The sequence below is a fragment of the Ambystoma mexicanum genome, chromosome 1q, assembly GCF_040938575.1.
Source record: "Ambystoma mexicanum isolate Mex_15411 chromosome 1q, UKY_AmexF1_1, whole genome shotgun sequence".
NCBI lineage: Eukaryota > Metazoa > Chordata > Amphibia > Caudata > Ambystomatidae > Ambystoma > Ambystoma mexicanum.
The window spans coordinates 1,063,378,792-1,063,450,880 of record NC_090922.1 but is presented as its reverse complement, the minus strand read 5'-3'; positions in this window follow the sequence as shown (position 1 = coordinate 1,063,450,880).

Here is a 72,089-nt window from a genome sequence, read left to right as displayed (position 1 = left end):
TGGGATGACCTGACCATTATATCTGAGTATTTACTTTCAATCATTGGCGTGGAAGACTGTGGTGACTTGTTTTCAGAGGGGTCGCAGCGATTAAATCTAACTGTTCCGAGCACCCCGGCACAACGAGTACAAAAGAACCACATTAATGCATGGTTCTCCCCTGAATTAGGTATACTGAAGAAAATATACCAGCAACAGGAACATCTCTGGAGGAAGTCGAGAACTCCAGCAATAGCTTTAAACATTAAGCTGGCACTGAACAATTACAAGGTAGCAATCTTTAAAGCAAAATCCGATTTTCTGTACAAGAAAACTCAAAATGTAGACAACAGACCCAAAGAGCCTTTTTCCTCCATTGCAACCTTTATTCAACCTAAGTGCACTTTGATGGTATTGGAACCATCCATTCCACAAACCAACGCCTTGAACATCATTTTCGCTGAAAAGATCAAATCTATTCAAGATAACACTGATTAGACACTGACACAGATGGTAGCCTCTGGTGATCTCGGGACAAGTATACACAAGAGGTGCTGCAATTTGATTTCAGTGATGTATCTTTGGACACTGTCATTAAATTGGTACAGAAATGAAAACCTACTACTGATGGTTTATTTCGGATGCCGGCTCTACTTGGCCAGGCTAGATCAGTGGATATTGCACAGTTTATGACTTTATTTATTAATTTATCACTGAAACAAGGTTGCGTCCCAGTTAAGTAGAAATGCTCAACGATAACCCCACTTCTGAAAAAAAAACATCATTAGGTCCCTACGACAGGAATAATTATCGTCCCGTATCGAGCATCCGCTGGCCAGTCAAATATACTGGAAAAAGTGGTGACTATGCAGCCTGAAGATCATGTAGAAAAGTGTGCATTACTGGATACCCTCCAATTTGGCTTCCAACCCAGACACATAACAGAGACAGAATGAACAGTAGTCTAGGATGAGTTAAAGAGGCAAGCCGATGTAGGTGAACTTTCATCATAGTGATGTTGGATCTATGGGCAGCTTTTGACACTGTGGACCACAACATCCTACTTTCACGCCTGATAAGTCGGTTGAGTTTCAGAAGTGGCAATCAATTGGTTCAAGTCATTTTTTGCTAATCGGTGTCAAAAAGTAAAAGTTGGAGAATTCCTGTGGGATACTTAACCTCAGACTTCCGGCATTCCGCTAGGCTCGTCCTTGTCGCATTTTTTATTTATCATCTATATGCAACCACTGATGGCAATTCTGAGAAAATTTGATGTTGGCTTTCAATCTTATGCCGATGACACCCAAATCTATTAAAAACTGGGTAATCTCTCCCTAAAGTAGGTCAATGCCTGGAGGAAGTGAGATATTGGATGAACCATGACCGGCTTCACCTCAATCCAGGTAAAACGGAGGTGGCGTTATTTGGTCCTCTGCACTTGCTACCCAAGGAAGCTGAGGGCCCTCCATCCCCATGCTTCTTGGGCTTGAAGTTGAATTATGCACCTAAGATTAAAAATTTGGGTTGCATATGGCAATCCAATTTAGGGTGCAACAGCCAGGTAGGGGTGAAATTGCAATCATTTTTTAACTCTTTGCACCTTGTGCCAGGTAGTGCAATATATCCCTCCCAAAACCATGCTGCGGTAGTAGGGACTTTAATCAATTCGGGACTGGACTACAGTAACAGTATTAGCCAGCATTCCCATGGGTCAACTAAATAAGTTGCAGAAAGCCCAAAATGCCAGAGTCAAACTTATTTGCAAAGTCCCAAAAGCCAATTCCATTTCCTAGCTGCATTTATCTTTACACTGGCTCCCGGTTAAACAGAGAATTGCTGTTAAGATTCTGTGCATGGTTCACAAATTCCTACATGGCCTCGCACCCACCTATTTCAGTTGGACGGCATACATGGCATGACACGATGAAGCTGGCAGAGATGACAAATTGAACTCTTATGGATGGTATTGATCGGCATGTCAGGCTTCAATCAGATTCCGTGGGAACACCTACATTCTTTACTTTCTCAGCTTTTGGGAGGACCTGTCCAAAATCTCTGTAGAGGGAAGTCTTGCAGGATTGCAACTGATGTGGTCAGGCCACCTAAATATTACCACAGCCTTGGAGGCATTAGGTTTAGGCTCACTGCTCCTTATCCAAAGAGCAACCTTTTCAAATCCAGAGGATAGGAGGGTAAAAATCATCTTGAGGCCATTGACACATCATAACATCTTTGGGTCATCATTCTTATGCATGACAAGAAAAAACAAGCACACAAGATCCAAGAAAGGTTGCATATAGAGGCTGAACATAAGAAATGAAAGTCTGAATCCCTCTGGCACTCTACAGTTCACTACCACAGATGAGGAACAAAATTGGTGGAGGTAAACTTTCTTCTGACTATTGTGGAAGATGTAGTGGCACCATTCAAAAGCAGTTCCACCTGTTCCAACTAACTAACTTGGATGATCCTGAATTACATCATGATGAACTGTGTCAAATACAGCTGATAGGTCTAACATGACCAAAGGGGTAAGGCAGCCCCCGTTGGCTGCAGAGAGAATGCTGTCCCATACTGATAGAAGGGCAGTCTCTGTTTCATTGTCAGAGAGTAAGCCCAACTGCTAAAAATGTAAGATCTTAATGGTTAAGTTGCTCATCTCATAGGAAGGGCACTTTTTAGGCGGTTTATAACTTCGCTCCCTCTGGACGAATCCTCACCAAACGTTGCAAAAAAAGTATATGGCCCACTCTGAATTTTTGGTGAGGTTTGGTCCATGGGGGTTAAAGTTATGGGGGTGTCCCAAAATTTATTTTTTTCCCATAGACATAATGGGAAAAAACTGCTCACGCCTACAGCTCAAACTGCTGGACGGATTTCCACCAAATTTGTGGCAGGAGAGGCGGCTTGGTCCCGAAAGCGTGCTTTTTTAAATTTGGGGTAAATCCGTCAAGTCGTTTTTTAAAAAAATGAACGAAACGTAAGGCAAAAAAATTAGTGATATTTATGTCCGCTCTTTGGACACATTTTCCTGTTCACTCCGCGGACAGGACACCGATTGGTTAATTGGCTTGTGTCATGTCCACGGACACGCAACGTGTTCGCTGATTGGTTGGAGTGAGCATGAGGTGCGTCACATTGTTTTGATGCGCCCGCCATCTTGGATCCACGGCCACCCGCAGACAGTGCGGGGGCGAACGGAGGCAAAATGCAATTTTGGGGAGTGTGTTGGTGTGTAGGAGTGCTTGGGGAGGGTTGGGGAGTAAGAGATGGGTCAAATACTGTATTTGTTTAGGTGGCAGGTGCCCCTGATGTGTTCGCCATGTCTGCGGTCATCACGGCTGTCCGCGGACATGATTGATGTACTACTAGCTATTTTACTTTAGTATGATATTGGTTTTCGGTTGTTAGTAGAGCATTGATTGTAATTAATATCCCCTATAAGCAGCCCACATACCACAGTCAAAATGTTTGGTAGAATGGGTGTGTTATGCTTTGGTGGTTGTGGCCAGGGCCTAGAGTCTTGGGTGCATGGCCCACAACCGAAAAGTTTGTGTACTGTTTCATTTGTAGAGTTTGTATGTGAAGTTTTGGCTAGGCTATGCAGTTAAGATTGTAGAGTTTGTAACAAGGACTGCGGCATAAGATAGCCATGGAAGTAAACATTTTGGATTGTGGTGTATGGCTAGATGTTTGCTTGAATGGGTGTGTTATGCAGTGGTGTTTGTGAGTTCATTTATTGTATACTTACTATGGGTAATTGGACCAGACATTCTTTTTCGATCTCTGTGATAAAAGAAAAGATCATATGTTAGTGTAGGTAGTTCATAATGAGTTATTGGATTGCATAATAGACATTTCTGTATTTTTTCGACCCTCATAGTACTTTACAAGTACTATAGTTCAAACCAGTGTACTGTGCAATTTGCTCAGTTTCTGTGTTTGTTTTCTAAATCATTGGGTCTGTGGGGGAAAAAAATCCATGCCGGATTAAAAAAAAAACTTCTATGTTGTGGTACAATATATTTCTTTCTTTGGTTTACTATTTATTTCTTGTTTCTTGGTAATCTTCTATCTGTTGGCTTGTTGCAGATTTTTGGGGCAGTTAGATACCTGTTGGCGTATTCTAATTGTTTATTTCTACTTTTATGCTATTCATCTATCTGTTGGGTTGTTGCAGATGTTTTGGGGCAGTTAGATACCTGTTGGCATATTCGGACAATATATTTCTTGTTTGATTTTAGTGGTATTTATTTATCTGTTTGCTTGTTGTGGAATCTTTGGGCAGTTAGATACCTTTTGGTGTATTCTAACTGTTTATTTCTTGTTCCATTTTAGTGGTATTTATTTATCTGTTTGCTTGTTGCAGAATCTTGGGGCAGTTATATACATGTTGGCGTATTCTGACTGTGCATAGTTTTGAAGTTTTGCTTATGTTCATACACAGATTACGTATTAAATTTGGTTTTAAGAATATTAAGTAAGCGTTTACAAGATTTGCTAGTAATCTCTGCTTTAGAGTAATGGTACTATCATTACATTCGAACCATCCAGAATTCCTTTTTATATATGCAGTGTAGTGACCTGCATTGGTTGTGGCTCCTGCATGGTAGATTATACCTATTGTTGTGAAGGTTTTCTTACCAAGTTATACTTGACCATGTGTGAATCCAGTCCGCTTACAGTTGTTTTTGGTACCATCTGCATTGTAACGTAAAAGCATTACTATTACGTATTTACTATGTGTCTGTATTTGTAAGGTGGGACGATTATCTGAATTGCAGGTAGTAGATAATCTGCCATGGTTTGCATTTCGTACAAGTTGCTGAAATGGAATGGATTCACAGTTAGGTATGGATACATACTCGAAGCGTTCATTAGGGACTTGTTCCTGTGTGACATGGCTGTAGAGAGTGCATGTATGTTTCTACATGTATGAAATCTGGAAGATTTCATTTATAGGTATGTTTTTGTTTTCCAGTACTTGTAGTAAGTACATTAGAAATTCTTGTGGATCTTCTTGTGAGTTTATAGTGAATTGGACTATCCCAGCACAGTAGTCTAATTCTTGTCTTATTCCATGAACACTGTAAGTGTTGTCAGGATTGTTGGTTGCATTTCTACGAAGGACTAACATTTGCAAACACAATTGGTCTGTACTGTGTAAGTAACTGTTGTCAATAATTGGTGGCAATTGGAATAGAATATTTATTGCTACATTTACGTAGCAATTTACACCAGTTGTATTTGAAATTTTGAATGGACCTGACAGTTCTGTGTTGAAGTCATTTGTTCAGAGTGTGTGTTGCTTCTTTGAAGAAGTAGTTGAGTTATTTTGAGCAGCAGATTGTTCTTTGGTTGTGGTACTTGATGAAGTATTAGCTTCTTTTACTTTCTTTGGAGGAAACAGTGAGATCCTGTATCGTTTCAGTTTGAAGTAATTTTCTTTTACAAAATTTTGCTTTTTGCGGAACAGGATAGGTTTTTAGATGGGGGGTGTACAGTGAACGCAGTCTATTGTATTCTAGAATGCAAGGAATATCAGCATTTACTTTACTTGCATCAAAGTTGATTAGAAATATCCTGGCAACTGTACGTAAGTGTGATAGTGCTACATAGCTCATGCCTTCTTTAAAGACTGTGCTACCAATAACTATCAATGCTTTATCTAGGGTAAGACCGTGTGATTTGTGAATGGTAACTGCGTATGCTAGAGTTAGTGAAAATTGTTCTCTGCGTACATACATGTCTTTGAAAAGAAGGAAGCGGGCTGTTGAGCGTCCTATCCTTTTAACCTCTGATAGTTTGTCAAAGAGAATATTGACAAACTGAATGTTGTTGTCATGTGGGTATGTTTGAAAGCCAACAACTGTACCAAGTGCTCCATTAACTAGTCCTTGATCCACGTCAAGGTTACGTTTAAGCATTACTCTACAGTTTAAAGATCATTTTAATATTTTCTCCTTTGTTGGAGATAGAGTTTTCTAAGGTATTTAGTCTTGTTGTGGCATGTTGACACATGGGTAGTGTCATACCATGTACGTCCAGTTTATCTGTGGACCAAATTCAATTATTGGTTGCATTTCTTTTTTCAACATTTCATTGAATTTTGAACAGCTTGCAAGAGTTTGCATCAAGGACATACAATTGACATTTTTGTGTGCTAATTGTTCCATGACATCAGTAGCACATGACTTATGGCCATAGAGTGCATGGATGTGCCTGGTTTTTAATATTGATTGTGCTTCTTGAGATAGTACGCCAACTCTAATACTTTTTAAAATGTTGGCGTATGTGAGGTCTGCAGGTTTTCTGTTAATTCTCTGTATTGGAAATGTTGCCAAAGGTTGACATTTCCTATGCTGCCAAGAGTTTTACAGCACGGTTTGTGCCCTAAGGTTTTAAAAATAGGTTCACCTTTCACTGGTGTCAATTGAAGAAGATCTTTGAAAACAATAATGTGTTTTCCTCCAAAGAGCTCTTCGTGGTCTGTTTTGAGTACCTCTTGTAATTTGTGGGGAATCAAAGCCAACATTAGGTTGGAGACCATGCTCACTTCATCTATTAGTAGCATTTTCATTTGTTTCAAAACTATGCGTAGTTCCATTGCAGCTTCTGTAGAAAGTTTGTAGTAGTCTAATTTGTTTTGGTATTCTACTGGAAGGAGTAGTAATCGGTGTAAAGTGACACCGACTATGTTGTAGGCAGATAAACCTGTGGGGGCATTTGCAACAGCTGACAGTTTGTTGTTTGTCAATTGTTGGAGGAACTTTCTGATGATTTTGATTAAGAATGTTTTTCCTGAACCAGCTCGACCACTCATGTATAGCAGTATAGGTTTGTAGTCTTGGCAGGTACAGTTTTTATTGTCATGTTGCACAGCATGTTTAATTTGTTTTGTTACTTCTTGGAAAATGCTATGCTGTTCATTGTTCAGTTGGGATTTCAGTACAGCGAAGTCTTCTGTAGCTTGCTCATACTGACACATGGTGTTTTCTACTTCTGTCATGGCTAATTCTGCCTCATTTGTTATGAGTGGCTGTCCAAGTGGTTCTTGGCTTCCTGTTACAGAAGGTTGACTACTGTCGGGAGTGTCCACTTCTAGTTGGGCCTGTTGTTGTTGTTGTTGTTACAGCAGTTCCACCGCAATCATGTCCTCCAGCCCCAGCATTGCTAGTAGTATTGGAATCATTCTGGTGTGTGACTGGGTGTGGGAAGGGGTGGGGTGTGCTCCTTTTGTGCTGGCCCAGTCTATATTGCCTCCACCTGTGCTGATTGTGTGCACCTGTGGCAGTTGGGAACACTGCACGTGGCCGTTTACGGGTGGTCCGCAATGCTGGTATTTACTCCATGCCGGTAAGGTATTTTTCGGGCTTCAGTAGGCCGTTATTTGCATGTCCGCCTGACTTGTGATGTCCTCCTGTTTATGCCATGGCGGTATTGCCGGCATGAAGGGTCGCATGCCTGCGCCCATGCCGCTATTAGAGGCACTGTTAATTACGGTGCCGCTAATAGCGGGTTGGTGGGTCGTAATGGCCCAGAGTGGTAAACGATGCCGGTAATCCTTTACCGGCATCGTTTATCCCTTACCTCCAACCTCGTAATGACCCCCAATGTTGCACAATGAACAGCAACACGAAGAAGAACTCCATGAAGAAGAACTCCAGAGGAGACGCAGGAGGATAAGGAGGGTGCGGCAGGCCCAGCATGCCCCACCAGTGCAGCCAGTGGTACTACGCAGGCAGCCCCCAATCCCTCGCATCCGAGCCAGTCCATTTAACCTAACCCCTGAGCAGATCCACACCCTGTACCGTCTGGACCGGGACACCATCACCACCATTGTGGACATGATACATGACAACATCGTCAGCCTGATTGAAATACGCACCGCCATCCCACCTCTACTGAAGGTAGTGTCTGTGCTCCACTTCCTGGTCACAGGCACCTACCAGCACACAGTGGGGCACATGCATGGCATATCACAACCATTATTCTCACGTACGCTGAACCAAGTGCTCGATGCGACCACATTTTCCTACCACGGACAGCCCAGGAGATCTCCAACACCAAAGTTGGTTTCCATTCACTGGCCGGCATCCTTGGTTGCATTGGCGCCATCGACTGCACCCATGTTGAATTGGTGGTCCCACATGCCATGGAGGCAGTGTACCGCAACCGTAAGTTATACCACTCGATCAAAGTGCAAATGGTATGTGACCCAAACAAGATCATCACACATTGTTATGCCGATTTCCAGGATCAACCCATGATTCAATGGTCATGCAGAACTCCACGATACCACGCTACATGGAGCGACACGCAGGGCACAGATCCTGGCTACTCGGCCAGTTGCATGTCAGGCTCATGGCAATGCGATGTGGGTAGGTGATTGGGGGGTGAGATGCATACTTCACCTGGCTGAGATGGGGGGAGAGATGCATACTTCACCTGGCTGAGATGGGGGGGAGATGCATACTTCACCTGGCTGAGATGGGGGGGCGAGAGATGCATACTTCACCTGGCTGAGATGGGGGGAGAGATGCATACTTCACCTGGCTGAGATGGGGAGGAGCGATGCATACTTCACCTGGCTGAGATGGGGAGGAGCGATGCATACTTCACCTGGCTGAGATGGAGGGGAGAGATGCATACTTCACCTGGCTGAGATGGGGGGGGAGAGATGCATACTTCACCTTGCTGAGAGTACCTGAGAGGATGGACCATGCTCATACCCCAAAGCAGGCCAGACTTGACCCGACACCTGACCACAAAACGCAAGACGTAAGCTGCCCTACCACGAAAATGATGCAGTGCAACAACCATTCCATAGCCATCAAAATGTACACTGCACATAATCAGACCGTAGCCCCCACAACACAATGCAGCGACAAGCAATTAGGATGGCCAATGCACAGCACCAAATACCATCATCAAAAAGGACAGGTCTCCATTACTGCGTACAAAGGAGCCACATGAGGGCAAAATACATGAACACACCCCTACACCAACACAGAGGTCCACCAAAACAGCATGTCACCATTTGTCGTGCATAGTGAGATCATCATGAGGCTGCCATCAACGTTGACAGGATGAAAGCATACAAATAACTGCACATCACCCAGATCATGGGAACAACCAGCGTGGACTGCCTCAGCAGGTCTGGTGGGGCACTCCTGTACGGCCATGAGAAGGTGGGCAAGATTGTCATGGCATGTGTCATGCTACACAATATGTGCATCAGACGGAATGTGCCTCTGCCCCCTGACACTGAACTGCAACCACCTGACGATGAGGATGAGGAGGGTCGAGATGGGGCTGCACTTTAGGGAGGCAGCGATGCACAGGAGGGACGTGCCATGCGACAGACTCTGATTGACCAATGTTTCTAGCACACATGGATGGGGAGTGTGACATGGAGGTGGAACTCAGGGAACTGGGTGTGTCAGGGACATGGACACTGTACACAGTTCACCAATAAAGCACACGTACACGATAGGCAATGTCCGCACATGTGAATTCAGATTTCACAACATGTGTATTCAGAATATATAACATATCAAGTGCACAAGCCCTCCACCCCAGACCCCCTCTCCCCCCACCCGCTCCCCCCTCAACTCCCCCACACACCCTCTCCCCCCTCTCCCTCCCCACTCAACTTCCCCACACATGGTGTGCACTGGCATGCACCATAAGTCTACATGAGACCAGAATTTCTGGCTGAACCTACAGCCCTTCTCCTCTTCCGGCAGCAGGTGGATCCCTGTCCGACCTGCGCAGGTTCCGCCCAGACCTACGCAGGGGGCTGGATTTAGTGGAGCTGGCATTGGAGGATGTCCCAGGTTGTTCTACCACTTGAGCCGGACGCATGGCCTCCATTGCTGCCACCATTTGGGTGAGGACCTGCCTCACAGCTGCCAATTCACTGCATATGTCTTTTGAGGTGGTCTCAATTGCAGATTTGAGGGATGAAGCACATTCCCTTATTTCATCCTTTGCCCGGCCACATTCCGTGATGTGCTGTGTCAACAGCCCTGTCAGCTCCTCCTGCCGCTTTTGGATTGCCCTGATCCCCTCTTGGCTGTTCCGGACACTGGTGGATGTATGAGGTGCTACCGACATGGTTGGGTCCTCATGCACGCTTGGCGTGGGGCTGAAACTGCCGGGCCATGACTCCCCAGGAGACAGCTCATAACTGTTGCTGTTGTGTATGCTGGATGGGGAGAGGTGTGGTGAATGCGGGGGGCCTCTAGCGGTAGCTGTGCCATGTGGCAGAACATCTGCCTCGTCATCGGACACAGCTGCTGTGGCAGCTGTCTCCCCCACAGTACTGCTGGCAGCCGATATAGTGCCTTCAGCCACTGTCTCCTGTGTGTTGGTGGCTGGTGTGGGTGCTGTGGTGGGGGCCGTAGTGCACATTGGTGCTGTGGGTTCTCGGGTTGTCTTGCCCTTCCGTGGTAGTCCAGGTTTCCCTCTTCCCCTTGATGTTGAGGGGCGGCTTTATCCCTCCATGCCCCTGGCCTTCTTGTGTGGTGTCGCAGCATCCTCCCTGGGGTCCTGGTCATCACTGTCTGATTGTGTGCCTGTGGGGCACCAAGAGAGGGAGAGGATTAGTGATGGGTCTACATGCATCAGGCATGCATTGGGGTAGCTGCATTTATATGGAATGGCAGTTGATTGGCATTGGGGTAGCAACATACGGGTTGCTTGGCTTTTGGGTGGGTGATGCAGGGATGCGTCTGGGATGAAACATATATGGGGTGCATCATGCATGTGGACAAGATGGTGATGTGCACTGCCTGTAGGCAGTCTTGCAAATATATGTCTAGTGGACCCTGCATTCCATCATTGTACTGTCAGTTCAGGGGGACATCATCGTGTTGGTCTTTGCAGTGTTTCATTTGGGAAACCTACCTGCATCAGCCGATGAGGGGGCCCCTCGCTCCATGTCCCCCACTCCCTCAATAGCCTCCATCCCAATGGTGCTTGCACAGATCTCCTCCCAGGGTTGCATCTTTATGGGGGAGTCCGCACCTCCACCTGTTGCCATCCCCTGCTTGCGGTTGGCCGAGAGGATGTTCCGCGCGCATATGCGCGGGTCCTCCCAGCGCTTCCGGACATCTTTAGGAGTGCGGGGGGTGGTGCCAATGGCACTCACTTTCTGCGCCACCTCCGTCCATATCTCCTTTTTCCGCTGCACTGCAGGTCGAGACATGTTGGTGGAGAAGACAACATCCGCATGTTCTTGCAGCATGTTCAACTCCTCTTGTGAAAAGCGCTCCTTGCGCAAGCGCTCTGCACTTTTTTTGAGTGCCTTGGGCATTGTGATATGATGCAGGTAGAGGTAGAGGTGTGGTAGAGGTGTGGTGGTGAGATGGGTCCTGGTTACAAAGGATGACAATGGATTGTGTTTTTAAAGATGGCCACCAAGCTCTTTCCCGTTCCTGTGCGATGACGCTACTTCCGGTTCCGCTTATTAGCAGTCATCGCTAATTGCGGTCACCGCTAATAGCGGTCACCGCTAATGCCGATGGCTTGGATGGCGGTGGAGCTATCTGCGCTTCGCGCAATGCCGGTAAGGGCGATTTTTCGCCCTTTGACGGCAGGGCGGTAATGTCGTTACCGGCATGGCGCAAAGCTTGTGCCCGCATACTCGTAATCGCCCTTGTGGCAACACGGACACAGTATTTGCTCCATGCTGGTAAGGGCCGTACCTTACCTCCAAACTCGTAATGAGGGCCATTGTTTGGTACTGTGTAAAGCTTACGTCTGTTATAGTGCTTTCATTTGCTTTGAATGGTCTCCATACGAGTCATATGTATCCAGTAACTCTTCTTCTTTTCTCCATGGTTTAAAAGTTGTAGCAGGGACATGTAGTACAGTTCTTTATGTTGAGGAGTTTTTAATGACAATATGATATGATTAATTAAGCTGCAATTGGTAAGTTTCACTAAGCTGCCTTCGCAATTTACCACTTTGTATCTACCTTTCTTTTCATCTGGTTTAATATTATTTTTGTATGTGAATGTTTGGGCTATGTGGTAGAGACACATGGTTTCCAAAGTGGTACTCCTGTTTGGGTAGTATGTGTCTAGTAAATTGTTTTTCAAAATGTCTTAGCTGTTGGGATCATTTTTGGCTATTGTTTCTATGTCCTCAAATTATTTGAGAGCTCTTTTTCTAGATTTAGCAGGACCAAGACTTAGCCATACTATATTGTCAGATTTTCCATACAATGCAGTACCGGTTAAATGGTCTGCAGCTTCATAGAAGCCACATTCTCTGTGACAGAGCATTTTTATGCCTAAGCTGTAAAATGTCTGTGATAGTTTTATGTCAGATGATATGTCATCCCAGAGGTCCTGAAGCTCTGTTTTCTTTGCTTTGTTTAAGTGGGCTGCGACATATCGTGCAACTGCAGTGGAATTGTCTGCAATGTACTGCACATATATGTTTGCATTCCATAGGAGGGCAATGATTGCATTGTAATAATTGATGTATTTTGATTCTTCTGTTCTTAGGGGATTTACCTTTGACACTATGTCTGACTGAAGACATGAAGTTGTTTACTTGACATGTTGCTGAAACTGGTCTAGGGAAACCAAAGTGGCATTTGGTGTAGTATTTCCCTTTTTTTATTTTTGCGACAACAATATTTCCCACGCTTGTGTCTTTGAAATTGTACAATTTGTACATGAAGGTCAATTGGACCTATGTATAAATGTTTGTGAAGGGATTTCACAAGTGACATATTTTTGGATGAACTGAAAAACAGTGGCATCACTGCCCTGACCAAATTTAGGAGCATCTTTAATCCATAATAGCATGTGGATGTGTGATGCTCCTCTGGCTTGGTGTTCATTTCTCCAAAACAAGTGTTGAACTTCTCCAAGAGGAGGAACAGTCTTATTACAAATAAAGTGTAGCATACGCTGAAGCGATGATGGAAATATCTTGATACATTTACAGGATCTAGAAAGCAGAGTTCTCCTGGTGTTTTTATATCTATGTTTGTTTTGTTTGTGTTTGCTATGCGTAGGAAATCGTGTACATCTTCCCATGCATATTCTGCACAACTTAATGTAACAAACCAAGATGGTGGACCAAGGTTTCTTATCCTACAGCGTACATCTCTGTGACGCCAGAACCAGTATTCTTTTGTACCACACATGTTTGCTAAAAGATTTGTAATACTTGACTGTAAAGCCTCATCTTTTTCTTGCACTTTTTGTAATAATTGCGTAGCTGACATATTTTGAAAATGGGTACCTGATTTTAATGTGTGTGCAACTCTGTAGCATAGAGTTGCTAGTTCACTTTCAAAGAGAAGGTGGAATATGTATTCCACGTTTTGTTTGAATCTGGGGTCATCAGAATACATTCGTAAAGAGCGATATTCTGATGCTGTTATCTGTGTGGGTCTATCATCGTACCTTCCTCCTTTTCCAGTAGGAAAGAGTAGAGGAAATGCCTGTGCTTCTATACTTTTTTCCCATATGCTGATTGGAGATTCTTTGGCTTGTCGGATTTGGGATGTTTCCAGGGTATCATCTATAGTGTCTTTAGAGTGTAAAGGATGAATTGTATAATGGTCTAAAATATTGTATTATGTAGCCGGATTTAGAAGTTGAAATTGACCAGTTTCCGGTGCCTCTTGAATAATTTCAATGGTTTCTCTCAGGTTTTCTTCAATATTAATTTCTTTGTATTATTCATTGTTGTCCACGAGTTGTTGCCAATTATTTTTGTCTTTTGTAGGTACGCCATTTACTAAGACAATTAAAGAATGATCTGTTGGCCGTTACACTCCTAGAGTGTGTACATTTTCTTTGAGATCTAATGGTAAATACACTACTTTGCCACAAATGCCTTTCACTAATTCGGAGGGAGGTAATTTTGCTGTTTTTGGTTGAAGGCGTAATATTGCTTGAAATGGGTGCACTGTTTGAATTATGATGCTCTCATATAAATTTAGTTGTTGCAGGGGTTTTGTTAGTGGTAATAATTTCAAGTTATTTGTGATAGCACGTGAAGGTGTTTGGTTGTTGTCAAGTTTTGCAGTGCAGTAATTGCAAAGTATTAAGGGGTCAGTAATTTCGTATTTGTTTTCTGCTATAAGGTAGAGAGCTAATTGAAACCATTTGGAATCTTCATTGTCTTCTATTTTGTACGTTATGTCTACAGTTTTTGTGCTACATTTATAAAAAGTCATGCGGCAACAAACACACACATGGTTTGGTACTTCAGCTGAGGTACTTTTAAACTTTAGTATTGCTTTTTTGTATGCGATTAATAGAAGGTTGCTATTTTTAGAGTAGTTGCTAGTTTGTTGTAAAGCTATTGTATTTTGTAAGTGGCTTTCACTTCCAAAATATTTTCTCTGGAGATGCTCTATTTCTTCAAGTACTAGTTTGCCTGTACCATGTAGAAGATTGTTATTTAAATTGGCTAGTGCTAAAGCAGGACTTTTAGCATAGTAGAGTTCATGGAACACATTTCATATAGTTGAATGATGTGTTGATATCATTTTGATATGATGGAAGGTGCTTTTGCAAATAGGTCCTGAAATGCAGGCTAATGGATGTCCTTGTAGTCCTGTGTATTTGCATACTGGACAGGCATCCATATTTTGTAGTAGTTTTATTTTGAATTTGTCTTTGCTTTTTACATACTGATTGAGGAACTGGCGTAAAGATTTGAAAGATTCTTTGGCAATGTTATATATTGATGTGCATGGCCATTTGTAGACTGGATGTTTTGGTTCATTAGAATGGAGAGGTGATTCTGAGTTTTCTGCAGATATTTTTGTGAGCAGAGTGTCTTGTTCCATAATGGTGTTATTAAGTTTTTCATACCCTCGTCCACTGCTATGTATGGAAATTGGGTTTGTTTGCTTTTGTTTATATGCTTCTACATTACAATATGCTTCTGTGCTTGTGGTGTGACTCCATTCACCTCCAAAGATGTTTAAGAAGCTATTTTCGTTGATATTCCGTTTATTGAGAAGTCTTTTTTTATAGTTTAGTAGTTAGTTTTGTTAGTGCTTTCATTCTGTTTAACACTAAAATAAATAACATCCTTTTGAGAAGGATTGTACTAGGATTAATTTTCTATGGTAGGTTTTAAGGGTTGTGTATGATTTCTCTCCTGTTTTTATAAGGTTCTGAAGGACTCTGTTGCGGAACATTTAAATATTTATTTTGGTATGGTTACTTGCCACTACATCAAGATTTATAGGTGCAGCGTTAGCAGTAGTGGTAGCTGAAGTCTTGTTAATCACTTTCTGTTTTGTTTTACATTTTGATAGAGGAGGCAACGTTTCTGTACTGGAAGCTTGTTTTGTTTTGCTTAATGACAGTATTAGCTGTTTTGTGTGGACTTTTTGTACAAAATCTGCTAGAGATGGATGCTTGTTTTGGACACTTTTATTTTGATTTGCTCTACTTCTGCGTTGCTTTCTACGGAGTTGCTTTTTGGTAGGCATTCTTTGGGGTCTGTTGGAGAAAAAGAGAAAATGTGGGTTGGTCTGTTGTGCAGTGTGTGCGTGCTTTGTGCATGAGTGTCTGAGTATGATGGTAAGGATGTTTGTGGAGGTGTGTGATTGTGCAATGGGCAGCCACATCAAGTTGGGAAGGTTATTCTTGTATTTGTGTGTTACTATACTGGGTTTCAGATGCCAATATAAAGTATGCAGCTGGTAAGGGGAAGCACTTATACTACATCTAATGGTAGAGGTTTAATACACTTGTTTGTTCTACAGTACTAAAATGTTAGTGTGTTTGAGTAACAGAATATTATGTTAGCATTGTACTTGCTTTTTTGTATGGAAAAAGTAGGTTTCTTCTAAGTTCTTGTTCGTACTTCAGACGCTGCTGCTTTTCAGGAGAGTGGTCTTCACTGCTATTGTGAAAGAAAGAAGTTAGTCAATATCTGTGTTTACAGCACTTTTGTTAATGTAGACATTGATTTTTTTGGTTTTTCTAGTAGTAGTGTTTTCTTATAACTGACCATAGTATGCAGATGCACTTTCCTTTGCCTATGTGCATCCTGTATATTTTACTCAGAATCTGTTAGTTGAATATATTTTATAAATGAGTATAATAGTAAATGTATAGAGCATACTTGTTTTTTTTAAGGCTATGTTATTGGATGTTTAGAGATAGAAAAAATAATCATATGCATTTTTTGTTATTTTTATAGGGTAAATGGCAGAGAGTGTACAGAAAAACATGCACTGTATGCATTTGTGAAGGTGTGGGAAATAAAGCAGAAGGATTTGATATAGAGGCAGTGGTGTTGTTTCAGCTGGGAGCCTTTCTAATGATATTGACTGTGTGTGTGCATAAATGAAGATGCATGTACTCATCCTGGCTGCGTGCAATTATATAACACACTATACAGCCTTTTTCATAATTATACTGTTATTTCTCCCATACTTTAATATTAAATTAAAAAAAATGAGATACCTGTGTGTGTAAACATAAATTTGGAGAGCAGAAAGGTTTGCAAGTGACACTTCTTCATTGCAGATGGGAGAAATTACAGTAAGTTCATGTTACAGTTTATAGATGGTAAGAGGCAGTTACTCTGTTCATATGTATTCCTAGAAGAGCTGTATATGTACTGTGTGGAAAATATTCATACCTGTAGTCTGTGTTCATGCATGTGGATGTGCATGAATCTGCAAATAGAAATCTTGGGGAGTTTTATAGTAGTTGTTGAGGTAGGTCCTTTGCAGTCCCAGCCCAATTGTACGGAGAGTGATCAATAGTACATCTAAAGTGCTGATCTGTGATGATGGAGTTAGATGTAGAGTTATTGGATGTGATTGGTGGATGATTGTGTGACTGCTTAACAGTAGCCAATGAGGAAATGGTGCAGAGAGTGAAGTGGAAAGGGTAGAAGGGCTGCCCCAGTGTTACGTGCTCCACGGACACTGTGGCTGTCCGCGGACAGGGCGTGCCACATTCGGGATTTCTCAGCAAATCCAGCATGGAAATGGGACTGTAGGGATCAGACATTCAGATGTTGAGGTTGTGGTTTGGGTTGAAAGAGGCTGTGTGTAGTGAAGATGGCAGAGGTGGAGAAAGTCAGGCTGTTGGTGGTTGGAGATATGTTTGTGCATGGTTTGGAGCAATATGCTAAATGCAGGAATGTGGCAAAAAATGTTGATGTTAAAGAAGTGGAGGTGCTGGGGAGTACTGTGCCTGGTTTCAATGTGCAGGGAATTGTACAAGTTTGTGGAGATACGGGTAGGATGGACAGTCCACATGTAGTTGTTTTGCACTGTGGTGTTTTTACATTTGGGCTATGTCAGTGCCCCTACTTTGTTGGCAGATTTGGAACACTTGGTTCAGGCAGTGAAAAATACTTCCAAATGCCAAAGTTATTTTTTCTGGTTTAGTACCTAGGGCAATATGGGACAATAGTTCTGTTTTTTGTCCTCAGCAAAATATTGCTAGGTGTGCAATTAACCAAGACATGTTTGCTTTCATGCTTAGAGTTGGTATGTTCTTTTGTAATAATGAGAACATTGACTCTGGTAATGCTGTTTATTTTAAAGAAGATGGCATGTCTATCTTTTATGAGAAATACTATGCTGTTTTGGAACATAACGATTGCTTTGGAGAAGCTAATTTGAAGATTTCTGGAGGAAATTAAGAAGAAAAAAAAGGCGTCTAAATCAGAGAGGTGGAGGCGAGTGGTGACTGTCGGAAGTGGCCAGTGTAGCAGAATTCAGTTGTGAGAGCAGTAGAGAACGAGACTGGTGCAGCTTGACGGTCCTCTCTAGGTCATTTCCTCCAACACAGCACGACGCTGCAGCAGTAGAAGGCGTGTGAACTGATGAGCTAACGAGGCGGAGCGGAGCAGGGGGCCTGTGCGCCGGTTCTGCTAGTGTGCTGCTGGTGCACCGGTTCCACGGAATCCCGGAACCGGTTCCGCTGGTATCCCGCTGGTATCCTGCTGGTGTAGACAGCTGCAGTTGAACGAGTTGGGACTCGCTGTGAGGTACCATATGTGTATACAAAGTGGCGGAATTGTATTTCACTGCATCACACCATGTTGAGCTGCGCTGAGCTGCTGAGCTGCAGAATTGCGGTGGGCAAACTCACGGTGAGTGGTTGAACGGCTGAGAGGAGACGAACGAGTTCTGCCTTAGGCCCAAAGCAAACACTTTGTTTGGGGTGGTGCTGGCCGTGTGTTTTGTTCAGCCCGCAAAACCGGGGGTCCTTTGGTATTTTGGTATTGGTATTTCACATTGTATAAACCACTGCAGGTAAAGAGTGTACCTACTCCCTATACTATAGGCGCTCCTTAGTTAATGTACATAAACCCTGCATTGATCGCTATTGATCTGCCAAATTGCAGCGCATGATTGTGGTAGTGCTATTATCCTCTTTTGGCAGGAAGCATTTCCATTGATAGGAGAGGAAAAAGCACCGGAAGGCCAACAGAGGTATCTATTAGGGACCTCCATTGGTAATCCAGTAAGAGAACCCTGAATTCAACATCTGAAATTAACACCTATACTGGGCTTATTCCATTGCAAAAAGTTATCAAGTGGATATTACCTGGATATAAGTGACATAAGAGCTCTTTGTTCAGAGGAGCATATACGACTGAGGTTGCCGTTTGCCCTGACCTACACTGAGCCACTCACAGTAAAATCACATTAAGCAAAATAAAGTTGCAAAGTAAGGCTTTGCAGGATGACCTCAGATGTCCAGAATGGGACGGATCCTATTCTGAGGAATTAGAAATTCAAGACCTAGGGCCTCATTACACGGATGGCGGTAGGGGATTACCGGTACCGGTAAGGGTACCGGTAATCCCTTACCGCCTTACTACGAGGTCCCTTCGCGGGTCCCTACCTTAACGGCTGGTTTTACCAGCTGTTAAAGACGGGACCCGCAAAGGGACCTTGGAGGCAATTACGGTACCGCAATTTGCGGTACCGTAATTACCACCTTCCCCATTCCCATTGAGCCCTATGGGGGCAAATGGGGAAGTGCCATGGTGAATGGTGAATTACCGCTCCCGCACACCTTGGAATGGGGCGGTAATTCCACCATTCACCATGGCAGACTCTGTAAAATACCGGCGGCAACCATGGTTACCGCCTTCGGTGTAATGAGGCCCATAGAGTCAACACCATGTAGTACTCCTATTCCAACAAGGGCACCAGCCAAGGTAGTTACAGTGCAGGTGCATGCGGGGCATTCAAAAGAATGCAGCACACCAACTGACATTGTACATTCTTGGAAGCATGGGCTGGAATAAACTACTACTACCAAAAGAATTAAAAGTAAAATTGAAGAACATTTTGGTGGAAAAAAACAAAGTCAAAGCTTAAACGACATCCAAAGCAAGATACAAGTTCTGGTGACAAGAAAGAAAAGGCGTCTCCACCAAGTAAAGATCTTCCTCTCTTAGGGGCTGTACAAAAAGATAAATCTATTGAAAGCGATGTCGTGGTTGTCGCAATGGAGGAAGCAGCTGGAGCAGGGTCACCTATACGAGTACAAAACTCTAAAAGTCAATGGATCAATAAAAGTATGGAAATTCGATAAGACTGCAATCATACATCAGAGGATGGAGAAACCAAACAAGCTAGTGCTGCCATTCTCACAGCCCTAAATTTCGTACAAAATTTCCTGGTGACAGTATTTGAGCAGTTGAAATCTGAGGTACAATTGCAAGCTCGTACCCTGTTGGAGCTGACCAGAGAAACAACCAGCATAGAATCAACAATAGTGGGGCTGACTTCAACAATTAATACAGTTGTTACACCATATTTGAAAGAACTTAGAGTGGAGATAGCAAAACAAGGCCTGGACATATCAGCAGTCGAAAGGACTCTTGCAAAGAATAAAGAAGAAGAAGATAGGCAAAATTGCTTGCTTCTGGAAATCTTGTCCTTACTTAAGGCCGAGAAGACAACAAAAACAGGGGCCCTAGAAGTCACCAAAGGAAACAGAAATGTTAACAACTACTTTGATGACTCCCCCCACTCGGAGTCCATTCTAGATGAATTTAGAAGGCTCAAACATGTCGTGGAAGAAGAAGAGATCCAAGTAACTGAGCCCGAAAATGATTAAGCAAGGGGATTTACTAAATAAGCAGGATGAACGGTCTCCAGAATTGACAGAAGCCGGCAAACAGCTCTCAAAGGGGAAAAGGAAAGCCAAGCAAAAAGAGGCCAGAAGAACAAGTACAACCACATTTCCAGTTACCTTTAGAAAACATCAAAAGAAAGGCCCAGTAGATAAGCAAAAAGGGAAAAGCATGAAAGATATCGAACAAATAAAAAATAAAGAGAATGTAATCATAATACAAGAAGGCAATCAAGAAGAGGAACATAAAAAGGTTGGATGCAGGAAATAAGAAGTCAAAAAGCACTACAGAAAAAAATGGAAAGATCAAAGTGGATGTAGAAGAAAAAAGAAAAGTGGGAAAGAAACACACAGATCCGGTTCACAAAGAGGGAGAACCGAATCATATAAAGAAAAATTATGTAAATGTGGGACTGCAGACAGAGCCATTAGAAATCCAAACAGACGATACGCAGAATACGGGTTCAGAGACTGTTAGTCCCCCAAGTTCGCCAATAAAAACAGAAGACAAAAGAGGGAAGCCCAACATAAAAAGCTGTCCATCGTTAAAGGGACCCCCGTGGGCTCCCATATTTTTGGGAAAGGGGAATACAAGTTTTCCTAAAAAATAATACCGCTGCCATAAGGGAACCAATTAAGAATATTCCACCGATCTTTCTCCAATGAGCACCACATGCTAATAAAACTGTGCCATTGATGACTGAAACCAGAAATGGACAAGGCAAAGCAAAAGAAATAGGGGGCAGTCATAAAGAACAAGATGAATCCTTTCTAAGGAAGGACTCTTCTGAGGAGAACCCCCACTCTGAGCCTTCGAAGGGTGACTTGGAAGATCAGGAGTATGCAGTTCCAAAATTATGGCTTAAGGCAGCGAGTAAAATCCCACAACACACCTCAGTTTGCAGGGCGGGCTATCGTGGGCTATTTCAATAAAGCTTCAAATCTCTTTCTTTTTGGCTCAGGAGATATGGAATATGTAAAGTTCCCGAGTAGAAGCAACACAAAAGTGGTAGAGGTGGGCTGTATGTCATTAAAAGCATGGAAAGCAATAAAAAATAACAAAAGAGAACTAGAAAAAGTTAATTTGCAGATCTTTGATAAACTACCGGAAGATGTGAAAAGTGAAATAGAAAGTGTGAGTTCTCATTCTGAAAGGCTGAATCTAAGAGCAGAGGGTTTCCCAAAGCAGAAGGTATGTGTGAACCCACAAGATAATACTGTGGACTCAAACGCTAGCACGTTAGCTGCACTTCCTGAGATTCTTACACAGGTCCTCCAGAAATTAGGCCTGGGGCCTGGGGCAACAGAACCTTTAGGCACGGTGAATTCAATATTACAAGTTGGAATACCCAAGGCACTAATTCTTTACAGCAAGTAGCAAGAAAAAAGCTCTTTTTCATAACTCAATGTCATCCTGCTTCAAGAGACTTGGCACATACATCCAATAGAAATAGAAGGATTTGCTATATTCACAATTCCAGCTTGCCAAAAAGCTACGGGTCGACCCTGGGGTGGGCTACTATTGGGAGTTAACAATTCGCTAAGCAAAGATGTAAAGGAGGGTATCCTCGTATGTAAGGTAGGAGTACGTACAACAGAGGGATATTTGCATCTTGCAATAGTGAAGATATATTGGAATCAAGCACAAATTGATTTGCAAAAATTTCACCAGTTGCTATCTACGATATTGGAAAAGATTGCACTGTCTCACGGTGAGGCTAGTGTGATTTTAGGAGGGGACCTGAATGCCCAATGTATAACTACACAGAATAACAATAAAAATGTCAACTAGGCAAACAAACCAAATACAGGAAGACAATGGGTCAATTTCCTCAAGGAGTGGGGACTCAACATGCAAATGCCATATCATATCATATCATATTGCGGGAATACCACAGCAAGTAACTCATCATCAACACTCATTGGATGAAGAAACTTGGATACAGAAAAAGATCTTAAGGAGAGAATGTATACGGCTAAAAAGAACTATAATAGACCAAGCAAAACTACGAGGAGAGCTAGAAAAGATCAAAAGAAGCTATAAGCAGTGGTCTCGAGCAAGAAATATTTGGCGGCACCAACAAGATAACAAACAGATGCTCTCAGCTCTATGTGAAAATAGCACTTGTAATTTTTGGTCAATAGTAAATAACTCAGGAAGAAATCAATTACTAATAACATTCAATGTAATTTAGAGTCTGAAAAGAGCTGGACAGACTTTTTCACAAAAAACTTTAAAAACACGTCAGAGTTTGAGGGAGGAGAGAAGGAAACTGCACAGTGGGACCTCAAATATGATATAAAACTAATAGAGGAGCTTATCCTGAATGCTTCATCTTCGAAGGCGGCAGGCCCAAACGGGCTAACCTATCAGGTCTTAAAAAAAAAATGTAAAAACATGGGCAAACCTTCTCTTCAACCTCTATAATGAAATACTAAAGACACAAAGTTTTCCATCTTCCTGGAAGCAAGCAGTCATACCATTCTATAAGGGGGGCGACCGGTCAAAACTTGAAAACTACAGACCAATCGCCCTCCTGGACATTGAAAGTAAAATATTTAGGAAAATCTTGTTGATAGAGCTAGAGGACTGGCCAAAGGGATCAAATATCCTATCTAAATTTCAAACGGGGTTCAGACGTGGTATGTCCACAACATTAAATGGTTTGGTCTTGAATCTTCTGGCAGAACACTCCAGAGAGTATGGAGAGGGCCTGATATATGGAGCCTGGATAGATTTCTCCAGGGCTTTTGATTTAGTGAGAAGGGAGCAGCTCTGGGCTAAATTGAGAGACTGGGGACTACCGAGAAGGTTGCTATCAATATTGATTGAATTACACAGACACCTCATTGATGGTAAGATTAGACGAGGCCGGTCATCTTACTAATTCAATTAATGTAGAGCAAGGCGTGAGACAAGGGGGCTTGGGTGCGCAATTTTTTTTCAATCTGTATTTGTCTGATTTGGGGGCTTTTTTGCAATCCTGGACAATGGCGAGCCCAAAACTAAACTCAACCAAGGTTTTTTGGCTCGCATTTGCTGACGACATTGTCCTGATTGATACGACAGCATAAGGGCTGCAATGATTATTGAATGGTTTAAGTGTATACACTCAAATGAATGGTCTTCAAGTAAATCCAAAAAAATCCAAAATTCTAGTGTTGAAACATCCAAAAAAGCACATTAAGTATGGAAAATGGTTGTTATAAGATAAGGCAATCGAGAGAACAGAAGAGCTATTCTATTTGGGCTATACAGTGTATTCTTTTGCATCCGCCAGTAAAGTGGAAGCAGAAATAAGGCTAAAGGTTGAGAAAGCGGTACCACAGATGAAAAAGATTCTCCGCGAACTGTGTAGATTTTCAATCATGCCGCTACTAAAGTTCTACACCGCAAAAATAATTCCAGTGATACTATATGGTCTGGAGGCCAAGCCAACTCTTTGGGACATAGACTGGCAGAAAGTGGAAGGTTAGTTATGGAAAAGATCACTAGGCCTACCTAACTCCCTTCCTGTGTCTGTCTTAAGGTTTGAACTCGGTTTAAAATCACTGCAACAACAAGTGGGTTGGAGATTGCTCACATTGTATAGGCTGATAGTAACCCCCCAATAAAACTCACTTTATGAGGACATAAAGAGATATATTCTAACCGACAGGTCTAAGTTAGTTCATCAGCTGGAAGTCAGAGTTGTGAGAAGTCTGAGAGAGGCAGACTCTTCGATAGAAACCTTGAAAGTCAACCCTTTGAAAGTGAAGAAAGAAACTGAAACAATGGATTGGATTAGGACAGGAGTGGAAATGCGGTGCTCAAAACCAAAAAATAGCTTTCGAACTCTGGAAAAAAAACCTGGGAGAGATACCAAAGTATCTATAAAAGCATCCAAACAGGGCGTCACAAAATATTTTCCTCAGGGCATGCCTAAATTTAATCCACACGGGAGAAATTTTAAATATTAGAGGACAAAATCATAATGCCATCATTCTGTGCAATATGTGTGCAGACCCCAAAAGGCAAAATTTGCAGCATTTACTTAGAGATTGCAAAGGGACTTGGGACATTAGAACAATTTATTTGTCTAAGTTTGTAGACAAAATGGAATATTTACTTTCGGAAAAGTTTTAGAACCTTTTGATATTGGGGTATAGCACTGCCCTAACAATTGCGGTGGGACAAGTCTTAACAAAGATTGGTCTGTCCACTATGGAAGCCTGGCAGAACAAGGTTATTAGCATCAAAGACACTTAGGAGTAGAGTGGGGGCAGTGCTTGATTGTCCTTGTTCCTTCTTGCTTTCGAGATTCTGTAAATAACTTTGTCTTCGGTTGAACTTTCCATCAAAGGAGTTGAAAAATGATTGTGTTCTATTTTATGTTATATTTTATTGATTGGTTAAATGTTTTCTTTTGTAAAGGTCAAACTTGATCAAAACAAATAAAAAACATTAAAAAAAATAAAAGATTTCTGGATGAAAATAAGAAAAAAATACAAATAAATACAAAATAAATGTTTCTGAAGCATCTGCAAAAATAACAAAAAAAGGCTCTTTTTAGAGCCAACCTCAAAGAAGAAATGGGGCACACTATTTAAATGTTCATTCCCCACGCTCAGATTTTTTGATTTGTCCACAGACAGCGCGGTTGTCCGCAGCCAGCCGTATTACATACGGGGAATATGGGGTTGAGAGGCATGCAAATGAGACTGAGAAAAGCAAGGGATTGGTCAATAAGGTTTACTGGGTGTGTTGTGTAAGGAGAGAGTTTGTCAGAAAGTCTTTTTCCTGAGAGGAGAGCAGATAGCTATGGCTGTGTGTTTCAGAAAGCAGATTGTTTGGATTTTGGGAGATTCATGGATAAATTGGTTGGAGGTGCATGCAGATCGCTGTGGAGTGGCTGCACATCTTGGATTCTCTCATGTGGAAGTGCACTGGCATGGTGTGCGTGGAATGAAGTGGCTGGATTTGATACCTCTCTGTGCTACTTTGGATCACAAAGCATCATCCAGACATTGTTATTATTATTCTTTGTGGAGGGAACAGTTTAGGATATGTGTCTGGAATCTCTTTGCAATTTGCAATGAAAGAAGGACCTGGGAAAGTCATGGACATGTATCCAAACTCCAGAGTAATTTTTTCCCGTATTGCGCATAGACAAATATGGCTGCGTTCTTTTTCATTTGGTCCACAAATGGAGAAAGCAAGGCGCAATGTTAACAAGGCTGTCTGTGCCTTTTTGAGAGATGTTGGTATGTCCTCTTTTCAGAATGAAAACATTCTGTTTCGTAGTACACACATTTTTCGCAGAGATGGAGTACATCTTACTTATGCCGGCAATCAGATTTTTCTGCAAAATATACAAAAGGCATTGCAACCTTTTTTGGAATTACAGCAATCCATTTTGTAGTAGGTTTTGACCGTTTCAAGTTTTTGAAAAACAAAGGAACACCACAAAAAGGCTCTTTTCAGAGCCACCACTTCCTCCCAGAGAAAAGTGCAATGGCTCTGATAGGGCAGCACCCCAAAATTTTAGATGTCCGTGGGCCTTGCACTATTAATTTGCCACTTCTATTTTTAAACTGTGAAAGGCAGCTCTGAAAAGAGCCTTTTTTGTTTTTGGTTTTTGTTGTTTTATTTTCTTTTGGTTTTTTAAACACGACACACAAGTAAAGGAGGGGACAGGAGGGTAAGGAAGGGACACCAACCACGGGGATAAGAAAGGGCAGGTGGAGAGAGGAAGATGTAGGGTGGGCCTTACTCAGGTAGGTAGCAGTTCTTCTGATGCTCCTTGACCGCTGTCTGTAGTACCATAGCTATATGAACCAGACTTTCCACGACTCAGCACCATCTTGCACTGAGTGCAGATCACTTTGTTCACACAAGCTTTTGGCACTCCATCAAGAGTGGTAAATAACCGACACACCCAAGACTCACGACGAGTTCTGGTAGTAGGGACTTCCACTATCTCATCCTCTTCATCCGTTTCCTCTGCATCCTCACGCCTGTTCCCCTCTGCAGGCCCTTGGGGACGTGGTGGTGGTGGAGGGGGTGGGGGTGCTGATGCCAAGGCAGTAACAGCAGAAGCAATTTGGGATGCCATCTGGAAGGTTAATAACCAACAACCAGGAACCAAGAACAGCAACCTGCACAATTGTCCTGTTGTAAATCGTGGAAATCCAAAAGCAGAATGAGGAGCAGCTCTGGGGTGTGGCCTTTTATAAGAGTGCAGGTGCGCACTTCACGGACACCCGCGCTGTCCGTGGAGAGATCGAACACCAAGAAAGAGCTCAAAAAGTTCCAAAAGTATGTAGATCGGCAGGGACATTGTCTGGGACATGTACAATGGTGAACGTTTACTGTAAAATACCTTGGATTGCTCCAAAAAGCATTTTTTAAATGTTTGGGGGCCCGGATAGTGTTCGCTGATAAAGACACACACTCAGCGTGGGTGCGGTCACATGATGACATCGCGAACACATTCGTGAATGTGACGGCTGTCCGTAGGACGCCAAATGCGCGTGGACGGGTGTGCGCATGCGTGCCAGTGTTCTACGGACAGTGTTTGGGTTCCCAAATAATTAAAAGTGTGACACAGATGCAGCGGACAGTTACGGACAGGCGCAATGTTTGTAGGCCCCAAGGGTGTGGTGCGCATGTGCACGGGTGTTCTGCGAACAGTGTTGAAGTCCCTGAATAAAATAAATGTGCGTCAAAACTTTGAGGACAGGCGGACGGGATATGTGTTCTACGGATATATTAATTCTGGTTGCGGACATTACGAACAGCGGGGGTGTTCTTAGGACACCCTAATTTGAATATTTACGGACATGCGGACAGATTTGGTGTCCTGCGGACACCCTCATTTAACTACGGACAATACAAACAGGTTTAGTGTTCTTAGGACACCCCCATTTTCGGTAATTGCGGACAGGCGGACATCTTGTGTGTTCTAAGGACACTGCCATTTTAATTACGAACAGTACGAACAGGTATAGTGTCCTCAGGACACCCCCATTTTGGTTTATTGCGGACAGGCGGACATCTTGTGTGTTCTAAGGACACCTCCATTTTAATTACGAACAGTACGAACATGTATAGTGTCCTTAGGACACCCCCATTTTGGTTAATTGCAGACATAACGGACACCCGCGCTGTCCGCGGACACCCTAAATGCCTTTTAAAAAAAAAAGAAATAAAACACATGCATATACTAAGAGCACTCTTAAAATGTTATTATTGTATAACATTATAATAATTACGAAAGAGGGGGGAAGCAGAAACTGAAACAAATACAGGGGAATTAGGGGTTTGGACATGATGTATGGGAAGGGAGGAAGGAATGGAAGTCTCATCGTAACGTTTTTCTTGCTGGGGATGGTTTGGGGATAGTTGGCTTGGACATGGAGAGGGGGAACAGGTACATGTGGGACAGTGATATTTAATGAGGTCCACAACAAACTGTTTTAGAAGATTGACATTTTTCATTAACATATCCATTTGTAGTTCCATTCGTTTCAGAGGATCTTGTAATGTCTCTCTTGGTATATTATATTTATTGTCTGTATGATCTGTTAAAAAGAATGTGTTAAGTACACATAAACCAATGGTTATTAATTGGCTATATAGAGAAATGTTGTGTCTACCATTAGTATCACTGTCTTCACTCATTTCATCTGGTGGGAAATGTTCTTCCAGCCATTCCAAAGTACTGGACATTTCTGTGTAAAAAAGAATTATATATAATAGTTTTAGTGAACCTAATACAGAAAATGTATAAATATATGAAATAAATGTAGTGTACTTACTAGTTTCTTACAAACATTTGGTGTTACTGCTGTGTAGGTATGCTCTTGCTTTTTGCTGTGCAGTTTCTGTGAGGTAATTCTGTTGGAGGCCCATTTTTTTTTGTATATTCCATTATATTGCAAGCTCTATTTCAATGGATGGTCGGTGTTTTACATATTCAGTTTCCACTTCTTATTTATTATTAAATGTAATGTATTTATGTGGTGCTTTTTGAACATGTTCTGTGTTTTTATTATATGATACAATAATGTAAGATACCCCCTGAGTTTTTGCATAGGGTTGATGGTGACTGCGTCCATTCTCAGACATGCGCACGGACCACAGAAATCAAAATCACTAGCGGGGGTAGGAGGTTCAGTATTTTTTATGTTATATGTATGTAAGCTAAGGGAATCCTAGTAAACATTTCTCAAATGTATATGATCTATATCTATATTCAGTCAGAAAGCTTTGTTAAATGGGTACTATGGTTAGGTTGAGCTACCAAAAACCTATGAAATTCAGGAAAAAAAAACTTTTTTAAAGCGAAGTGATGGTTAAGTTACACTAATAAAAACCTATGAAATTCAGGAAAAAAACATTTTAAAAGGACGTTATGGTTACAAGTAAAATCGGAAAACCTCTGAAATTCGTCAGTTACGGTAAGCTAAGCAACCATAACATGCGCCACCACCGTGCACTGCTAAGACTAACACCCAGGACATCAAAGATGACATCACAAATATCATTGATGACATCACTGATGACATCACATGTCCAGCCCCTTCTTTTATGTTCACTGCCATATCTAGGCCAGGTGCGTTTATTTACTGACAGTCAGAAATGTAACTTTCAAAAGGTATTACATTTATAGATATTGCTATTCTCACATGTTCTTGCATTACTTTCCTTAGAATTTATCTGCATCTTATGATGCACCTATATAGGGGAAGAAGCAGGCCTGAAACACATCAATCATTTTTGTGCGTGATCTACAATCATGTATATTATACTCAGTTGCTAATGATACTTCCTCTAGTTTGCTTACTTTACTCTTCATATATAAGCCCCATATTTGTATGCATTGTAGTCTATTTATGTTTTGTGTGTACTAGTAGAAATATGTAGTAGGTGATGCATTATATTATTAGCTACTTATTACATGTTTCACAGTACGGAAAAGTCTGAGACAGAAGCATTCACTGTTTTATTATATAGCTTTGGAAAATTACAAATATAGCACCTCTGTGGTGTGTGCTGCAGCCAATACCTACATTTGTGTATGAGTAGGTTACTGTACTAGAAAGAACACTGCAATGGAATGTTCTTTAGAACACTACATTGCGTGATGAAATATGTAGTTTATTACATATCTCCCAATAATCCCTGATACTTTTTTGCCAACATTACAGTCACAACCCCTTGTATGAAAAGTAAATGCACATGTGATGCATCAATGACATTTGTGATGTCATCTTTGATGTCCTGGGTGTTAGTCTTAGCAGTGCATGGTGGTGGCGCGAGTTATGGTTGCTTAGCTTATCATAACTGGTGAATTTAAGGGGTTTTTCGATTTTACTTGTAACCATAACGTCCTTTTAACAACGTTTTTTTACTGAATTTCATAGGTTTTTATTAGTGCACCGTAACCATAACGTCCCCTTTAACAAAGTTTTTCTATATACATATATATAGCTTTTGTGCACAACATATTTAAAGCACTGTCACCTTGGTGATGCTTTTATTCATTTATTTGTTCAATATGCACTTTATAATCGGCAATTATAATACCTGACACAGGAATGCAATTAGGCATTAGAAGGGATTTAAAATGGATTGTCCCTTGTCGCTTGTTATAACCATGATTAAGCTTTGGCATACAGCCAAACGTTGGTTGAATGGGAAGTGATCCCTTTAGAATATGTTTTTAAACTTTAATAAAGTTGCAGATGGTTTAAATATTTCATTAGCCCTCAGAGAAAGCGTTATTGCAATAAAATAAAAAAACAGCAATGCAATTTCTGAACAACATTTCTTTCTATGGTACATGCCCATCTAACTTAACATTCCAAAGTGAAAGATAAAATATGGTACAATGCTTTCACTTTTTAAAGAAAACCTGTTCACTTTTGGAGTGCCTCTAATGCAAGCTCCTTCTGAAACTATCCCAGTTCAACAAAGTTTGCAATTAAAATGCTTACCGTAAAAAGGCAATTCAGGTACTTAAATATTTCAAAATAAAACTGCATTTTATTTATTAAATGTTTTGTGTGCTTTACTTACTATTAACCCAACATGTTTTACTTCAACACCACAACTCCAAAACTTTTATTGCTATTACCACCCTGTGCTAATAGCCTTATAGAGATATGTTATTGCTTGTGGCAATGATCGTTTATCAATTTATGGCCCGAGTGTTACAATTCGCTACCCTTCACTATCGATCCCGCCACTTGGGCCCTGATTTGGAGTTTATTCCCTATTGGACTTTCCTTACGGACCTTATGAGACAGTGCTGTGGTGATCTCGGAACGCTAAATCCTTATTTTCTGTGTCCCATACCTACTGGATCCATTCCAGGTTTTTGGCAGCCAGTATGCTGCTTTAATCAAAAGACTATGCTTCCCAGAATGCCCGGCAAACTGCTTCATCTGCACTCTTGCAGGACAAGTTTGGGTGGAGGATAAGCAGCACCTGTGGCTGGCAGGTGCTAGCAGCAGCACACCTGAGGCATGTGCTCGTTAGGCAGCTTTAAAAGCCTCAGTTTGCTTCAGTCCAGCGCTGGTCATTGATGCAGTGTTCCTGTTTGTGACCGGTCCCTTGTTCCTGGTTCTTCGTTTGTTGTCTAGTTTTTAGTTTATTATTTATTGACCTAAGAATTTTTAATTTAGTGTGCTTATTAGCTTTTTTCTCCTTTTTCTGTTTCCTCGATATTCATTCTTCTGTTTTGCAGCCAGCACTTTCCAGTGCTTTCCCTTTCTTGTGCAGTCCTGTTTGTCTGTGTTTTGTATTCCTTTGACTTTGCCCTAATCAGCAGTGTAAAGTTGATCCTTTACACACCCCTCATTTATTTATTTACTATTTTATCCCATTTTCCTTTCCTTCCCTGGGTGGGGAAGGGAGAAGTTTTGCATTTGTAATTCCGTTTTCCCTGCTCCAGTTCCTTACTTTCTCTTGGAGTCTGTTTCTGGTTTTCTCTTGCACATCTCCCTATGTTGGTGTAGTGTGCTGTTGTACCCAGCTTCTGAGTGAATGCCTATGTTTTCCTCACTATTCTGTTATCACTAATCCTACCTGTCCCTTTTCAGGATTTTTATGTATTAAGTTATCCTCGCTTTGCTGTTACAGCCTTTCTGGGTCCCTGTTTGATTAACAGGGTTCGTGGGGTTCACTGACATTTCAGATGCTATTTCTCGTCCTTGTGAGTATTGTCTTTAAGTTACCTCATACAATACCATCAAGGGTGTTGGCTTACAGATCCTTTTGCTGATTGTCCTGTATGTGGGCATGTGCTCACAGTACCTGTAACAGAAATTTTGGGTGAGGAGCTCTCCGACTTTCTTTTTAATCATAAGGAACTTCTCAGTGCTTACCCCACATCCCTTTTCATATATTTGTATTCTTATCATGTTCTACCTGCACATCCTGGGCTTTAGTTTACATGTATCTTGGTTTGGTTCCTGAGTGCATGTTGTTTGACACAAAGCTATTCACTGTTGGATCTTGTGTACATTTCCCTTTCCATATCCACTGCCATTGTCCTCTCATGACACCAATGGCATACTGGGTACTGGTTCATTATCCCATGAAACAATCCCTCCCTTTGTCTACAAGGCTATATTAACAACAGATGTTGTACCCATAGTTCACAGCCTTCTAGACAAGCGTGGAGTTTCCCCTTCAGGGAATGTATTAAATCCAGAAGAAATTGTAGTAAGATTGAACATGGAAGATCAAACTTGGCCATTCATCGGAGGCGGCTAACCTACTGTCATAAAAACATCTTTTGTTATTTGTGGTTACTGCCAGACTCTTGCCTATTTGTTGCTAATCACTTGATTAGTGGAACTCAAGTTGGGTTTCTCTCATCACTTACTAGTAAAAAAAAGGTACAAATCAAGTGAAAATAAATGAAACAACTCATTTGCTTGCTTGTTGATTTAGTTGTTTCATTTACTTTCACTTGATTTGTACCTTTCTTTTACTAGCTTTGGCTGATAGCGTTACAGAAAAAAAATATATACATGCAGTCACGGATGTCCAAAAAGTGATCGGGGAAATCAAAACAACAGTTAGACAAGTATTGCTAATGCACAGACAGAGAGATTCAGTTTCTAAATTAGAAGCTTTCGTCTAGGCACTATGGAGATGGGGGATAGATGAGGCAGATTCTAGCTTGCTCAGTCACGAAGGAAGGGGGATTGGGACATAACATGTATGGAGGACTCAGCAGGCAATATGAGATTTGATGATATATGCATGAACATCACCTACGCAATAATCTCTTGATCTCTGGGTTTATCCACATTAGAGAGATTAAGAGATAAGATTAGCCGATTTTTGGATCAGCTCACACTATTGTAGATTGCCTTGGGTCAAGTGGATCTTCTTTGAATGAAGGAATACTGGGACGGCTGAGATTAGGGAGGTGGGCATGATCAACTCTTAGCTGCTGAAAATGTAAGAACAGCCTTTCATTTTTTAAATCCCTCTTAGACCACATGGGAGCCCACTATTACAGTTTTTCAAACGACAAACATGTCACCCACAGGTGCACATTTTCCCACCTGCTGTGCTCAAATAGCACCAGCAATACAGTCTCAGGGAAGTTATAGTTCAGTAGCCTGCTTCCGTACACATAACGCGTTGTAGACAGCGCTGCAGAGGAGGCACCCCGCAGCGAAACAAGCGCAGGCCAGTAACCTCTGGGCCAAAGAGGACAGGATTTGAGAGGGCAGATCACAAGCTGACAGGTCATCAGCCGGTGACTCTGGGGAAGCACAACACCTCTCCTGATCCCCTCCCACAGATATAGGGTGCCAGGCAAGATGGGGGACACAATAGGGTGCTACAGCACCTGCTCCCTCCTTTCCTGTCACTCTCTCTCCTGTCGGTGTCTCTTGGCCCTCTTCCTGCTCCCACCTGAGGCTAAAAACCTTGGGGTCATCTTCGACTCCACACTCTCCTTCTCTCCTCACATCTCCAAAGTCTCAAAGAAGTCACACTACCAGTTGCACCTCCTCAGAGGTATTCTTTCTTTCCTCTCCTTCCCCCAGAAGCTCACTGTCTCCAGAGCTCTGGTTCTCTCTAGGCTGGACTACTGCAAGTATCTTCCTAAATCTGCCTGCCTCTACTCTCCACCCTCTGCAACTATTCCAAAACAGAACTGCGAGACTTGTCCTTGGCCTCAAGCCCAGGGATCGTATCTCTCCAGGACTGAAATCTCTGCGCTGGCTCCCAGTGGCGGCGAGGATTAAGTTCAAAACCCTCTGCATTGTCCACAGGTCTTCTGGGGCCTGGGTCCTCTATACCGTCAACTCTCTCTTCCTAAATATCTTCCTTCTTGAGCTCTTCGCTCATCCGTCTCCAACTCCCTCAGGGTCAGCCGCTTCTCCAAGCAGCGAGTTGGTGGTAGATCTCTTTCTTCTGCTGGGGCCTCCCTCTGGAACAGCTTCCCTGGCCATCTGAAACTTGAGGAGAACCATCTCCGGTTCCAGAATAACCTCAAGGCCTTCCTCTTTGCTTCTGCTTTCTCTCCTCCTCTCCCCTGCTGATCTCCTGGATGAATCTGAAACTGCACTGGTTACCTGGTTACCCTTTAATCTCGGGCCCAGGCCCCCTCCCCGCCAGTTGCACACCTGCACTACCCCCCTGGCAACTCTTGTACTCAAGGACTGTTTCTGTATCCCTACAGCCCCTTTTAGCACTTGACACCTGATGTCTGCACTTACCCTTGCACTTGCCACCAGCTGGCCACCCTTTTATTTATTATTTATTTTCTTATTTATTTTACTGTTTCCTAATTACTGGACTGCCCCTCTTTTCCCCCTGCACATTTCCCCTTCCCCCTCCCCTGCACTTGCGCAAATCTCAATGTCACCTGGCCTAGTAAGATTGTTGTCTCTGTCTACCCTCTGTTTCCCCTCCCTTGCCGCGCCTTGAAACACTTGTGTATAGGTGCGTTATAAATGCCATATCATATTATAGAAGGTGCCAAGCACCAAAATCAGGGAAGCAGGAAACACCCAGGTAGGGAACAAAAGAGCACCACAAGGTGCGAATTGCCGTCAGCGCCAGCCAGCCGGCATAGCCCTCACACAAACATACATAGCCTAGGGCTAGTCACCACCAATATAAGGAGCTGCCCAAGCAACAGAAAAGTACAATCTGTTAGGTACTCCGCACAGAGCACCAACAAGTCTGCATAGGCAGAATAATTTTTCTTTCCCAGGAATCCTCCCGCCCAAGAAAAAGGGAAGAGAAGGAAGAGAAGAGATACAGGACAACGAACGGGGCCCATGTCGTCGTGGGAAGAGGAAGGTGTCATGGGCCAGGGGGCACAACCCTGGACCTCGTGCCTAAAGGTGTACATTATGTATTATTATGATGATTATGATGATTTTGTATTATTACGTGATGTGCAATAAAAAAAACACAGCCTTGTATTGCCAGCACTTACGCAATGCTTGTGTGGTCTCTGAGGGAATGATGGGGGACAGTCACTAACCTATTGGTTCCACAGGTTATATCAGACCAGGCTGGACCTGTCAACGGGTGAAGTGCACAAATGGACCAGGGAGCAGACCCTGCCATTAGCCCCCCTCATTATAACCATTTGAATAAAGATGCAAAACAGAAGGAAAGTACATTGCAAGCAACTTCATTGTTCCCTCTAATGCACCCCATGGGATATACTCAGACCCCTTGAGCATGAATTGTGCGCAGACATATCCCCAGATGGCACTCTCGGGTAATGTTCTTATTTCATTATCTAATATCTGTATTATCTGCTTATTGATTTATAGTGATACCCACGGTCCGATATTGAATGTGTTTGCCCTTGCTGTGTCAAGCCTATCGGTGCACTTTAAAGTATATTTAGGAAGGTTTTAGTTCAACTTTCGGGTTTTAGAAAACAACCCCTGTAAGTTCTTCTACAGCAATAAAAACATCACAATCTACAAATAGTGAGCGGAAATATTGTTATAAAATGTACTTATCAGGCCTACCTACTCATATGCAAAATAGTGAACGTGTACACTGTGGAGGCCATGCAATATTGGCAATAGCCATGTGTATCTCCTTTCACAGATCCGCTACTGTGTGCCCTTGCTCTGCTGCTTATTTGTGTTTAGGACGGTCATTTCCATTTCAGAGCAGTCGGAAAAACGGTAGCTATCAACCGGCATCTAATATTATCTTGGTGTTGAAACACATAAATAACGAAAGGGGCGCAATTGCGTCTCGTTGTCAGCAGATGGCACTGCGAACAGCCACAAAAAACCAGAAGCCGAAAATAACATTTAGCCACTTTGAAACACACATGAACAGAATGTTCTATGGTTTATTTTTAGGTTTGGAGTAGATGCATGAGTACATTAACTTTAAATGCCCACTGTTAGCTTTATTTATAAAGCTCCAGCTCGAAATTAACGTCCCGTGCCCAACCAGAAATGCCGCCTTCGGATCTGAATCCGCTCTGTGCCTTTTTCAGGGTTCGGGGAGGATGGCAGCGACCTCGTACATGTTTACACAGAATGCGATACATTTATCAGAAATGGGCCTGATTCGCAGAAGCGTTTTATAATGGCGCAACCCCATTGGAAAACGCTCCAGTCAATCAGGCTCTATAATAATCCGGCGCAAACAGCAATGGTGTACGCGGGCGTGTTTGCGTCAGAGAGAATTAAGGCAAAACACGCGGCACTGCTGTAGGCTAGCAAGCAAACTATCATGCTAATAACATATTTGGCTTCCTATTGCCAGCGTAACCGTGCATCTTTGCCCGCTCAGCAAACGCCTGCACTCACAACAATAATCCCCTCCCCATAGCTCAGTAATGGCAATACTATTTCACCCTGCAAGTCTGCCATGAAACCCCCTACACACTGCCGGCATGTTTGTTTGTTTATTATTTATAATGCGCCGAAAAGCCCAAGGGTAACAAGGCGCAGCAGATACAAGAATTTGCAAGACTTAGTTACAGACAGTAAAATATATACAAGTATGAACACAGTGATAATAGCAATAAGCGGTAAATATAAACATATGTACAATTAACAGTTGTGTATCCAGAGTGACCAAGTGAAGGTGGGAGACAAGAGGTCCTAGATGATAGCTGTCTTCAGCCAAGACATCAGCTTTGAGCGGAAGTTTTGGTAGGGTAGGTCCATTCTACGAGTGGGTGGTAGGGAGTTCCATAGCTTGGCCGCTTTCACTGGGAAGCTATTGCCACCTATAGTTGATCGTTTGTAAGAAGGTACGGAGAGGCAGTCTCTGTATGCTATCCTAGTCGGTCTCATGGATGTTAGTCTATGAAATCTGTTGATCAGATAGGTAGGGGCCGCATTGTTAAGGGACTTATGGGTTAGTGAGGCAGTTTTTAAGGACATTTTGTCTATGATGGGAATCCAATTTTGTTGCTTGCTATGTATTGTAATGTGGTCTCTTCTTGAGATGCCCAAGGCCGCTCTGAGTGCGTTGTTCTGGAGAGTTTGTAGCTTGCCAGTGACGGCCTTGGAGGACCCAAGATAGAGGGCATTACAGTAGTCCAAGCGGGAGAGTATAAGGGCTCTGGCCAGGGTCAGACAACTAGCCTCGGATAGAAAAGGTTTGGCTGTCCGGATCAATTTACAAGTTTAGGACGTGGAGGAGGCTAGTGAGTTCACTTGTCTGCTAAAATTGAAATTAGAGTCCAAGTAAAAGCCCAGTATTTTGACTTTGTCTCCAGCCCTGAGGGTATTACCATCAATTATAAATGATGAGTATGCCGGGCTCAGTTTCTTTAGGCTAGCTTTGGTGCCCAGTGTGATGAGTTCCGTTTTATCATCATTCAGGCATAGACCGTGAGTGGCCATCCATGCCTGGATGATGATGTAAACCCTATTCACCAAGGCCAAATCCTTTGCATAATCTCCAGAAAGCGGAAGGAGGATCTGGGTATCATCCGCATAATTAGTGTAAGTGATACCGAGATGATCCAGATCGTCGAAAAGGGGCTTGGTAAATATGTTGTACAGTGTAGGGGAGACACAGGAACCCTGAGGCACACCGCAGGTGATGGGTATGGGGTCTGCCGCGTCTGTCGGCGAGAAGACCCTCATGGTTCTGCCATCAAGGAAGGATCTGATCCATGTAATGGCCTCGGGGGAGAAATGGGCAGCCGTGTGGAGGTGGGTGCAGAGGACCGAGTGATCGACCAAGTCGAATGCTGCGGATAGGTCAAGGAGGAGGAGTAAAGCTGCTTGACCATTGTCTTTGAGCAGATCAATCTGTGTTTTAAGGTCGATGAGAGCTGTCTCGGTCCCATGTTGGGGTCGGAAGCCTGATTGTCTAGCTCCTAGCAAGTGGTGATCCTCCAGGTGCTTCTGTATTTGTACATAGGCGACCTTGTCCAGAATTTTCAGAAGGAATGGTACCGTTGTTATAGGCCTATAGTTAGTAGGTATTGCTGGGTCAAGAGTGTTTTTTTTTAGTAGGGGTAGTACCCAGGATTGTTTTAAATTAGTTGGGATGGAACCGGTGGAGAAGGAAGCGTTGATTAGCTTAGTGATAAATGGGGAAAGGTCACGGGCAGCATCTTTTATGAGCTGTGCTGGGCATAAGTCTCCCTGGCAGTTAGAAGGCTTTAATGACAGGATGATTTTTTCCACTTCGAGTATGGTCACTTTGGTAAAGTTAAATCGTGAATATTCACTTGTGGTCCGCTTCTCAGGTGGCTTAGACAGGGCAGGATTGTTCAAGGAGGCTTTTTTACAGGATATTTTATTTTGTAGCGTGGCGATTTTGTTGGCTAGGGCATATTGGATGTCGGTACACCAGTGCTTGTCTTTTATGCAGGTGTCTATAGGTGCTATGGGGGTTTCTACTTCTTTTAGAATCGAGAATAGTTCCTTTGTGTTTGAGCTGGCTTGGGAGATGCGAGAGTCAAAGGAGGTACGTTTTGCAAGGAAGATTTCTTTTTTGTACAGGGCCGCTAGTTTGGTGAATTTAATTTTGTTGGCTGCTGATGGGTCTTTTTTCCAGATAGATTCGCAGTGTCTTTTTTGTTGTCTTAAGTTTTTAAGGAGAGGTGTGTACCAGTTGTTAAGGTGGGTTTTGGACTTGCTTGGCCTGAGTTTGAGAGGGGCAATTGAGTCCAGGGAGGTAGACATGATTTTATTATATTCCTCAACCAAGGTTTCAGGGTCCAAGTTGTCAGGGAGTGAGTTAAGTGTGGGGAGTAGGTTGGGGATAAGTCTCTCCACTGTGATACTCTTTTTGTTTTTCGTAAGAGTAGGTGGTGCCCTGCACAGTAATATGGGTGGAGGTCTTGTAGTGGACAACACAAACGATACCAGGTGGTGGTCAGTCCAGGCTAGGGGTGAGATGTCAGTGACGTTGGCTAGGCAATTGTAGTCGGCTACCCAGTCTAGTATTCTGCCCTTGTCATGGGTAGGTTTTAGGTTTCTTTGAGTAAATCCTAATTCGGTGAGGGTGTTCAACGTGGTGATGGCGGCTTGGTCTTCAGGGTCATTAAAGCCCATATTGAAGTCTCCGAGGGCGAGCATCTGTGTGGTGTTTTTTAAGTTAGTGGATAGGATAGTGTTAAGATCCTCATCGAAGGTGCCTAAAGGACCTGGGGGGCGATAGATCAAATGGACGTTAAGGGTTTGAGTATTTGTGATGGGGATTTTAGCTGAAAGTAGTTCGCAGGATGGGGCATTGGTGGGGGTAGCTAGACTTATTGGAAGGCTACATTTGTGAATGATGGCAACACCGCCTCCTCTGGAATTGGGTCGGTCTTGTCTCAGGATGGTGTAGTTCTCTGGGATTGCTAGCATCAGCATAGGTCCTGCTGCCGGGTGGAGCCAGGTCTCTGTGATGGCAAGGAGGTCCAGGTCTTCATTGATAAGTAGGTCTGCGATTTCAGTTGCGTGTGCTACTAGTGATCTGGCGTTAATTAAAGCTCCCTTGATTTGGGGGCTCACTAGAGGTGCAGTAGGGGCCGACAGTTTCTGAGGGGGTTTAGTGTTTTTCTGGATGATGGGAGTAGTAGGGTCTTTAGTGGGATAGCTCAGAGATATTTTGGGTCTGTAGTTGTCAAGGCTAGTGAGAGTGGATTTGGATCTTTTATTAGTAGGCATGGAGCGGGCGAGTGGCTCGTAAATTTTGGCTAGTCTAGCTCTGAGTTTTGTGTTCCTGACTACAGTGGGGCACGGGAGGCTGATCATAATTGCTAGAGGAGCCTCAGTTGTTGTTGGCGGTAAATTGATTGAGGAATTGAAATTAGGTGAGGTCGTGTACATGCTAGTTAGTGGCAGGAGTGCGTGAAAGCGACCTTAAGGCACAGCACAATTTTAGAATGGTCTGAAAGCGACCTTAAAGGCATCACACAATTTTAGCTGGTCTGAAAGCGACCTTAAGGCACAACACAATATTAAATGTCTGACAGCGATCTTGAGGCACAACACAATTTTAGAATGGTCTTAAAGCGACCTTAAGGCACAACACAATATTAAATGTCTGACAGCGATCTTAAGGCACAACACAATTTTAGAATGGTCTGAAAGCAACCTTAAAGGCACCACACAATTTTAAAAGGTCTGAAAGCGACCTTAAGGCACAGCACAATTTTAGAATGGTCTGAAAGCGGCCTTAAAGGCACCACACAATTTTAAATGGTCTGAGAGCGACCTTAAGGCACAACACAATTTTAAATGTCTGACAGCGATCTTAAGGCACAACATGCTAGTATGCACAGAGCTGTATCTGGATTTGAGCAGCAAGGCAAACTACCGTGTACATGGCCACATCTAAATTCAAATCAGTGCGGGCAGCACAAGGCAGCACAGTTAAACTAGTGTGCGCATGACAGTATCTAGAATTGGCCAGCCAGGCAAGCTGTAGTATGATGATGAGTTAGTACAGGCATCACAGTAAAGCTAAAGTGTATGGGGCCCCATTTGGGTTTGGTTAGCAAGAAGTACTCAGTTAGATGGTGCACAAGAAAGGCAGCAATGCCTGAGTTAGTTTAAAAGTGCATTGCAGGAGGTGATGATATGGTGCAAAAGTCATCTACTGCAGAAATTATGTAATTTTGTTGCAGGGACTAAGCAGGTAGAGCCAGACTAGTGCAGTAAACTGTATTACAGAGTTACCTTGGTGGTCATGTGTGGGAGAAGCAGGGGTTCTGGCAGACGGCAGAGTAGGCAGGTAACAGGCATGGAAACAGGAGATGGCCTTGGGTGAAGTGGGCCGGCTTCGCCTGCCGGCGCCCAATAGGAGGACAAGTAGGCTGGGGCAGCCAATCAGGAGGCTTGCTCGAGCCTCAATAGGCAGTGCAGGTACACATCAGGAAATGGTCGGCCATTTTGAAGCTGTGGAGTGCCTCATGTGCTTCAATGGTGATTTTCTTGTAAAGGACAGCCAAATGGCTGTAAACAGGCAATGGATTTCCCTGGCTTTGCTTGGGAAATGATTCGCTTCTGCTGCTCAGGCGGATGCAATATATTAAAATAAAATGCGGTCGAGGCGGCGCTATGGAGCGGCGCTTACCAGAATTTAGGCAATAGGCTGGAGGGCTTGTTGCAGGATGCCCACTGCTCCTGCAGGTCGGGATCCTGTCCTAGGAGCTCCAGCTCCTGTGCTGTGTTGCAGGGCACGAGTCCAGGCACAAGGTATATTTGTCGGCACACGGCAAGAGCCAAGAGGAAGGTTTTAAAAAAGAAAGTGGCAAGATCTCATTTGCCCATTGGTCCGGGTAATGAGGAATATTTTTGTAGTGAGATCCTTAATAAAAAGATAAAAAATAATAACATTTTGGGTACAAAATCGGGAATCTCACTCGTTAATAGAAAGGGGTGCATGGATATATGCTGAACCACCGGATGGTGGCGGCGCGCCTCTCACCAGGCGCTGTAGTGGATGTTGGGAGTCTCTCTGTGACCCAGGTAGCGATCCCCGTGAGCCCTCAACCCCACAGACTGAGCCGCACACGTCTGTTCAGTTCGGGCTCCCCGGTCGCATCCAGGAACGCCCCCTTTATTTATAATGCAGGCGGCGGCGTGCAACGTCACTCCGACGCGTGCGCTTCCCTTAAGGGGGCAGCACCACACTCCTCCTTTTTCATGAGGACAAACAACAACACATCAAACAGTGCAAATAACCAAAACATCCCACAGCATCCCTTTATTCACAACCGCCCTGGATCCCCGTGACAACTACACACAACACAGGAGACTTGTCCCAGCACGTAGTCGGTGAGGTGAGCGGGTTTCCCTCGCCCAGTCCTCTGGGGGTACCTCCTGCCAGCCTCCGGCACGGGCGATCCTTCCAGCGGCGATGCCCGTGCTGGGGACGAGTGAAGGGGGGCAGCCCCTCCAACCTTGTCGGGTACTTCCATACTTTCTTGTTCCTGAGGTGGGTCAGTTCTTGTGACCCCTAGTCTCTTAAAGAAGCTCACGTTCCTGGTGACTGCCGATCTCCCATCCGAGGTCGCCACTATGGACCCCTTGACGGCCACCACATCCAGCGGTTCTGGTTCATAAGGGAGGGATAGCTTCTCGTGGGGGTGCCTATTTCTTATGTGCACCTCATCCGTAGGTTTTAGGCGTTGCGGTCGGAGCCCTCTTCTCGAATTCTCCTGCTCTGTCCGCAGCCTTCGATCGAGATCCACCTGCTGATCGTCGATCACTCCAGGCTCCTTCTCACCAACCTCGGGCAGCAGCCCTCAAGGGCATGATTTGAAGAGGGCCTCGGCCTCTCTGCCTCACCGTTCGCTCTTGACCAGAGCAGGGTGATCTACCGGTGTTGAACCCCATACCCGTCCATCAGTTCTGAGAAACGCTCACTCTGAAAAGGGGCCCCATTGTCCGAGCACAGGGTATGAGGAAAACCATGAGAGGCGAATACTTTCTCAAGGGCCACAACCACATGCTCAAAGGCCACCGAGTCCACAAACTCCACCTCTGGGTAGCGGGAGTACTCGTCCACCACCACCAGGAAGTGTGTGCCTAGTGTGGTGGACCCAAAGTCCGCATGCACCACCTCCCACAGTTGCGTCCCTCTAGCCATAGTTTCAATAGCCGGCTCTTGTTGTATCGGGGATGACGCCTGACACCAGACCAAGGCAGCTACATATTCGTCGACCCTCCGTTCCAACTCTGGGAACCACACTTTGAGGAGTAGTCGGGCCTTAGTCTTCGTGGCCCCTTGATGTCCCTGGTGGGCCAAACTTATCACCTCACAGATCTTGGCTTGGGGCACGACGATGCGGTCACCCCTCAACGGGAGGCCCGTGGCCGAGAACAATAGTTCCTCCTTCACCTTACACAATTGTTCAAGCACCACCTTGGCTTCTTGGGTGCGTCCGGCCAGTGATTCGAGCACGGTTTTCCATGACCCGTGCTGCATCGCGGTCTTCAGGATCTGAAAACACTCGTCCTGGGCTGCTGCCGCCTCCAGGTCCTCGAGGGGCATGGCATTCGGGGTGGCCACTTCCACCACCATCCGTACGTGGCCATCCGCCTCCACAGCACAAGCGTCCGGTGATTCATTGCTGCCATCCCCGGGGTGACGGGAGAGGTAGTCCGCTGCATTGTTGGCACCGGGTCTGTACACTAAAGAGATACCGTACTCCAGGAGTGCGAGCATCCACCGTTCAATTCTCGCCGGTGGCTTGGACGAGGACCACACTAGGATGGGAAGCAGGGGCTTGTGGTCCATCACGACCGTAACTGGCCGGCCCAGGATGTACAGTCTGAAATGCCTGCACCCCCACAATACGGCAAGAGCCTCCCGCTCGATCTGGGAGTAGCGCTGCTCGGTGTCAGACAGCGCCTTGCTGGCATTCGCTACTGGGCGAACACTGTCATCCAGGCCAATTTGCGTCAATACGGCCCCCAGTCCAAATGGGCTTGCGTCCACAATGATCTCCTACCGGAGTGTTGGGTCGAAGAAGGCCATAGTGTCTTCGGCCGTGAGGGCGCTTTTGATATCCTCAAACGCTGCCTGCTCGAGAGGGCCCCAGTGCCATGCTGTTTCTTTTTTTGTAAGGGCCCTCAAGGGCTCTGACCTGAATGCTATATTCTGGATGAACCGACCACAGTACGTCACCATCCCAAGAAAACTCCTCACCTCCGATACATTCTCGGGTGGTTGGGCCTCTCTGATGTCTTTTTCTTTTCTTGGATCAGGTGACACACCCCCTTCCTTGAACACAAATCCAAAGAATTTGACCGTCGGACGCAGAAACTCACGCTTTTCCCTGTGGAGCGTCCGGCCCAACGACTGCAGTCTCTCGAAAGTCCTGGCCAGCTTGCATAAGTGGTCGACCTCAGTCTTGGCGAACACCAGGATGTCGCCACTGATGTTTAGGACTCCATCCAGGTTAGCTAGGGCACCCCTGATGATATTTTGAAATACCTCAGCTGCCGGTGACACGCCAAAACTGAGTCTCTTATACCTGTACAGGCCTCTGTGTGTTGTGAAGGTCATTATATACCTTGACTCCGGATGTAGGACGACCTGGTGGTAACCGCCCCAAAGGTCTAGCTTTGAGAAGAAGCGGGCCCCCTGCAATTCCGTGATGAGGTTGTCGATAGTTGGTGTCAAATGTCTTTCTCTCTTGATGGCCTTGTTGGGTAGCCTCATGTCGACGCATATCCTTACTGGGTCAGGTTGTTTCGGTTTCCTCGCCACCACTATCGGTGATACCCATGGTGGGGGACCCTTGACCTTCTTAATAATGTCTAAATTCACTAGATTGTCCAGCTTCTTGTCTACTTGTTCCCTGAGATGGAAGGGCACCCTCCAATGTTTCAAAGCTATGGGCTGCACAAACTCATCTATGTGCAGCCTCACTGGATCACCGGCCATTTGACCGATTCCTTGGAACAGGGCAGAGTACTTGTCAATAGGTCATGTATGTCCTCCAGATAGAAGGCGTAAGCAAAACTTACAATGCCTAGGGCCTCTGCCGCAGCACAGCAGTGTATTCATGCTCACAGGTGTCACATAGAACTTGCCGTGATCTTTGACCCATCATGTTCCACCTTTTCCATGAATGCGCCATCCAATGGGATCGGTTCTGACCCTCCGAAGGCGAAGATGCGGGCTCTTGGGCTGACCAGTTTCGGTGGTGTGACCATCGCATCGTAGTGTCCATGGGCCATCATGTTGAACAATGCCCCCGTGTCTACGAGCATCGGTACGGGTGATTTGTTCATGGCTACCACGCACCTCAGTTGTTGTCTGTTTTTCAACTTTAGAGCTCCCACACTTGACACGAAGAAGATATTCTCCTCCTCTTCTTCCTCTTCCTCCTCCGCTTGGGCACCTTCCTCTCCTTGGTCTACCTGTGCCACGTTAGGTGGGTGGGCTTTAGGCAGGAAACCCAATCGAACTGGGCCCCTGGGCACCATTACAGGCAGGGACGCCTTCCACACACGAGCATAGTGGTCAGCAAGGCCACACCATCCACAAGTCCTTCCCGCCGCAGGCAGGTCATAGCCACACTTTTGGCTGGATTCACCAGCTCTCCCGCTCCTGTCACGGATACTGGTACCTGGTCTCCTGGCACCTCTGCCACTACCCCCCACAGCACACACCTCTTCCGTCTTCACTGTGCATGTTCCAGCCTCCATCTTGGACGCCCTCGCCTCTGAAACTTCATGGCAGCGTCCCAGATCAAGGATGCGAGCAAGGGTGGTGCCCGGTTCCCTCAGTACCTGTCGCCTTAGTTTTCCTGATGAACAGGCCTGTATCAGGAGTGTTCTAATCATGTCATCCGGGTCACCCCATGCACACGCCAGGGAGAGGCGTTTGAGACGACCATAAAAAGTGTCCATCGTCTCGTCTTCCTTCTGTCGGGGCAACAGCATGACAAACCTCTCATAATCTGCATTGGCGAGTGGTATGAAATGATTGCGGAGGGCCATACAGGCATCAGTGGTCTGAAGTGACTCAAAGATCTCCTGCACTGCAGGCCCAGCAGCGTACAGCAGCGTCGCCAGCTTACTGTCATCATTCGTCTCCATGGTGGCCCTGAAATACATGTCCAAACGGTCCACCCACCGTTTCCACCTGGGCCCCATGCTGGATGGTGGGCCCGAGACATCAAATTCTGGGATTGGCTGAAGCGCCGCAGGAGCCCGCATCTGCGCAATGACTTGGGGCACTGGTTGCACTGAATGCACAACAGATTGAGCCTGAGGTTGGGGCTGGACTTGAGGTTGCTGTAGGTCTGCAGGCTGCCCACCACCCTGGTCACCAGGTGCACTCATGGGTTAGAGCGCACAGGCACCCCCAAAATGAACTGGGGGCCGCAACTCACCCAGCCAGCACAGGCCCAAAGGTGGGGCCGTGGAGTGCACCAGTCCAGACACACAAAGAAAGTCAATTGTCTAGACCTGATGATGATGATGATGATCAGTAGCAGATGTTGCAAGGCCACAGAATTCGCCAGTCCAAAATGTGCCTTTACACACAGCAGCTGGGCATGATGATGAAGGAGATAATGAAGATGAAGATCCTCAGCTGCAGGATGGCATGGAGGATTCACAATCCAGCATAGATGTCCTAAAAATTGAGCAAGGGAGGTTTAGGGGTTAAGCAGGCTTCAGCATCCTTCCCCCCAGCTCCTCACCTTCACTCGACGTCGCTCGCCCAAAAATCAAATAAAATTCAAAATCTGGGCATGTGTGGGCAGATATAGCTGCCCGCTATCATATTTTCCAAAAATTAGGCATGGATGCCCCAAACGGGCCCTACCGGAGCATCGTGAGTATCCCCTGCCAGTATTCCAAAATGGCCGCCCGCCGCGTGGTGTCTACCTGGCCCGCGGCATGGAACGAATAATCACCATCATCCGCTCTGCTTCAAAAATTGTGTAATGCTTCACCGCCGGGCCCGGGCAACGTACCGACCTCGCCGCCACTGTTGGGGGTTTCTCTGTGACCCAGGTGGCAATCCCCGTGAGCCCCCAAACCCACAGACTGAGCCGCACACGTCTGTTCAGTTCAGGCTTCCCGGTTGCACTATCAGGGCCGGGAACACCCCCTTTATTTATAATGAATGCTGCGGCGTGCAATGTCACGCCGCCGCGTGCGCTTCCCTTAAGGGGGCAGCACCACAGTGGAGGTGTCCCACGATGATGCAGTGTGCTAAGAATCTGTTTGTGGCAACTATGAGAGATGGGTTGGCGTGGGTTCAAGGGATGAGAAATGCTTATGTTATTGGCTCGAAATCCCATTCCTCATTCAAGTCACTGCTTTCTGAGTTTGGTGTCCCACCTTTCCGAGACAGGCAACCTCTTGCTGAAATACAAATAAAAATTGACCTGCGAATCTCACCCAGGTTAGGGAAGAGTATAAGAGGATTGCTACCTGCCGAGCCTGAACTATGCCCACCAGGTGGGAGCGAGAGGAGCTGGAAGGTTTAGAATTAATCTTAACCTCTGGCATTGCTCTTGACAATCCTCCAGACCATCTTCTTCGCCTGCCAAGCCATTATGCAAATCAGGCTTGGTTCCACCCCAAAAGGGGCAGTCAATGCTGAACTGCTAAGTCACATCATTCTGCACAGGACCTCAAGTATCCCCAAAAATGTTTCAGCCTCGTTTAGCTTCATCAGTGAGGTGTAGGTTCGGTTTCTAGGCCCAGCAGGCACAGGACCCACGTCTCGGCATACCCATCCCACTCGGGGTAACTAAGCAAAACAATGCAGCAATCAACAAGCTTATTTTTGTTATAGTATCCTTTGTCATGAATACAAAATCGCAGATCCAAACAAAGGCCTAGGCGGAACAAACTTACAATTGATAGCGATTAATAAAGGTGTCAGGTGACCCTCATGTAGCGGCCCTGCATGTGTCACCTCAGGGGACCCCTTTGAATGCAGCCCAGCATGTTGACGTTGCTCTTATTGAGCAGTCATGCACCATCCCTGGAGGCAGGGAGCCAGGCGCTTCACAGGCCATGGCTAAGATGGGGTGATACCTCTGCAAAAGCAGCAGTAGTTGATTTATTGCCATAGGGACCAAGACTGAAGGGGGAAAAACATCATTATATTGCCTTGAACCTACAGTGTAATCTATATAGTCCCTTCTGGCCATGTCAGGATCTAGTGCACGTGGGGAGTACTGGAGCCTTTTGCAAATGTTAATCTGCTAGGATCTTTTGTCGGAAGAGTTGGGCAAGCCAAAGACTAAGACCCTCTGGGACAAATCGTAGGTAGGAAGGTATGGTGTACACCTGATCACTGATTCCAGAGTTCTAAAGAGAGACACAGTGACCCCACCTGTGGGGGATCTCAAATCGCCTAAGTGGATGAGCTGCTAGAGCGTTCACGCAGGAGATAGGGACCCACGACTTAAAGGTCCTTACTGCTGCCAGCTGTGCTCTCAGAAAAGTAACCGCTAACCCCAACGTAAACCCATCCTGCAGGAATTCCAGCATCTTAACTAGGTTGCAAGAGAGGCAGACAAGCTCAATTGTGTGGTGCCATCCTAAAAAAGGATGTGCATGTGACTTAAGTGTACAGGCATGTCTTGAGGCTTAAATGGCGACAGCTAGACTCAGACATAGGACCTCCCTTTCGAGCCCTAGGCTCTCAGACACCGGGCAGTTTACTGTAGTTCTTTTAGTGTTAACCAAGGTAGCTGTGGGAACCTGAGTGGGTTGGTCTCCAGATGAAGTGATGGCTCTAACTCTAAGAAGAGGATAAGGAGATTAGGAATATTCTGCCTGTGAGGACTGAAGTGCTACTAGGATAACATGAGTTCGCTCCCTTTTGATGTTCAACAGGACCATCATTAGAAGGGCAAATGGATGGAGGAAAAGGAACTGGCCATGGAGAGGTCAGGGCATCAGCGCGCAGAGCGGCGGATCCTGAGCCTATGACAAATACCGGGCAGTGAGAGTTTTATGACTTGACGCAAAAAGATCCAAAAAGAGAGGACCCAAAACGCTTGTCTTTTCCTGGAATGTGAATGGGCGCAGTAACATTTTCACTGAAGAGGAGAACCTTTGACTGAGTGTGCCTGCCCTTAACCTTGAGGTCTCTTATTTCCAAGGTAGAAAACCTTGGACATAAGGGACCTGAAGGGAAATAAATAATCTTTCCCCGCTAAACTCGGGCTCCTGGGAGACACCAATTAAAAGGAATGTTACCATTTACACCCATGGTGACTTTTCTATGTCTTGCCATGAAAATGTCTGTGCAAACCATGCCTATCTTCCCATTCACACCTGAGGCCAGTGCTATCAGGGCCTCCAGAATGGCAGCAAGCTACCACCAAATCACGTATCCCCTACTGAGTCCAAGGACCATTTTCCCTAACCAGAAAAGAGGTCGAGTGTAGCCACATCCCTTTTGGATGGTGTTCATTGTGAGGACCATTGTTTGGGGAATCTAACTTAAAGCCCTGGATGAGTAGGTAATTTTTTAACCAACAAACCTCATAGTGCCTGATGTCCTGCAACATCTGGATCTTGTATATATAGTCCTTTGAGGAGGCTAATAGGTGGTTCACCAGGTTCTTGAAATAGAACCTGGCCCAAGGACCCAAACACTGTTACAGCAATGTTATCTTGGACTGTTAGCCACCGGTGTGCCATGGCCAAGTCCCTCTTCAGGAGAGATAACAGTCTGTCCTATAGCTTGGCTTCACAGTGAAGACCAGCAGGGCTCTACCCTGGTCCATGTTGGACAGGTCCCAAGTGAATTCCAACTTCTAGGATGGAGCCAAGGAGGATTTTCTCAGGTTTAGGGGCCATCCAAAAGTTTTCAAGGACCCTCGTTAAATTCTCATGTCATGTCACTTAATGCATGTTGTGATGATGGTATGAGTATAAGCCAGCGAAGCAGTGAGTGTGCACAGCAATAGTTCTGTTTGTAATTCCTTCGTTAGAACATATAAGTCTCTGTGTGGGGTGCAAACCCAGTAAGAAAGGTGCCTCCATGAAAAGCACACGAAAAATGTAGAAAATAATTTATGTATGTCTATGGAAATGATGTATGTATGTGGTGTATTCATTTTTTTTAAAGGTTGATTGAATTCAACCATATCAAATCAAAATAAAAAAATGAAAATAAAAATGTAGGAAACGGACCTTGGCAATGAAGCCGACGTTGTGGGCTGCACTCCCAATATCCATGTAAGTGGTTTGTAATTCTTTAAAATATTCAATAATTGGCGGCTCAATTACTCCAATGATATCTTGATTTATTCATTAGTTGTATTCATAAATGATTATTCTTTCACATTTTCTGCGCAGATGAGTAATAGGGCCAATGCATTTCGGACATATGTGTCCTTCGTCAGGGCCTGTTAGATCCTCTATATAGGTCAGACAATTGTAATTCATTGTCCAATCAAAGAGTCAACATTATTTCAAAACCACATTTCACAATCAACAATAAAAATCCCAAAAACAAATTCATTATATATTTCACAATGGTCATAAATTAGCATCAACATCCATTGCACATGTACCACATTATTGATATATTCAATATTTAAACAAGTATTGCGGCACCAGTTAGTAGACATAATATAGTCATACGTACGTCATGTGGATTTCTGATCAAGGGAGAGTAGAACAAAAAAAGAAAAAGAGAAGAACTTCAATTAGAATCTCTAAGACTCCATCAGTAATAGAAAATCACATAATAGAGTCCTAACTGACCTGCTGATGCTGCTAAGTGCTTGATAATTTCCCATTCCCCAGCGTGAACAAAGAAGCATGTTATTGTTTAGATACTCAATTGGTACTCAAATGGGAAAAATAGAGCTGTGTATAGGTCCTTACCAGTTCAGAACTCTGTATTCTCATACTGAACTTCATTGCACTATAACACCGTAATTCGACTTCAAATTATAATTCGTCTGCAACTGTGGAGGGAATTATATAACTAATTTTAGTGTTTAATGAGCTACAACTATTGTCCTAAGTGATCTAAAGGAAGAACCTTACCAGTTGTGTAAACTGTGCTTGGGCGATCCAAATTGCTACAGTAGTTCGGCGTTTCTACGTTTGCCATGTGTAACATTGCCAGGTTGCTGCTGCTGTGTAAAGAATTGTACAACTATACCTAAAACTGTCCTAAATGATCTAAGGAAGATCTTTACCAGTAACGTGTACTGTGTGTGGTTGAACCGAATCGCTTACAGAGTTCAGCATTTCTACGTTTGCCGCGTGTCACTTTGCCAGGTTGCTGCAGCTGTACAAAAAATTATATAATTCTAAATTGTACTAGAGATTACAATGTATCTATCGTAATATGCTATAAATTGAAGCTGATACTTAACCTAAAATCCTATGCAGAGCTGATACAAGTAAAGCCCACAGAGCCCACTCCCACCGTACTGGGGAGGTTAATGACAATGAACTGTTGTCATGGAAACTCCAAGGAAACAGCCGCCTGAATAGTGGTCAGACATGTTGGAAGGGTGTAAGCCTGTATTATGCTTTAACGCAGATGAACAAATGCAAACTCAGTATACCATAGTGATACTGTTCTATGATGTCGTGTTAAACGCCTAGCGTGATAAAGATAAGATCGTAGATAGAAAACGCATGCAAATGTCATTCTGTATTGAATTCAGAATTATACAGATCATTACCCGAAAGTTCTTTATATTTAATGTTGCTGACAATAAAAAAATGATCAGGTAACATTGCTCAACTAAATAAAGTTTTCGAAGTCCTTTCTAAAGAAATCACTGAATTGACAGATACTGAATCTTTCACTGACATTTTGGCATATATTAGCACCAGATTGAAGGTTTTAAATTAGATTTGGAAGCATGCAAAGTCAGAAAATTCAAGCGAGACTCATATGACTGTTTCAATAACAAGGTTTACACTTGGGCAGACAAATATCAGTTTCAAGGCCCTAGACCTAACAAGACATCAACAAATAACAGTAGCTCTGGATCAGATACTGCTGAACACAGTGATAGTCTATCAGGTAATAGCCAAACAGCTAGCACTTTGGGCACAACAGGAAAAACAGCTACCTCTATGAATGTGATGGCAAACGATTATGCCTCCTTTTTAGAACAAAACCGAAGAGCAAACGGATGAGGAGGGGGGCAAGGAAAAAGTCAAGGAATGTTAACCCAGTTTCAAATGCAATGAAATTACTGGTGAACCTACCTAAAATAATTTTGTACAGTCACGAAACCAGAACTCTAGAAAAAGGCTTAAAGTTTGTACCAATCTACAGTTGTAGCAAGTTTAATACACAAGTAGAAATACATAAACTGATACGTAAACTTAGCTTAAAGTATTCTTCGCAGAACTGCCAGTCTCGACAGAACCCAGGGATCAAGATAACGAATACGTCGAGTTTAAACCAAGAAGCACATTCTCAGCACCTATTAGTGTACCATCAAAGGACATATTCCATAAAATGGTATTGGCAGACTTGAACAAAATCCAATTCAAAAGTCCTAAATATCATAATCTGAACAGAGGTGAACTTTCTCAAATACAAACTTTATTCTCAGACACAAGCACCACCATCAGACCCGGAGACAAGGGAGGAGCAATTGTGATTATGGATACAGAAGAATATAATCTGGAGTGTATGAGGCAACTCTCCGCCGCAGATCCTATGCCAAATTGTATAAAGATCCCACAATGGAGATTAAATGTGATAAATGTTTTCAGATGTTACAAATTGAGATTTTTATTGTTGATTGTGAAATATGGATTTGAAATAATTTTAACTCTTTGATTGGACAATGAATTACAATTGTCTGACCTACATAGAGGTTCTAACAGGCCCTGATGAAGGACACATATGCCATATGTCCGAAAAGAATTACAAACCAATTATGTGGATATTGGGAGCCAGTCATTCATGTACTGGTGAACTGAGGTCTTCTGGCCATGGAGCATCCCTACCATGGGATCAAGGACCTCAGAGAACACTCTCATGGCATGACGGAACATGGAAGGAAGGACCCAGGATTAATCAGGAGTCCACTGTAAGCCTCAGGAATCTCTTGTATCCTGGTAGTATAGGGATATAGATGTATGCATCCTGAAGGCTTCCCTTCAAGATCATGAGCCAGATCCCATTAAGCGTCTCCATTCTTGAAAGTTATGTGCTTTATATTGTCGACCCTGTGTACATGGATAATGGGTCTCCTTACTCCTAAAGCTTTTGTCGCTAGGAATATAATAGGAATTTAATAGAGTAAATTCCTCTTCACCTCTCGTATCTGGATACTGCCATGATTGCTTCCTTTATCAGGAGTTTCTGGAACCTTTCTTGGAGATCCTCTTTTTTGAGGGGGTTCATGGTCTACACAGAATTACCATTTGTCCAGAATTGGAGTGATTGAACTGAATGATATGCAGTACCCCTTTCGTAGAATGTTACAAACACAGTTGTCTTTGACTTGTCATATCTGACTGAATATCTAGGGCAAGTCCTTATGCTGCTGGGATGTGGAGCCTTGGGTTCCAGGAGCCAGGAAGTTGTGAGAGCTAGGGATGAGTTGGATAGGCTCTAACGGGGTTGTAGTCACTTCTGCCAATACATCTGCCCCTCTGAGAGTCCCCATGGCCTGATAAAATGCCACGAATGGGTATCTGTAGGTCTTATTTGGCAGAGTTGCCCTAGGCTTGTGTAGTGGGTTGGGGGGGAATCGTACCACGCACCTTATTGCGAGACCAATGTAGGTAGGGATACAATATACATAAATACCACTGAACTTATCTTCTGACACGCCTCTTACCTCTCTCCAAACCCCATTTATCTGGATTCTTGAGCACCTTGGTGAACCCTGATGTGGCATTAGCAAGGGATGGAAAGGCATACATTAGTGTCAGATGGATTTTCCCCAAAACCCTTAAGGAGAAAGACACCAGGTTAACGTAACTGGCGCACAAAAGGAACGGCAAACAAAGGAATGCTGGTTTACAGTTCTTTAGTTGTTCTTTGCGTTTCTATACTTTTCTCTTCCGGTACACCAGCAGAGTTAGTTATACGTTTTTGTATAAAAAATGGGAGTGCTTTCGCTGGAGTGCTTTCGCGGCCTGTTGGACTGCTCCCGTACTCGCTGATATGAGAATTATGCAAAGCAAACCATTTTACTCTGTATTGAACCTTCAAAGGCTATTTGTTGGTGCTGGTCATGCCCTCTTAACACTGTGACCATAAATGCAGGCACCCACGCGCAATCGCACACGCGCGCTCCTGGGAGTGCTTTTATGGAGTGCGCTCACTGCCTGTTGGCCTGTTGGACTGCTCCCGTACTCACTGATCTGAGAATTCTGCAAAGCAAACTATTTAACTCTGTATTGAACCTTCAAAGGCTATTTGGTAGGTGTATACCTCCAGTGAACTCATTTGGACTCTTGTAATTAAACGCAAGTGTGTTTAAAATACCTATTTTCTTTGTTGGTGCTGGCCACGCCCTCTTAACACTGTGACCATAAATCCAGGCATCCGGGGGCAATCTCGCGTGCGCACTTGTGGGAGTGCTTTCATGGAGTGCCGTTCGGCTGTTCATCATAGCAACCGAGCAGCCCCCGTTGCACTTTTTTGTTGCCCTGTAAATAGCACTGTGTAACAGGCTTTATATTGAGAGGGATTACTTCCATTGGTCTGCCTGTTGCATCCGCCCTGCGTCCTGCTGCGCGGTGACGCAGGGCGCTCCAATAAAAGCCCCGCCCCCGAGTACGGGAGGCAGTTCTGGGCAGATCATCACAGTGTGTGCTGCGTGTTTATTTAGCTCCCGCCGGAGCTGCGACACAGGCCGCGTGGCCTATCTTCACTCTATGCCTGCCCCCGCGTGCACTGGGCCGCGGGGCCTCCATGCAACAATGGCGACGAGGTGGAGCTCGTAAGACACACGCGCTCGGCGAACAACGGAATGCAGATGGCCCACGACCATCGCACATACATTTTTGGACACCCGGTGGGGAAGGGACCACACCCGTGACCCACCGCCCCCAAAAAAAAAATAAAAAAATGTTTTTTTTCCTTCTCTCTCTCGGTGCCATCCGCTCACCAAGGGCAGATGCAACACACCAGCATCCACCAGGCACGAGGTGAAGGGAGCCCCCCTTCTCCCATCCGGACGTGGAAGCACCTGGTCCCCCATCCACCTCCCCAGGGACCTGGAGCTCCAGGAAACTTCACGGGAGGCCTGGAACTGGCATAACGTGCCTCACCTGACGGGAGCACATGAGGTGAGCACCGGATCTGGCCACCACTGCGCAGTGGTAAAATCCACGGATTCCACCCAAGGACCCACACCGAGGAAGAACAAGAGCACCACGACATGGTGACCGGGACATCCACCCCTGGACCCGGCACGCCGTCAAGAATCGCGCACCTGTCAATGTCATCACCACAGCCTCGCCCACAAGGAGGTTCATCGGCACTGGTCCAACCATTCGACCCCTTCACAGACCCGTCGTCAAGTGGACCCAGGTGGCAGCTATAGATCCAAAAGTTCGAAATGGCGATGGAATGCAAGGACATAACGACTACCAGGAAGATAAAGGCACACCTGCTGCTAAGCGTGGGCGATGAGGTACTCCGCATTTTCAATTCCCTAAACGTTGACGATGGCCAGGACGCATATCTGAGTGCAAAAGATGCCCTAACGGCGCACTTCCTCCCACAACTAAACCCGGACTATGAGACATTCATATTTTGCACTACTATTCAGGCAGAGGATGAAACACTGGATGCCTACCACACACGGTTAAGGAAGTTGGCCATGTCCTGTGAATTTACCAACGTCGAGAAAGAGATCCGGAGGCAAATCATTAATGGCATCCAATCGCAAAAGCTGAGGCGGATGGTCCTTAGTGAGAGAGGCATTCCCCTCCAACGGATCCTCGAATTGGGACGACAAAGGGAACTGGCACACACCAGGGCTGCCAACATGGGGGCCATGCTACAAAAACTGCAACCCGCCCTCACCACAGCTATGGTGTCCCAGATCACCAACAGACAATTCACAAGGGACGAGGTTGGCAGTGGCTACGCTCAAAACCGGTGGCAACCACGTGTCCCAGGGCCCACGGAATGCGGTTGGTGTGGTGGACCGCGACATGGCCAACGAAACTGTCCCGCGCAAGGTACCACATGCGGAGCATGTGGCAGAAAGGACCACTATGCGAAAGTATGCAGGTCAGTGGGCACCACGGCACAGCCCTCACAGAACCCTCAGGAAAAGAACGCGACCAATAAGAAAAAGCAGGCCAGCGCAAGGAGGGTCGATGCAGCCAATTCCTCAATGGAGGAAGATGGCGATGATGTCTCGGGCATGCACCATGACCCCGGTAAGGAAAAAGACAGAAAAGGGAGGAAGGTCTACCTGGTGTCGACATTGAACCAAGGTCAAGCACCACAGAGAAAGACTGTGCGAAGGCGTAAGTGCGTAGTCACCATCCAAAACCAGCAGGTTCTGATGACCATCGACACGGGTGCCTCGGTGAATGTCATGCCCACAAGCATATTCCAGACACTAAAACCACAACCAGATCTAAAGAGCACGGACACACTGCTGTATGCGTACGGCAGTCGGAAGCCCCTACCAGTCATTGGCAGGTTCCGCACCACTCTGGTCCACGTCAAAAACAGGCTATGGTCGAAAATCTACGTCTTGAATGCGGGGATCGAGAGCCTACTGAGTGGGGACGCAGCGGAGGATCTGGGGGTGGTCAAGTTCATCTGCCAAGTCGATGAGGTAAAAGAGGTGGAAAACATCTTAAATCAATACCCCAAGCTGCAAGACGGGATAGGGTGTTTGAAAGGCAAGCCCATCAGACTGCATATTGATGAATCGGTACAACCGAGAGCAGTAAGGCACAGGAGAACACCATTCCACATGCAGGAACAAGTGGAGAGAGAACTCAAAGCACTGGAAGATGCCGACATCATAGAGGAGGTCACAAGGCCCACACCATGGGTCTCTCCAGTGGTGGTAACAAGAAAGCCCAAACAGCCCGGAAAAGTCCGGATTTGCATAGACATGCGTCTCCCGAACACTGCCATTAAAAGGGAACGCCACATCACACCGACGATCGATTAAATCGTGGCCGACCTTACAGGGTCGTGTGTCTTCTCCAAAGTCGATCTGAAGGCGGGGTACCACCAGCTCAAACTTCACAGGGATTCTCGCTACATTACGACTTTCTCAACGCATCTAGGGCTGCGAAGGTACAAACGCCTGAGCTTCGGGATATCGTCAGCGGCCGAAGTTTTTCAACAAACCATTCAAGAAGTCATCAGGGGCATACCCGGTGTCCTTAACGTGAGCGACAATATCCTGATTCATGCTCCTGACAGGGAAGAACATCTCAAGAGGCTCCAGACCCTACTGAGCAGGCTAGAAGACGCTGGATTAACCATCCACAGGGAAAAGTGCGAATTCCTCAGGTCTGAAATCACTTTTTTTGGTTACAAATTCGGCAGCACAGGCATCTCCCCAGATCCCCAGAAAGTCGCAGACATTCAGACCGCAAGCCCGCCAATGACTCCCACTGAAGTACATAGCTTCCTGGGCATGGCCACCTACTGCGGCAGGTTCATCCAAAACCTGGCCACTCTTTCTGAGCCCCTACGCGAACTGACCAAATTGAATACCAAATGGGAGTGGGGGCAGGAGTGCCAGGAGGCCTTCAAAAACATCAAGGAATCCCTGTCCGTCAACACAAAAATGGCGCACTACAACACTGAGCTCCCCACAGAACTGTTCTTGGATGCGAGACCAGTAGGGCTCGGAGCCATCCTGATGCAAGTAACTAAAGAGGGGGAAATAAGGCCCATCGCGTACGCTTCGAGAGCCCTCACGGCGACAGAACAGAGATACTCCCACATTGAAAAGGAGGCCATCGCCGTGCTGTGGGGGTGTCGGCATTTTCATCTCTACCTATATGGACGCTGATTCACGACGACCACTGATCATAAACCCCTACTACCCATTTTCATGGGTACGTCGTCACACCCGCCGGCAAGGATCACCAAATGGCTGCTCCACCGTCAGCAGTACAATTTTGAACTGGTCTACCAGCCGGGCAGCGGAAACCCGGCAGATTTCCTCTCAAGGCATCCTCGAGCGGCAACCCCACAAGAAGTCCAAGTGGCCGAAGAGACCAAGGAGCATATATGCCAGGTGGTACGCGCCATGAGGCCAAAGGCTGTCAGCATCGAGGACATTGAGTCGGAGACTCACAGAGATCCTTGCTGTGACCTAGTGAAGGATGCTATCATTTCAGGCGATTGGAAGACGTTCATGAAGCACACACACAACAGAACGGTGGAAGCGAAGGGTTTTCTATCCGGCATGTTCACCGTCCGACAAGATTTGTCAATCACCGAGAGCGGACTGCTGCTAAGAGGAAATCGCATCGTCATCCCACTGAGCATACAAGACAGGATAGTGGCATTAGCCCACGAGGGACATCAAGGGATGGCACGGACGAGAGCTCGGATCAGGCACAGGGTATGGTTCCCACAGATCGATGACCGGGTCGAGACAATCATAAGCACGTGCCTGCCCTGCCAGATAACTGGGGCCCCACCAGAACCAGAACCAATTCTGTCAGCAGAACGTGGCCGTGCCCACTGGGAGGCCATTAGCATTGTTTCTGCAAGCTACAGGAAGGCCTCCACCTTTTGGGGGCAATCGACGACCACTCCCGCTACCCAGAAGTCGAAATAGTTGAATCCACAGCAGCGGAGGTGGTCATCCCGGCCATAGAGAAAATGTTCACAACCCATGGTCTGCCAACCTCCATTAAAAGTGACAATGGGCCCCCCTTCACGGGGGAGGAATTCAAACAGTATCTGCATGAACTCAATGTAAAATACCATCACATCATGCCGAGGTGGCCCCAGGCAAACGGGGATGTAGAACGATTCATGAGGACCATAAACAAAGTGTTAAGAGTGGCGAGGGCGAATGCCAACCCTTAGAAGATTGACCTCTACCGTTTCCTACGGAACTATCGAGTCACCCCCCACAGCACGACAGGCATACCGCCTGCGGACCTCATGTTTGGAACATTCATCAAATCCTCGATTCCGCATCATCCTAGCAGGACCCCGGATGAGGTCAACGAAGAGCGCACAGAAAGGAGGAGAAGGAGCGCCAACGCCCATATGAGCGACAAGAGGAGGGCGAGGCCGTCCAATCACCAAGTGGGTGACCAAGTGGTCATGCTGCGTAATCCAACAAAGTCGAAACTGGACACCAGATATGAAGAGCTCCCATGGACCGTCAGTGGCAGGCAAGGAACCATGGTGACTGTGACAAGAGGACGCCGCCAGGTGACGAGAAATGCGTCATGGTTCAAGGCGGTGCCACGGAATCTGTGGACCGATGGTGAGTGCCACCAGGAAGACAAAGAAGTTCAGCCCAGTGAAGAAGAGCCCGTGTCCATCCAAGATGAGGCAGGAGCGGGTGACAGAACTTGGGAACAGTTGAGCGAGCCGGACCTGGGGGACCCGGACAGTGAAGGTGAGCCACCCACTGGGTCAGCGGGGGTTAGTCCCCGAGTAGGGCGGTATGGTCTGAGAACTGCTACAAAACCGCCCGCCCAGCTCAATGACTATGTGTGGTAGAGCCCCCGTAGATTATGAACAGTAAGGACTTGGTGGTTTTCTGACATTTGGGTATTTGTTGTGAGTTGATATTAGTGCATTTGTGTTATTGTTGTTTTGTTTAAAATAAAGGAGGAATGTTGCTACGCAGTGATGCAGGGTGCGCCAATAAAAGCCCTGCCCCCGAGTACAGGAGGCAGTTCCGGGCAGATCATCACAGTGTGTGCTGCGTGTTTATTTAGCTCCCGCCGGAGCTGCGACACAGGCCGCGCGGCCTATCTTCACTCTATGCCCGCCCCCGTGTGCACTGGGCCGCGGGGCCTCCATGCAACACTGCCAACTACGCGTAGTATGAATATGCTTAAAACAGCCATGCCTGCCAGTGCCCCGGTCATCATGCAAAAGCCCTTATCCCCTCCCCCGGGAGTGGGAAAGCGAGGTGCGCCGATAAGATGCTAAAAACAGCAAATATAACTAAATGCACCGCCCGTTCCAAATCGGTTGGAGCTGACGTTAGGCAACTCTGGTTGCCGAGCCGCAATCTCATTTCATAGCCGTGAAAAAGAACAAAGAGAATTTATTACCTTTAAACCAACTCACTGCTGAGAGCACTGAGGAACATCCAGGTAAATCCTCGACCCACGTGACAGATGATGGCATATTGGCATTTAACACACAGCTGTGCCGGGACATACACGACACTCAAAATTAGAAGATGCCATCCCTCACCACCAACATGGGTGAGACAGTGATAGAAAGCATGCCCAATGTTATACAAGTGAATGTGCATGCAAACGAAAACACAAATTCTCCTAGATTGTATTCCCAAGTGGTAACGAATGGAACTTTGCGTAAGTGTAATGATGACGAAATTGGGAACAACTGTGAATCTATGGGAACTGCATGTGATAGTATTAAAACATCTTAAGGTAATGAGTTGAATGGAGATAATGGTAAAACTAACAGAACAGAATCTCCATACGATCTAACTTATACACTAGAAGAGTTAATAGGAACACACCTCCATGTACAGGTAGCATCGCTTGTCAGAGAAGGAATGAATGACATTGTTGTACCAGAAACACAAATGAATAATGTAGATGAGTTACAGAAAATGGGAGAATGCAAAATAATTCCAATTTATCAGCCTCTCCAATATAAGAGCCTAGAGAGGTAAACCAACTGCTGAATTCTTCCGCTTCTTCAGAGGAATCTTACATTAGACCAACCCAGAGTCCATCATTTGGATTCAGAAATCCAATTATACCATCATATGAGATCACCCTTGCGACTATGAACACCGGGCTATTTAGCTTGACTAAAACATATGAGAATGTCGAAGCCAACATTGAGTGTAATACCATAACAAGTGACAAACTAAATATGAACTTCGAATTAGTATTCGCGGAAGTTAATCAAATTAACTTGAGAATACAAGAAAAAAAACTAAAATGATTGTCGCTGAAAAAACACATGAAAATATTGGGCACTCTTAGAGTCCAAATAGAAACACGGGCCTGGTCAGAATGTAACCACTTAGAGTGATCATGGAAAATTGGAAACTGTGTGTTGGTTTTCAGCCTTTCCTTGCTTGTCTTTGTATTGTTCGTCTTCTGTTATCTTTCATTTACTTAGTTCCTCAACTTGTGTCTGTTCTATGTGTTATTGTCCGTACCTTCTGTAATTCTGTTCTTGCTCTTTCCCCCCGTGTAGGTGATGGAAACGGGGCCCTGGAGCTGCTGAGCACGGATGCTGTAACCGGAGCAATGAAGAACTGGATCCGCGGTTGCAGGTAACAGGTGAGTTGTATTGTAGCGTTGCACGCATGTTCTTAAATGCGGCGCGCTCACTGCTGTTGCGATGCGCTAACCTTATCTCCTTTCTTTTGCAACGACCGGACTCGCTGAAAAGAAGAATGCTGTGGAGAGATGACAGAGTGGAGCGTCGGATTCCTGGGTGAGTATTTCTGTGCAGGTTCATGCGTCGGTAAACGTAACGTTGCTTTTGATTGCAAGTTAACGCGAAGCACTGGCTCCGAGGATGGGGCGGCTTATATAGCAGAGCTCCTTGGCCTCGCCCATTAGCCTGTTTTGTCTGCCACGCCCAGCCACACCTAGTCCCTGGCATGTGAAGCTGGGCCAAGAAGGCCACACCCAGCACCTCACAAATAAGAAGCCTGGAAAATAAGTGGTCCAATGGAATACTGCAATCCAATGTCAATTCCCCACATGATTCTGGTGCCAGAGGCGCCAAGACAAAGTCCAGCCAGGCCCCGTGTATCTGTGTGTTCCGAAGGGACACAAATTAGTCATTCCTCGGCATGGTCTCATGGCACCCACCATCCGGGGTATCTGTGTACACGACCCAGGGTGTGTGCTCGTGACACATGACGATCAATTGGAGGGGCTAAATTATATTATACCAGTTGAGATAACCCTGGGGCCCATTCCAATCGACAACCTCAATACAGACATCTGTTTGATTGGTATTTCTTGTGGGGAGGGGGAGGCAGGAGAAAGGATTGTTGACACATGGGCCCCTTTGACATACAGAGTTGTAACTTCTAATAGCTACTTCATTTTGGGTGCTATCTCAGAGGAAACCATTGGTGGCATGATGACCCCTGGGGAAGCCCCCAGTATTCCCAAACACCCTCTCTCAATTGTGCATTCCATCCCTGAACCCGCTATGCCTATTGGCAACATTAGCCACCCATTGGAAGAGGTGGGAGAAGATGCACGGTGGGATAAAGGCCAGACTGGGGAAAAGTCAGACCTACAGCATCAACTAAATGGGCTGAGGGAGCAGATGCAGATTACGGCGCAAGAGCTAGTAGCTCTAAAAGCTAAAGTTGTTATTCTCTGTAAGCGCCAGTGCCATGTTGTAAGCCCGGGTGAAGTACCCAACTCAGTGGCAGCGAACGACACAGAGAAGCCCAAGGGGGGCTGTGTAGGCAGTGACCACATGATGTGCATGATTGTATATGGTAGGGGCAGTACACATGCAGGGTTAGTCCAAAATAAATTGATAATACCCTGTTACCTAAGCTGATGGAAATGGATCCATCGAGAATACACATACCAACGGGGCGAGGAGCCCATAGGGGGCCAGTATTTAGTATGCCAGGACAAAGTGCAGGGCAGGAAGTCCTTAGTGTTCGGCCATCCCGGATTGGGAAATGTGACACATGCCCCTCAGAGGAGAGGACCACATATCTGCACAAGGTCCCCAAGCTTGGCTGTGGCCAGTACGAGACAGTCCATGGCGTAGTCAATAAGTGCATACACTGGATCCAATTTGTGAGGGTGTGCAAATCTGTGATCGGGGACGACCTGGTATCATGCAATAGGGTGCGGTCTGGGTCTCTGATGAGCACTGATAACATAATTATAGAGCTAGCTCACTCCAGTTTAGCCAGCGGATTGTTATCTGCGGAGCTTAGATCCTCGCCCCCCCGTATCCTGTCACATAGAGCTTAGAGCGAGGGCACCACAGAATGATCCAACCAGCATTGTTAGTATCCATTACACAGATATCCAGAGATATTTCCCTGCAGGGAGTGAGGGACGACATGGATAAAAGTCTGAACTATCCACCGGTCATGTCGGTTCCTGGGGTCCTGCCTGCCCCTACACCTAGCACGAGCATGGACGACAATGATTGACTATTGATTGCAGGTGGGGCCCCATCTAATGGGTTTAACATTGAATGCCCTATTTTACTTTTATGGAACATTTCGGGACTAGAAAATAATCTACAGGACAATGAATGGTGCGGCTTTCTCAGAGCGCACCAATTCATCTGTTGTGAGAAACCTGAGGATATTCTCACTCCTACTCCCCTTGGATTCTCTATGCAGGTGGCCAGGGAAAAGCCATCATTGTTAGATCTTGACACTAGGGGTGGGATAGCGAGGCAGGATCACCTGGGCGGAGGATCCTTGAGGATTGGGAGTGGGATGCCCTTATGCGAGACATGGTATCCCCCTTTCCCTACTGACAATCTAACACTCCCCCCACTTTTATGGGCTTTTACAAGCCAGTTCCCCTCATTATTCCACACACAAAACCTAACAGTACTGAGATGAAGAGGAGGCAACTGGGAGTAGTGAAGATTGCCTCCCTTCACCACTTAGGTACTGAGACAAGGAAGCTGTATCCCAAACACTGGGAAGGTCAGGCATGTCTGCCTAAATATTATCAGGCAGATTCAATTGACCAAGCACACCTGCAGCCTGTTAGAAGGCTACAGGTATATAAAAGGAGAGGTGAGAGGCAGAAGAGGGAGCACACTCGAGAAGACTGCAGAGAGCCCAGCAGAGATGCCCGAGAAGACCTCAAAAGGAGAACCATGCCGGAGAAGCAGGCGACCCGCTCTTTGGGTGAGCAACCGTGGTGGGACTGGATGTCAAACCAGGACACCAGCAGACCTGAAGTGCATAGGACACTGTCTGCGTCCGTGAGGAAGCAGCAGGGCGCATAGGGCTTGCATTGGTGGTGTTTCCCATCCCAGAAGCAGAACAGAGGAAGCAGCAGAAGCTGTTGGGGGCAGGAGCAGACAGCCAGTGAGTGTCAAAGGGACATGCAAGAACAGGGGCGCTCTGAACAGAATAGCAGGCAAGAGCAGCAGACTGCTGGTGAGTGTCCAGAGGGACACACAAGAACCGGGGAGCTCCTAACAGAAGCTCAGACAAATGCCTGTTCATATATTGAATACCGAACTATATGAAAACTTGACATTACAAGAAACCGAGGTATACTGAATACCAAATTACATGGAAACTTAACATTGCAAGAAACCACAGTATACTGAATACTGAACTACATGAAAGCTTAACATTGCAAGAAACCAAGGTATACTGAATACTGAACTACATGAAAACGTAACATTGCAAGTAACGCTGGTATACTCAATACCGAACTACATGAAAATGTAACTTTGCAAGAAATGCTGGTATACTGAATACCGATCTATATGAAACTTTTATCTTGAAATAAAACCAATGCCTATTGAATATCGCATTACAGGGAAACATGCCATTTAAGCAAACAAGCACATTGAATAGCGAACTCAAAAATTCTTTGACCTTAAGGCAACGTGAGTGAGCCTTAAAACTTGAATCTAATTAAGCAAAATAGGAACACTTTTGAACTCTGAACTGAAGCTTAAATCATGGAAAACCTATGTTGCACGACACATTACATCTAACCTTACAGTTGACCACATTAAAGGCTAAATAAAGCCTGACCAGTGAACTTTAATGAGTGAATGCAGTGTGGCAAGGCAACAGCTTGGTGCAGGGGGTGTGACACATGGTGGTAGGGCCATGAGGCAATCAGAGAGAAGACAAAGAAATATATGATTGTACCGTAAAGCCAGGTGGCCAGTACAGATGAGTCAAGTAAGGGTGACTTGGCAGACAGGAGTAAGTGCTAAGGACCCTGTGTTTGGGGCTGAGAAGTCTACGGGCACTGGTTGCATGACCTGTGACGGGTGTACCGGGTGGTCTGACAACTGCGCCTAGACCAGAGGACCTTGAATGGTGAAAGCTAAGGGCACCCCGAAGAAAACCCCAATGAGAGTCCAGGTATCCTGGTTTTGCCACCTATGATGGGTGGACTGTGTGGTCTGACAACTGCACCAAGACTAGTGAGACCTAAATGTTGTAAGCCAAAGACATCACCAGACAAGACCAACAAAAACACTGCAACACTTTTGAACTATACTTGTCGTCTTGGGAACAAAGTCCTGAGACCCTTTTAGTTTTGGATTGTATTACTCAGAACTTGGGGATGGGAACCCTGAGGATTGATCACAAACTGTATTGCCTTGAACTGGAGAAGGTAACCTTTGAGACTTTTTCTTTCATGGAACTTTCTTATGCTTGGGGAAGGAGAACTGAGAGAAAGCTGTGAGCTGGAAGAAGCTCAGAACTTCGAGTTAAACATTGTTTCTTTTGAGTTTGACATCTCTACACATTGGTTTACTATAGTTGTGAGGGCAAAGATAGGTTTTGGACACAGACAGACTTTTAAGTTGAACTCTTTGTTACAGACTTTCCTTAGTTTCATTCAGATAGGGAAAACCTACAGTAGTATAGGCCAAGTTAGGCCATCAAAATTCCTGGCATCTCAGTTAAATAAACATTTTTTGTTGAAACCTGAAGTCTGTTGTCTGTGTCGTACTTCATTATGCCTTCCGAGTGTCTGCAGGAAACCTCAGGGTGTGCTTCTAGCCACCTTCAAGGATTCACCACATACATGGCCCTGGTGCACAAAGGCCCTAAAAGATACACTCACTCTATCAGAGAGTGACAACTTTGACAGCTGCTCCTGTCTTTCTTTGTTTTGGCTCACACGGGCCCTGGTACCCCAGTGCCAATCAGACTCGGAAAACTGTCATTTCCAGGTAGGGTTGGACTTCATATACTGGACACTGTCTAAAAGTTACCTATCAGTGTCTTTGTCATGCAGCATGAGCTGAGAGTGGCTGGGGCGCACAGCGTTAAAACCTGGAAGAAAGCTGGTGTGTGAATGTGACACTAGTGAAGCTGGTAGCAGGAGAAGCTGGGGAAGGGAACCCCGTTGTAGACACAGAATCTTAGGTGGTGGCATGACAGAGCTTTGGTGGACTGTTAAATCCAACAATGATGCCGAGAACACAGGCCCGCTTGCATCCCAAAGTAAACACTGAGCAAGAGAAAGAGAAGCAGAGAAGCCTGAAGCCAACCCGATGATCTTCTCGCCCTGAATGCAGGCCCAGTGATAGTGGTATGGACAAAAAGATTAGTTTTGTATGGAGAACAGATCTTCCTATTGGATTGAATGACGAGCACCCTAGCTAGTTTTGTGTACGGAAGGGAAAACCCATAGTTTTGGGAGAGTGAGTAGTTTACACCTTTTCATTTAATCAATAAAATATTTGATAATGGAAGATATCAGTCTCTGTCGTTCTTCTGACCCACCACATTACCTATGGAAATGTGGCTCAATTGGGATAAGGGGACACATTCAGCCTTCTAAGGTGCACAAAGTGTTGCACACACATGCATAGGGCTCTTTGGAGCGTATGGTGACCTCAACTATGTTGTAAACACCATACCCAATAACCCTAGCTTATATGAAATAAAACACGCTCTACAGAAGACCATCCCCCTTTCCACCACACTCTCCAAATGTGGGTGGAAAATTGGCACAATCCTTTTGTGAACTGAACCACAGCACATCGGAAAACCAGTGGGCACCTGCATATGTTGCTCTACTCTCTATTAGAGTATGCACACTTTAAGTGTGTATGGTAAAACAAGAAAGACACAGTAATTAGCCCTCACACCTCCACCAATCCCCCACACCTATGTGCGCCCAACCCCCTCAATTCCCCACACCCATGCCCTACCACCTCCCTCAATCCCCCACACCCGTGCCTCCACCTCACCTATACCCTCCCACATCACCCATACCCTCCCACCTCCCTCAAATCCCCACTCCAATGCCCTCTCACCTCCCTCAATCACCAACACCAAACTATTTTAAGAAATAAAAAATGTAAACATAGAGGCTGAAAATCACTTTTACTCGGGGCAACCAGTAGTTAAGAGACATATTTAGAAATGCATTCATTTAAAAACAGCTGAGGCCAGCCTACCGGCTTGCCATAGTCTGTGATGTTTGATGTAGAGGCGATGATGCCTGGGTCCACCTGCAAGAGAAAGACTGATGCAGAGATGTTGCAGTCAACCAGCGGCCCAGTGAAATGCAAGGGGGGAGAACTCACTGCCCCATCAGGCATTCTGATGGGCGGGATGGATAGACATCTGCAAACTGCATGGGCCTAACCTAGTGGCAAGACCTGTTTTGCTGTGGTGGATGTATAGAGGAGACGATGCCACCTTCAAGAGAAAGATGACTCCAGAGATTTTGCTGTCAACCAGCTGCCCAGTAGAGCTCAAGGGGGGAAAACTCACTGACCCGTCAGGTACTCATATTGGGTGGAATGGATACACACAAACTGCATGGGCCTAATCTAGTGGCGAGCCCTGCTCTGCATTGTCGGATGTAGAGGAGATGATGCCCGGATCAAGAGAAAAATGGCTGCAGAGATTTTGCCATCAACCAGCTGTCCAGGGGAGTGCAAGCGGCGAGAACTCACTGCCCCATCAGGCGCACTGATAGGCGGGATGGATAGACGCACATTTTATGGGCCTAATCTTGTGGCAAGCACTGGTCTGTGGTGTTGGATGAACAGGAGACGATGCCTGGATCCACCTGCAAGAGAAAGACAGCTGAACAGATGTTGCCGTCAACCAGCTGTCCAGGAGAGCGCAACGGGGAAGAACTGACTGAACTGCCAGGCACTCCGATGGGCGGTATGGAAAGATGAAAAATGCATGGGCCTAATGGAGCGACAGGCCCTGGTCTGCATTGTTGGATGTTGAGGAGATGATGCCTGGTGTGAGAAACCAGAAGGGTCTCACTCACTAGTCCCTGGAGATCTCTCGCTCAGGGGGCCAGAGGACATCCATCGTCTTTAGATCCAGACCCTGGGGGCGGACCAGTGCGGTAGGAACACCTGGGTGAAGGGTCTTCAGGGAGTGGCGGCAAGGCAGCTGATGGTGAGACGCGGTATTCCCAGTGTTTTCTTTGTTCATCTAACCCATCCTATTTTTTAGAATTCTCCAAGACCCCAACTCCCCCCACTTTTGTACACAAACACTGGGCTGAGGAAGAGGGTGACTGAGAGTAACAAGACTAATTCTCATGCATCGTACTGGACATGTCCCGTCAATCGGGTCAGGCAAAGTCAGGCACTTGACTTTAAGGGCATACACCTGATACCAATTAGCTCTCCTCACATGGATAAAAGGTAGAATCTAGAGACACACTCTGAGTAAGGCAGAACATGAGTGTGAGAAGCACTTCTGGGGAGAAGGCAAAGCTACTGTAGTAGAACGGCAGACCAAAGGACGAGAGCAGCGGGTTGAAAACCCCAAGAGTTCCCTACTAGAGGTTGTTGCCTCCGGCAGGCTGCAAAAGACACATGAAGAAGGCCAGATCCCACATCAAAAGGCTGCTTTGTATTTCAAGGATGCCAGCGACCCTCCCGGGTGAACGGCAGAGTTGGGGAGGTGAGGCCAAGCCTGTGGTACTAACCTTGACTCGTGAATTGGAAATCGTAAAACCAAGAAAGAAAAGCACACTGCCAGTGAGTTGGCAAGCGACCTGAGAGACCGGTGTGTTAAAAATTGAAGTGGCAACATTATATCACAAGAGAAGGCTGCACGCGTGTGGAGGAGACGTAAAGAAAGGCAGACCTGTGGATGAACTTTGAAGTAAGGACAACTGTGAAATCAGCGATACTGAGTAACAGAGTGGTCCGGTGAAAGGAAGTAGCCCACTTGAAAGTCTCTGTGAAAGGTGCATTGTTTGTAATGATAAAGCGAATGAAGTGCAAAAGCGAAGTAAGCAAAATTAACTTCTAGAGAAGGGGAGAGTGAAAGTAAAATCTTGAACTTTTAGTCGAAGCGGTCCTGCAGAGGTCTGTAAAGAAAGCCATGCACATTTGAAAGTCTTCGACATCCTAAAGCGGTCTGAGGCCGACTGAGGGAGACCCAAAGTATAATAAGTTTTTGAAGGGAGCCCCCTTGCAAGTCTTGCTGAACTGTGTTCTGAAGAGGTCTGAGCCCGACCGAGGGGGACCTACGTGAGCTTTATTGTGAGAGGTCTGAGCCGACAGAGGGGGACCCACGTGAACTGTGTTTTGAAGAGGTCTGATCCCGACAGAGGGGGGCCTACATGAACCTTTTGTTGAAACATTATTTGGAAGTCTGGAACAAGAGACTTTAACATGGAAGTCCAGATGGGCCTCGATCCACGTTATGGAACTGTTGATTGTGTTGAAAACCTGAGCCAGAGTGTGTCATCCGGCCTACAGTGGGGAGAAGAGCTGATTCCCCTGCATTTTTTCTTTTGAACACTGATTTTTCCTTTACATACATATCTCCTTTATACACTTTTTGTACAAAGGATAGGTCAGGCATTAGGTTTTGTTAGCATAGGCCATTTTGATTTGACAGAATCGACTAGGCCTGTTTTGTTTATCGTTTGATGGTCAATACTACTCCCAACTTAGTTATAAGGCAAAGTAGGAGTTTTTCCAACCACAGAAACTTCAATTAAGATTTTTCAAACTGTACCTATTGTGTCACTGTCATACTTGTGATACCATGCCTCCCCTATACTGGTTCCACCTGCAACAGAAAGACGACTGAAGAGATTTGCTGTCAACCAGTTTTCCAGGGGAGCGCAAGTGGAGAGAACTCGCTGCCCCGTCAGGCGCTCTGATGGGCGGGATGGATAGATGCACACTTCATGGGCCTAATTTGTGGCGAACCGTGGTCTGTGGTGTTGGATGTAGACGAGACGATGCCTGGGTCCACCTGCAAGAGAAAGACACTTGCAAAGATGTGCCATCAACCAGCTGCCCAGGGGAGCGCTAGGGTGGAGAACTCACTGGCCCATCAGGCACTCTAATGGGTGGTATGAATAGACGCAAACTGCATGGGCCTAATCGAGTGGCGAGCCCTGTTCTGTGGTGTTGGATGTACAGAAGACAATGCCCGGGTCTACCTGCAAGAGAAAGACAGCTGCAGAGATTTTGCCATCAACCAGCTGCCCAGGGGAGCGCAAAGGGGAGGACTTGCAGTCCCATCAGGCGCTCAGATGGGTGATATGGTTGGACGCAAACTGCACGGGCCTAATATAGTGATGAACCCTGGTCTGCGGTCTTGGATGTAGAGGAGACGATGCCCGGGTCCACCTGCAAGAGAAAAGACGACTGCAGAGTTTTTGCTGTCATCCAGCTTCCCAGGGGAGCGCAAGGTGGGTGAACTCACTGCCCCGTCAGGTGCTCCGATGGGCGGGGTGGATGGACACAAACTGTTTGGGCCTAATCTATTGGCGAGCCCTAGTTTGCAGTGATGGTTGTAGAGGAAACAATGCAGGGGTTCATCTGCAAGAGAAACACAGCTGCAGAGATGTTGCTCCCAACCACATGCCCAGGGGAGCGAAAGGGGGGGAACTCATTGCCCCTTCAGGTGCTCCGATGGGTGGGAAGGATAGAGGCACACTTTATAGGCCTAATCTAGTGGCAAGCCCTTGTCTGCAGTGTTGGATGTAGAGGAGATGATGCCTGGGTCCACCTGCAAGAGAAAGACTGCTGCAGAGATGTTGCCGTCACCCAGATGCCCAGGGGAGGATGAGGGTGGGCAGAACTCACAGACCAGTCAGGTGCTCCGATGGGCAGGATGGATAGATGCAAACTGCATGGGTCTTAATCTCGGGGTGAGCCTTGATCTGCAGTGTTTGATGTAGAGGAGACAATGCCTGTGTCCACCTGCAAGAGAAAGCCAGCTGCAGAGTTTTTGCTGTTAACCAGCTGCCCAGGGTGCGCAAGGGGGGATGAACTCACTGCCCCGTCAGCCGCTCTGATGGGCAGGATGGATAGATGCACATTTTATGGGCGTAATCTAGTGGCGAGCCCTGGTTTGCAGTGTTGGATGTAGAGGAGACAATGCCCGGGTCCACCTACAAGAGAAACATAGCTGCAGAGATGTTGCTGTTAGCCAGATGCAGAGGGGAGGGCAAGGGAGGAAAACACATTGCCCCATCAGGTGCTCCGATGGGTGGGATGGAATGGATAGAGGCAAACTCTATAGACCTAATCTAGTGGGGAGCCCTGGTCTCCAGTGTTGGATGTAGGGGAGATGTTTCCTGGGTTCACCTGCAAGAGAAAGACTGCTGCAGAGATGTTGCTGTCAACCAGCAGAGGTGAGACAGCAGAGGTGGGGCAGCAGAGTTGAGGTGATCCCTAGTGGATTCCCATTTTAAAGCCTCTCGCCTAGCGTTAGGACGTTATTTTTACTTTTGTGCTGCTAACTTGCTAATGTGGTTTTAAAGTAACTGCTGAATATACTTATTGACTTAGGTGTGTGTGTGGTTTACATTTTTACTTCACTCACTACTGATGTGTCATCCGAGAAAAGCAGTCCGCTTTCTATTTCTTGAAGCGGGCGTTACGTGCCTCACTCCCAGGCATTTATGTGCCATGCCACTCGCCTGTGACGGCTGCAGAGATGAGGCGATCCCTAGTGGATTCCCATTTTAAAGCCTCTTGCCTAACGTTAGGATGTTGTTTTTATATTTATGCTGCTAACTTGCTAATGTGGTCTTAAAGCATGGCACCTAAATCTAAAGCATTAGCTTATGATTTTCATTTTGAACAACGTACGCACTAGGATGTATGCCACACAAGTGACAACCAATGCTAACCCATGAGCATAGTTGACCAACTGACAAAATACAAATCAATACTTTCTCAAAGCCTAAAAAGTGTCAAATATTATTGAGGAATGAACTAACGTACTGTCATTTGACAACGGGTCACAGACCGATCCAGCGCCAGCGTACAACAGGTTTCCAATCCCCACAAAAAAGTGGTCTTAAAGTAATTGCTGGATGTACTTATTGACTTTGGTGTGTGTGTGATTTACATTTTTACTTCGCTCACTATGGACATGTCGTCCGGGAAAGCAGTCTGCTTTCTATTTCTTGAAGTGGCCGTTATGTGCCTCACTCCCAGTGGCTCCCAGGCATTTATGTACCGTGACACTTACACTCACAGCAGACGGGCGCAGCGGGCGCGCCTTCAGCGTGCCAAAGGCACGCTTAAGGCAAGCCTGTCTGTGCCCGTCCATGCCGGGCGTGCCGGGGTGCCATTCTGGCAGTTTAGATCATCATCTGCTGCTCTCCATGGACCCTGCTGCCACCATCTGGCCATTGGGTTTTAACAAAGCCTCCTCGGCTCCTCCACTTTTAATATTGAAAAGGTCTAGCCTATCGCATCCACTCTTAGCACGGATACGCTCTGCTGCGGCCATCTCAACACCCAATCACTGGTCGCCCATGCCCTGCACTGTCACGATTTTATAGCCACCTCGCAATTGTATCTCCTATTTGTAACGGAGACCTGGCTAAGGGATTCCTCTAGTTCTGTTATTGTGCAAACTCTCCCACCTAACTATAGCTTTGCACATGTTGATCGCTCCTCAGCCCATCTGGGGGGCATTCTAGGCATTATGTATGTATAACTCTGACTATAAAGTTATCTGCGCAGTGCCAGCGCACTCACTGAAAATGGAATGCCTACTTGCCACTATCTATCTTCCACTTTTACACTAACTGTCATGGTAGTGTATCGCCCCCCTGGGGCTGACGCCACCTTCTGTGCTGACTTCCCCGATCTTGTGTCAGCACTTCAAATTAATCATCCTAATTTACGGGTGATCAGGGATTTCAACCGTCTAGTAAATTCCATCAATACTGGTCAGGTAGTAAGCCTACTCTCCCTGATGAGGGATCTTGATCTCTCCCAATTAATTCATG